The sequence below is a fragment of the Hibiscus syriacus genome, unplaced genomic scaffold, assembly GCF_006381635.1.
Source record: "Hibiscus syriacus cultivar Baekdansim isolate YM2019G1 unplaced genomic scaffold, ASM638163v2 tig00110383_pilon, whole genome shotgun sequence".
NCBI classification, from domain to species: Eukaryota; Viridiplantae; Streptophyta; class Magnoliopsida; order Malvales; family Malvaceae; genus Hibiscus; species Hibiscus syriacus.
In genome coordinates, this window is record NW_024062714.1 from 857,263 (window position 1) to 929,351 (window position 72,089).

A 72,089-nucleotide genomic window follows, 5' to 3' on the forward strand; every position below is an offset into this window, starting at 1 on the left:
GTTCATCGTTCTTCTTGTATTTTCCATAATAGTTTGCAGCAATATGACAGACACAATATCGATTTTGAACATGTGGAGGTTTCCACATTGGACCCAAAGAGTTCATTGTTGCTTTTATCCCGGCTCCTCGGTCTGAAATAATGCATACTCGTTCCTTTGTGACAACATGTAAACCTAAATTTTTAAGGAAAAATCCCAAGACTCAGTGTCTTCTCCTTGAACTAGAAAAAACGCAACAAGAAGAATATTGCGGTTACCATCTTGGACCACAGCCAATAATAAAACTTGCTTGTATTTCCCATACAAGAAAGTACCATCAATTTGGACAACTGGTTTACAGTACTTCATTGCATTAATACACTAAGGGTAAGTCCAAAAGACACGGTATAATTGGCAGTGATCACGAAACACTCGATCATTCACGTAATGATGTTGAGTTTCGAACTCAACAATTATCCCGGGATTAAGTCTCTGCATAACATGAAACCAACTGGGCAGCTCATTGTAAGAGGAATTCCATTCGCCATGAAGTTTGACAATGGCATTCTGTTTTGCCAACCAAGCTTTTTTGTAAGACACGGTGTATCCATATTGTGACTGTATAGCAGAAATCAACACTGCAACAGCTATATGAGAGCTTTGCTTCACAATGGGCATGATTGCTTGGCAAATAATGTTAGAGTCTAAGTTGGGATGATCCTGGTTTATACCTCTTGCACAACACGTATGAGGACCGTTGTATCTGGTTAGTTCCTATAAGTTGTTCTTCCTTTTCCTTTTTGATACACGGATCATCCATTTACATTCGTTGTCACGTTAGACGCAGTAGCAGATATATTTCTCCGTGGTAGATCGATCAACTCGGGACTGAACTGAGTTACGAATATTATAACTCTTTATTGCCATCATTGTTTCCTCTTTCAATGTGAACTTCATTCCGATATGTAAATTACAATCAATGACTGATGACTGAACTCCATAGTTGCCAATATTAGGGAGATCCGAAAATTCAAGCTCGTACATTCCATCATAATCAACCCCATACATATGTGCAGGAAGTTCGACTGGTGTTGTATTTATGGGAACGTCATCCTCATTATCATCAGAGTGTACGTTAAACTGTGGTGAGTCAGGTTCAACGAATAATCTCATTTTAGCACCATCTGCACCTGGCTCCCGAAGAAGTTCTTCTGGTGGACATGAGGGCTCCTCAGAAAATCCAATGCTGAGGTCAAAGAAGTTGCCACTTGCGTGTCCTCCTCTTGAATTTGAGGCCATTGTATCATGTGGGATGTGAACAGACTGCCGTCTCGATGGCATTTCCATGTATAAGTCAAAAACAGTGGCAGATGAATGTCTGTCCCTTTAAGTAGAAAAGATGTTTCCATATGGATTATTGGTGAAGCCATGTGGGTTGAGATCATAAGCAGTTGCTGATGAATACCTTCCTATTGAACTTGATGGTATGACATTTGGCGTTGGATTTGTCATTAATGATATGAAATCATTACAGATCAGTTGCATCGGGCTATCAACTTAATCAGCTTGATATGCAATGCCAAAGTGAGAGGAATATGAGAGACCACGAGAATCACGAACCTCAATAAAAGTGACATACATTTCAATAAGAGATTGTGAACTTCCCATATGATCATCAACCATCATAGAAACATCATCATCGTTGGAAAGCTGAAATGATGTATATGTGAGTGGAAAAAGTTCAATAGAAAATCTATACTGAAGTGAAGATAGTCTTCTCCGGCCTGCTACACGAATCTTTAACGAAATTTTTTTGATTAACTCCTCAAGAGTGATGTTTCTCTTCAAGGTTAAGGGGATATAATGATCTGATTCAAAAACAACCCCCTCTTCAGCTTCCTTAATTTCTCCATCATATAAAACAACAGCAGAAAGATGACTCATTTTCAGAGAATAGAGGATTGAGATTTTTGAGAAATTTATAGTTTCAGAATTTGAAAGCTTGGGAGCTGAAGTTTGTTTTGAAAGTTTATAATATGTTGCATAGTAGTGTCTATAACAGGGGTACTATTCACGTGAAAGCATGTTCTCGGGGCCACGCATTCCATTATTTTGTCAGAGAATATGTTATCATTGCCCTATTATGTCACTCATATCCCCCAGGGAACTATTTATGTTAGTACCTATTATGTTTGAAGGGACTTGGCAAAGTGGTGAATGCGTGTTCCCGGGGGCGCGCTTTCCATTATTTTGTCAAAGAATATGTTATCATTGCCCTATTATGTCACTCATGTCCCCCTGGGAACTATTTATGTCAGTACCTATTATATTTGAGGGGACTTGGCAAAGAGGCGAAAGCGTGTTTCCGGGGGCACGCCTTTGATTGTTATGTCAAAGAATATGTTATCATTGTCCTATTATATCACTCATATCCCCCGGGGAACTATTCATGTCAGTACCTATTATTTTTTAGGGGACTTGGCAAAGTGGTAAAAGCGCGTTTCCGGGGGGCGCCTTCAATTGTTATGTCAAAGAATATGTTATCATTGCCCTATTATGTCACTCATGTCCCCCGGGTAACTATTCATGTCAGTACCTATTATTTTTTAGGGGACTTGGGAAACTGGTGAAAGCGCATTCCCGGGGGCGCGCCTTCGATTGTTATGTTAGAGAATATGTTATCATTGCCCTATTATGTCGCTCATATCCCCCGGAGACGTAGAGCTGGATGGTGAAATCGGGTAAATTATAACAAAAATTTAAGTTCTTTTTTGATGTTCAGCACGTTAAGGATAAAATCATACAAGTGGATAAATTTAAGTTCATAACTTAAATTAAAACGTTATGTAAAGTTTGAATAAAATGGATAAAATGTTATGGATAAATTGAATAAATGCGAAGTGATAAGTTGATTGTGACATTGAAATTGTATGGAATGAGCATCGAAATGTTTTTACGAATTATTTTCCATTGTGAGCCTTTGTTAATGGGATTATAACACGTGGGTTTTGATGTATATGTTTTAATGTATATGTTAAGGATAAAATCATATGTATGGATAAATTTAATTTCAATTTAAGTACTGTGAACTATAATTAGAATATAACTTTTAATTTCGAATACAATTTTAAATTTCAATTGGAATATTAAGTTGAATTTAATGTTAAATTTCGAATACTATAATTTGTATTTTAATTTTAAATTTTGAATACTATAATTTGTATTTTAAAAACATTTAACAAACATTTAATGTTAAATTTGAATAAAAAATAACTTTAAAAATATTATTGTAACAACCATTAAACATTTAAATAACATAACAAAATTACATAAATTTCTAAAATATAACTATTTAAATAACATTAAAATACAAATGGATCATCGATGTCGTCTTCTCGAATAAGTTCCACATTGGGGTGGTTGTCTATTTCGCTGAGGATTTCTTCGTGGAACTTGTTCTTCAGTCTCCTCATCTTCACTATCATCATCATCATCGACATTTTCTTCATTTGGCATAGATGACGCTGAAGGGCCTGTATAAAATAACGACCTTGGAAGAGTGTTACTAATAATCCCACCGCTCATAGAGAATTGAGAAAATTGTGAAAACATTGGCATCGATGTCTGTGATCCAAATGGAGATTGAGGTGTCTGTGAAGAAGCACCACCAGCCAAATAAGATGCATATGAACTATATGTTGGATCATTAAACATAGCCGTATATACACCTCCATATGGTGTCATAAAACCTTGCGGGCTAGGCATGTAACCTGGCGGGCTAGGAATGTAACCCTGTGGGCTAGGAATGTAACCCTGTGGAGATGGCATATGAACTGGTGGGCTTGGCATATACCCCTGAGGAGATGGCATCTGAACTGGAGGGCTGGGCATGTACCCCTATGGCATCATCATCGGTGGATAGGGATGTTGTGGTGGGACTGATGTAGAATCGATAACGCCTTCTCTCCGTCCACGAGTCGGGGGACGATTATATTGAGATGGTGGACGTCTCTCTCGGCGCCTAGGAATACTAACCCCTCGTGCTTCCGCCGAAAGTAGAAATGACTTTCCATTTTCATTAAACCAGTCCATATAGTTATCTATAACCATATGACTAGTAGGTATATCTCTATGGTTCTTTTTTTTCATCGACTACCTATGAAATATAATATAAACTAAATATCACCCTATTTAATTAAAAATATTTAAATCAAAATTTAGTTCGAAAATTACCTCAATAATAAGGGGAATACGTATGGTTCATTAACGATCGGGCATAAGAAAGACATGTGAAACCACGCCCATGATTATAAAAGTAGGAGAAATCCACCGATAGCAGTTTTTTATAATTCGTTGCACGACACATTTCTCTAAAGAGAAATGCCAAAACTGCAGCTCCCCAACTATATCTTCCAACTTCATTAAAATCAATCCGATGACGCAACCACATACAATGCACCTGGTTGCGAGATTTGTCGGGCATCAATATTCCTCCAATGATTTGTATAATATAAGCACGAGCACATGCCTTTGCTTCATCCTCTGAAACATTTTTTATTCAAAACTTCAAAATTAGCTTTCAACCATGATAAAACTATTCTACCTCCATTAAACTCTGGCGGAGCAGCTCCAAGATACTCCATGCACATTGACTGCCAATCACTATCCGCCATACCACACATAATATTTCCGTCGACGGGAAGCCCCAGATGCATAGAGACATCCTCCAATGTAATTGTAGCCTCTCCCCATGGAAGATGAAATGTGTGTGTCTCGGGCCTCCACCTCTCAATCAATGCAGAAATTAGGACAGGTTCGAGTTTGCAACCGCCAATAATTGTTGCAATATACCTGAACCCGTCAGAAGACAAATATGGCAAAATACATGTTGGTGTCGATATACGTGGGTTTTTAATAAATGTCTCTAAAATACGATCATTTTCCTATGTAATATGCATTACAAAAATTTATAATTAATATAAATTCATGATAAATTTAAATTAAAAATAATAATAAATATTAACATAAATTTAAAAAAATATTATCATATCATTAAAATGTCTGGAGATATGGTTTGCATCTAATCGCAGAAGCATTTCACTTTCCATTATAACTGTTGACAAAAAAAATATAATTAGCACAAATAATAATTAAGTAATAAATTTAAATAAATAATAATTATAAAAATATTTTTTTTAAAATAATATTTATATAATTATATTAATATAAAATATAACAACTATTTAAAAAATACTAACTTAAAAATAAATTTATTACCACTAGTAAGAAATTTAAAACTCAAATATTTGAAGAATTTGAGTTATATAAGAGAGGAGAATATGATTTTGGTGTGAAGAATGAGGGGGTTTAAGGGGTTTATATAGGGGAGGAGGAGGAGGTAGTTGAGGAAAAAACGGATAGGATTTATGGCATTTAATGGAAGGCGCGTCCCCGGGGATGTGCCTTACCCTCGTGTCATCCGACTCAGCAAAACCCCGTGAAAGCGCGTCCCCGAGGATGTGCCTTACCCACGTGACATCCGACTCAGCAAAAACTCAGGTAAAGCGCGTCTCCACGTATGCACTTTTGTGCCACCTCAGTCGAAAGAATGTTACTTCGAGAAATATTGGTCAAGCGGTGTTAGAAAAGAAAAATTAGAGTAAAAGGGTGCCAGTTATGTCAAATCACCCTTAACTTGGAAATATGTATTATTTTTATAAATATTTTTTAATACGATTTTACTAATAATTTAAAAACTGATATTGTTTTTATAAAACTACGGTAAAAGGAGTGGTTTACTTTATTTTGTAAGTAACAATGGAAACTAGAAGTTAAGGTCAAAACTCAACTCAACAAGGATCACTAACGTCTTCAACCCTCAAAGTCGATGCTAATGGATCTTCTCCGGTTAACATTGATTTCTTTTTAAATAAATTGTTAAACTAAGCCATGTATAAAATATTAATTAGCCCCTCCTAAAACACCAAGTAAATTAAAAGATGAAAACCTCTCCTAAACATTAAAATAAACCAAGAATCCACCAATTAGCGACAAGAACTCCAGACTAGCAATTGCCTGTCGTCAGGAGACAGCCTCCACTCTGAAGATCAAATCATTGAAAAAGAGCAAACCCTAAGACTATTTGAGAAATAAACTATTTTTAATGATGTTTATCAAAAGAAAGGTATTTGTAATGAAATTTAAAAACATTTTTTATTAAATTTAAAGAGTGATAAAAAGAAAAAAATCAACTAAATATACTGTATTTTCTTACATATACAAAAACAAAAAATATATATTATACAAACTTTATTATTTAAATATTCCAATACAATGGACCGAATATTTTACTACTTAAAGTACACCTTCCTAGCATCCAATTATTTATACCATATGCTCAAGTCTATCCAACGTGGCAACTTTTATCTCGAAGATTAGAAACTTCGTTTCCCTTTCCGTACAATTTATCTTCTTTTAATATATATTCAAGTTTTTGAAGAAACGCAAGGCCTACTACCTCCAATGGCGAACATATATATCATATACACAAAAGAAAGCAAATTTATTGAATTTTCAACTTATTACAAAAGAATTTTTATTCTGTCTGTGTAATATGTTACAACATGTTCTGCACTTATTGTGATCAATGTGGGGGATCTAAAGAAAATAAAAAAGAGAATAATTTTACAAAAGCTTACAACTTATTTTTGGAGATCTCCCTGCCAGTGTTTAGGAAGTAAATTTCTGGTTTCAATTCTTCCAATATATACCAAAAAAATGATTGAATTGATGAATATACTTAAAGAAGACGAAAAAAGTTGGGGTTAAAGGCAAAAACTTATAATGCCTTAATGAATAAAGAATGTTCGTTTTCATTCACGACGACGCTGCACAATATATGTACTTTTCTTGATTGAATTTTCAGCTTCCAACTCCGCCAAATTCTCAATGACAGCATCGGTTGCAGTATTCAAGAAATGCGACCAGTCCCTACATACCCAAAAATGGAAAAAATAAGAAAGAAAACAAAATTAGAATCTATACTTGATCATTATATCAATTATAGCAAAAAAGAAAAAGAAATAGTACTTCATACCCTGTTAAAGTGTCAAATGTGAGTCCAACAGTGTACTTTGCCTCCTCAAGAGCGCAGCTAAACCTTTGCAGCTGCTCGACTGAACTCGTACCGTAATCCATAACCCGAAGCTGCGATGGTTTCACATCGCAAAATATGGGTATAACCCTCTTCTTACTCTCCATGAGAAGAGCAAGCTCATGGAGGCAAAAGTATGAATCGCAATAATTGGGCGAAAAGACTGCGAAACCGATTTTACAATTGCGAATGGCGGGATTGATCTTGTCGAATAGTCTGTCACCGGGCTTCATGTTTCGGCTATCCAGGAAGGGCCTTAACCCCATCCTGAAGAAATGATCATGGAGCAGCCCGGCAATGTTTTCCTTCGTATCAATTCCTCGGTGGTTTATAAAGATATCGCATGGGGTTTTGGGTCGAAGGATTTTACGGTACAAATTCCTGGCAGATGAAGCGCCACGTAGCTGCATGGCTCCTTGGAGACGCTAAAATGAAAAGACCAAAGAGAGGAGTAAAAAAATATCTATTCCAAGCTGCACAAATTGGCTCCAAGTGAATACAATTGTTTGTTTTTTTGGTTTTTTATTGTACTTCGTTTGGAATTTGTGTGGGAGATAGCTTGAGCGGGACAAAGACGCTGAGAGGTCATGTATTTATAGGGTAATTAAAAAGTTGCGATGGATTTGTTTAATGCCTGAAATTTGATTTTCAAGCCAAGAATTTTAGAATTCTTCGGTTTATGTTTGACAGCATCCAACAAGAGGGAAAACTAAAGCCTTGATCGCTTGACCCCTCAACGCTTTTCTTCTTCTTTGCTTAACCCTTCAACCACGTTTATATAATAATATTCAACTCTTGTTTAGTTTTTCCCCCCTCTTCGTGTGATTTCTTTAACTATAAATCTCAAAGATTTTAAGATTTAATCTTATTATTAACATAAGATATAATGAAACATAGTTATAAAATATACCTTATGTATTATATAATTAGGCCGAAAATATTAAGAGTGTCCTTTTTTCCCCATCAGGATGTGGTCCATGGAATAAAATTAGACATATACAAAATATGCTTAACAATGCATCCCGCTACATATCACGCGAAAATGTTATCTCAAACTTTTAAATATCCCATGAAATAGAAATTTGGAATAATCAAGCATAGCACACAAACATATTCATTAGTTGTACAAGATTGACATGTAAGCTCTCGAACGTTGTCTAGCAGATTATGCAATGAAGGGATCCAGAAATCGAGAAAATTAAGAGATTATACACTGAAATCAGCTCAACAAAATCAAAGGGCGGTGTGTGAAAACAACAACACATTCATAAGTTCTATATTCTTGAATTTGCATATATTAAAGCAATTTATTGGGATTTCTGAGTATTTTCACATTTTTTATTAAAAAAAATAAAAATGGTGGCGGTGTTTAAGTTTCTAGTGAATTTATTTAAACCAGCCGGCAGCCACCAGTGCCATTTTGCAAAGATATTATTAACCTCTAAGTTTAAAATAAGAATGATTTTCATAATCCATTGATAATGTAAAATAGTTGTTTCTAAAGAAAATAATTGTTTATATAAGTGCACTATGAATTCTTGACGCCATTCGCCAATCGAAATACGCTGATCTAATTAACTATGACTGGCTGGCAACAGGATAGGGACTAGGGACTAGGGACAGGACAGTTTGTCTTCTCTTCGAAGCTCCAAAAATGTATGCTACTTTAGGATATGCATTTAATGTAGAATAATATCCTATTTGGTACATGTAACTTAATTAAAAAAATCTAATATTATATTTATATATTTAAAATATTTAACAGAAGATTTGTCTTTTAAGAAAAAAAATTAACATAATATATATATATATATATATATATATATTATTTTTTTAAATATATGAAATGATTATAAGGTATTATTTATTCATAATCTTTCTTAACAATTGATAACTCATTTATGCATACACACCCTGTAGACGCAACTACTCAAACCTATGATCTCAAAGGAGAATAATTTTTCTTTTAATTACCGAGGTCACTCTATTGATTACACAATACATGCATTTTAATAAAAAAACTTATAATTTGTTAAAATATACAATATGATACCTAAACTATTATATATATATATGTTTTTATGTTACTTGAGTTAACATCGACAATTAGTATCATACTTAAATTATTATTTTTTATGTATTATTAAGATATTTGAGTTAATATTATTAATGTAATCCCCTAGACCCGACCTATGCGTTACAATCAGACCTAGCGAATTACAGTAAAATTTTCTAAAAATTTCTTCGATAATTTAAATCCATAATATAAATAACACCTTTAAAAACATAGTTAATAATGATAAAATCCAACTGAGTTAATATAAAATCATAAGTGACTAAATAAAATAAAATATGTCATAATCAGTATCACAATAAATCTAACATCAATAGCAAAAGCAGTATATGTCGTAGATCAAGTATTTCAAAATAGAGGCACGTGTCACCGAAAATGAAGGCAGTTTGGAAGATAAAAACATTACAACAAAATGTATTGTACGAAATGTGTCGATCCTCCAAGTGTCAGGTCTGGGTGCCTATCAAAAAATATCTGAAATGGTAAAAGTTTGGAAAAGTGAACTAGGGAGTTCAGTGTATCCCAATAGTGTAGAAATAAAACATACAATTAAGTTTCCAAAATCAGTTCATTTTGTAAAAAAGAAAATGATTGTAAAGTGTCAACACACCTTTTCGTACTACTAGGATTCAAACTCCTAAAAATAGGATATAATTTTGCTAGGATTCAAACTCCTAAAAATATGATAGAGTTCTACTATTATTTAAACTCCTAAAGATAAGATCCACAAGCACTATAAATAGCCATTGTAACTCACTATTGTACACACGATTTACAGACAAATACAGAGGAAAACACGGAAATACAAAGGCAAAGCTATTGTAAACGATTCGAAGTAATAAAGGTGAAAGCTTTTTTTATCTTTCGTTTGTTTCTCTTTACTCTTCACTTGCATGCGTTGTTAATCGTGTTTTCTTTGGAGAACCTCAAAGACAAATGTTTTAGCCGATGACACAGAGGGGGTTTTTTCGAAACTTTGATTTCATATCTACGCTCCCTAGAGGTTATTTCGCAAAAAAATTACATTTTTTGAATGAAAGTACGAAAATCTCAAAAAATGAAAACTTTTTTATTTTTGCCAGTTTTAATCTTCAATGTTCTTTGACATTTACCCACTTAATTTGCATTCCTTTCATTTTAATCCCTTAATTAGTTTTTTATATATATATACATACTTGCTAATTATTTTAATTTATCACTTTTTATTTTTCTCTATTTATATACGTTATTATATATATATATATTTATTTTCTTTGCATTTTTATATTACTATTATATTTTCTTTTATTCTACTTATTTATTATATGTATTTTTATATTTTTATTATATTTTACTTTCTTATTATTATTCTTTTTTTTATCTTATATGCGTATGTTCTTTTTAATATTTTAGTTTTATACTATTATAAATATATTTTTGGTTTTTTTATTTTAAGTGTCTATTTTATATTATACATATATTTTTCTATAATTTCTATATTTTTTATCTATATATTATATTTATTCTTTTTTATTGATATTTTTGTTATATACATTTACTATTATTATATATATATATATATTCTACAAGTTATATATCTACCTACTTTGTCCACACCCTCATCATTTTTCTTCTTGTCAATTATACTTCACCAAACCTTACTTTCTCTTCCATTTTCCGTGTGATTCTCTTTTTAACTACTTATTATCATTATTAGTATTGTTACTATATATATATATTTAATTATCTTTATTTGGGTTTTTTACCATTATGTGTATATGTTCTTTTCGTCATTTAATTTATTATTTATATTTTACTTTTTTATTTATTTTATAATATTATATTCGTACTTTGTTATTATTATTTTGTTTATTTTTATTTATTTTCTTTTTCTTTTTTATAATATTATTATTTTTTTTTTTTACTTACTATTTATCTTTGCTTTCTTCATTTTATCATTTACTTAATTTGTTTTCTTTTCATTTTAATTAATTAATTAATTTCTTACCATTTTATCTAACATGGCTTTTTATTTCTTAAGGGTACATTTTCAATCAATCAATGTAAGTTTTGGATCGTTTTTTACCTTTCAATTTAAACTTTCACTTTCTTAATTAAGACAACTGAAATAATAGTACCGAAGGGCGATTTAAGGGTGCTAATCCTTCTTTGACCATAACCGACTCCCATATCCGACATATCGCTGGTAGACGCATATCAGGTAAGAAATAAGGTATCCGATCAACCCACTTTTCGTAAAGTAAATGATCAGTGGCAACTCCCAATCCATTTTTCACGTCGAAGCCTAATTTCGGGGCACAACCGAAAGACAGTTGCGACAGCTTGGCGACTCTGTTGGGGACACAGGTAAGTGAGTCAGGCTAAGGTAATTTCCAGTTGTCTTTTTAATGAAAAGGGTAAGTTTAAATTTTAAGGTAACATTTCGATCCTTATTACTTACTTTTTATTTTTATAGTTGTACTGTACCATTTTTTAATGATTTCAGCCCTTAAAGATTTTCATCCAAGGCTCTATACCCGAGCTCCGAACCCCTTTTAAGTGGGGGTGAAAGTGACGCCTTCGTGTGAATTTATTCATCGTATGGCCTAGCAAGTAACCTTCGGATTCATATACCTTTGCCTTCGTGTGAATTTATTCTCCGTATGGGCATAAGGGAATGTTTCCCTCTCAAGTTTAACTTAGTCCACACAAGCCTGTGATGGGTTTAGGACTAAGGGTCTGGTAAGCCTAAGGGGGCACCGACAAGGAGAACTCGAGTACCTTTTTTTAGAACCTAAACCCGGAGACTACAAGGAGTTAGGGCCCACCCCAAAACCTCGTTTTAAACCCTAGGATGCCGAAATTATTTCATGCTTTACTTTCTGTTCAAAACATGTGAACTATAAATTTATGCGGTTAGGACTTGTTCAAAATCAACTTGCGGGATAGAGATCATGTCCGGGTATAAATAATAAGCATGTGGGGTAGATATCATGTGGGGTAGGACTTTTATTTTCATGATTGCTTTGATTATTATCTTTACCTTACTAACTCTTTTCATTTTTTTCTTCTCTTTTATTTTATTTACATCGTCTGCATCATTCAAAAGAAGTGTTGATCCACCAAAAAATGTGTTCGTTAACCATAAATAATCTGTATTAATGGACAAAGGTGTTGTAATACATGAGATTAAAAACCCCGAGGTACAACTATGGTCCGAGAAGACTCAGAAAGAAAAGGGAGACAGTCTTCAGGGAAATTATGTGTCAAAGCTTGTTAGTTACGCATATGTCAGCCTGAAACAAAATGACGTCCAAGAACTGCGAAATATTTGGGACAGTTGGGGGAATGACAGAAAGCAGAAGTTCAGCCAACGATATGGTGATATTGCCCTCTTACTCCATGTCAAGACTGATGAGCCCCTGCTCCGAGCATTAATTCAATTCTGAAACCCAGGATATAGTTGTTTCACCTTTAACCGGGAGGATATGGTGCCCACAATTGAAGAGTATACTACCCTACTGCACTGCGAAAACATCAGACTAGAGAGGGCATATATCAAACACATCAAGAGTCAGCCTTTCAAGAACGGACTAGCTAAGATTGCAGGGGTTGATGAAAAATGGGTGACTGATCGACTTCGACACAAAGGTAACGGGAAAGGAATCAAGTGGATCCATATAAAGTAACTGATGAAGAACCACCCTGATGAATGGAAGACTATAGATCTTTTTGCACTAGGTCTGTACGGTTTGATTATCTTTCCGAAGACCTTGGGGTGCATCGACGCAGCCATAGTAAAACTATTTGAACAACTTCCAATGAGAGTCAACCCAGTGCCGACCATCTTAGCTGAGACCTTTCGGTCTCTTAATCATTGCAGAAGAACTGGTGGAGGAAGATTCATTGAATGTGTTCACCTCCTTCAAGTCTGGATTCACAACCACTTCTGGAAGACTAATTGGGTTGCCTACTGCCGTTTTAGCACTACGTATTCACCTTTGAGAGAGTTCATCACCATGAAATGGCATGAATGAACTTCAAAAGAGAAGTGGATGAAAGTCTTCACTCATATATCAAGACCGAGATATTACTTGGAGAGCCCCCTGGTTGTTCCTCAGTGACGTTCTTTTCCAATGTGGGGACTCTGACACTATGACCTTACCTGAACTTTGGGATGTAGTTGGGTATGCTCCATTGTTAGCACTTAGACATTATGGGGCACGTCAGTTTGTCCTAGCAACATGCGGACTAGCTAAATCAGAGTTTGAGTATCACGGTGACAACTATAAGAAGATGATCAAGGAAGCAGTTGATTCATGGAAGAAAGTATTCCGGATGGATGTGGTAACTACCAGAAACATGCTTCCTCCGAACTATGTGGAGTGGCGAAGATTGAGGAAAAATGACAATATTCTGGTGCCAGACTGTGAGGACACACGGACCATGGAGGAACATCTCAGGCCCGTCCCTTCTGGACTTGAGATAGCCAAAACAGAGTTTGAAGCTGTGAACAATGAGCTGGGGAAGAGGATAAATGAACTTGAGGCTGAGCGCTATCAGTGGAATCTAGATGCCGACTCTCAGAAAGATCGAGCAGACAAACTAGAAAGAGAACAAAAAAGAGTCCGTTTAGAGCTCGAAGACTTGAGAAAGGGGTATCAAGATAAAGTCAAGAATAACTCAAAGTTGAAAGTGGCTTCTAAATACTGGAATGAGAGAGCTTGGAAGGAACAGATGAAGACTGCCCAAAGGCACTTAGCAGGCAGTCAGCATCAAAACCAATGCTTGAGAATTTGGATGGTTGATATGGAGAAACAACATGAGAGAGATGGAAAAACAATAGCTGAGTTAGAAGCTATTGTAGATGGGTTCAAGAAGTAAGCAAGCAAGCTTCAGATAGTGCCCTTCGACGTGGTTTACAGTGGCGTTTCTGTTGGGAGCAAGCACAACAAAGGGTGAAGGCCAGAGATGCAGCCATCCGAGACTTCCTGGATCAAGTACAAAAGGCAGCTCGCCATCTACACGGCCTGGCAAGGGAAGCTGGAGTGGTTCGACAAGGCATACAACCAGTGACAAATGAAAACAGAAGACTTGTTAACCTGCTGGAAGTTGTTCGGGGTCTAGAGGATTTAGTCCGAATGTACCTTTGATTGTTTTTATGTCTCTTACAAGATAAAACATTTTTGTCAAAATAAGGATTATTTATAATAATGTACATTTTTCTGGATCAATGCCTTGAACATTTCATGCATTTTTTTTTATTTTGCGTTGTGCATCTACATTTTATTTTATTTTCATAAACATGAAATTTCTTCATGGAGGATTCAATGAAGTGGTTTTAACCACATGACACCACATGAAAGCAAGATTGTAACATCAAAAGAAAAAATTGAAAACAATACAGTGGGAGCCTGATCAGCTGATTGTATGACAAAGCCTGCCAGGATGATCTAAGAAAAGAATCCCCATATCCTAAGAGCTACGATGTTGAAGTTGTTAGCTGTTACCATATAAGAAGCCCCAAACATTCCTCTGAAAATTGTAAGGCGCTTGCCGAAGAAGGGGGCATGGCATATATCATTTGCACTTAGAGGATTGTTTTATTTGAACACGTCTTTGATCTTTCATGTTTGCTTAATCTTTTAAATGATTGAATTTATGCTGCTTTCTAAGGTGGAGCAATTGAACAAATTTTAATCTTTAGTTCTTCGAATATTAAATGAATTAATAATTCTTTTAATTCTTCAAGAATTATAGATTTTTGACATATGGAAAGATTAGACCTTTCTTACCATGTCTCAAACCCCATAATAAAATACCTTTCTTACCATTAAAACCCAAGGCATTGAGTTATTCATTTTAACATGAGCATTCTTCTAAAGAACCAACTTGGGGCATCTCGCGGTGAGCCTGAACATTGAGACATCTGGGAAAAAAGAAGAAGAATTCATTCGAAATAATTCTATCATACATTAATTACATTGTTTTCATGTGAATAGAATTAATCTTGAATATCTATCCCCTTGGGGATACCTCTTCTGTGAAGATTTACATGTATGAAATGATGAACGGCTTTCTTTCTTTATCCCTTCACAACAGAAGAAAAAAATATATCCCTTGTGTCCCCTTTTGAGCATGTAGTTTTTTTCTTCTGATTCAACCCTAACCAAGGATCACCCTCCACACTAGAGGGCAAAGTGGAAGAAATATGCTCACATGAGCGAAGACATTGATTCAGATGAGATACCAAAAGGTGAACCAAATGTCAAGTGCGAAGATTCAATCAGAACAAAAAGGGCAAAAACAACAAAGAAAAGAAGCAAAAAAGAACAAAAATAAGAAAGAACAAAAATCAAAAAGAAAAATGGACAAAAAAGCACATGCAAAGTTTCCCTAAAGACAAATGGTACATCAAGCTTCAAACTATGAGATTGATCAAGCACAATCATTCCCGAATCACTGAATCACTTCACTCGAAGATCATAGAGCATCAAGAGAGAGAAACATTTTGAGTAAGATTGACGGTATCAGAATGAATTGATCCTTGGTTCAACACCCTGAAACACTTGTTTGGGCCTATTTATCCTTTTCTTTCATAACCATGAACCATGGCCTACATTACGTGCCTTAAAAGTCCCTTCTAATCATACATGGATTTCTAAACAAAATAGAATATCTTCAGATTTCATCCCGCCCATCAGGATTAATCTTTGTTTGCAAAAAACAATGTAATTAATGAATGGTAGAGAAAAATAACAAAGGGGGGTTCAAGACGTAAATCCTGAATAATGTCTTGAAACCAAAGGAGGATTCGAGTTGAAAACCTGAAAAGGCGGCTCGAATATAAAAATTGTGCAACTGAGGCGATCACACAAATTCCTTGGTAAGGCATCGCACAATCCAAATATGATTATGAAAGCTGGGAGTCAGAGAACACTTCCAGTAGAGGAGCATGCAAGCTACCCCATCAAACCTTTGAGCATCAAATGCCAAACCTTTGAGCATCAAATGTAAAACCTTTGACCAAACATAATAACCTGAGACCTTTTTATCCTTTCCTTACTTAACCATTTCCCAAAGATAGCTTTGATCTTGGCACGTGTCAAATAGTTATAATTTATTGAATGATTAACATTGTAATTAAACATTTGATATCCAATGAACTCTAGTTTTATGATTCGTCTCAATTGTAAAACCGTGAAAGAGACAATATTTTTAAAACTTTTGATCAAACATTTTTCAAAACTCTTTTAATGATATTTTCATAACTTTGAAAATAAAAGAGAGAAAAACATTTTTTCAAACAAGACAGTCTCTCTAGAGTGGATCTTGGTAAATGACATGTGACTTTTAGGCACAAAACTCATGCTCAGAATCAATGCTGAAGCAAGAAATGAGGAACATTTGGGGCATCTTTGAAGATTCAACATCAAATATTGGGGTATTTTTTTATATTTGGGCATCATTTGGGGATTTAACATCCTAATGCAAATTATCAGACCTTTTTCAGGAGATAAAATATAACCAATTCATGTTACATGCATCTTATGCATACATTTTAGAGTATTATATTTATCATTTTCCACATACATAATTTTTTGCAGCTTTTAGAGTCAAGTTTCGACTTCAAGACGAAGGATACTCGATTCAAAAGCACCTTTAAAGATTCATGTTGGTTGCTTAACTCAGCAGCAAGAAGCTACACTTTCACCAACTCGACAGATTGAAAGTTTCTCTAGAACTCACAATTTGCTCGAGAGTAGATTAAAACTTCACAATGAAGGATATCTAGCTCGAAGCCAAACATCCACGATTTCAAATCCACGACGGAGGATATCTTGCCACTCAAGACAACACAAGTTCAACTTCACAACGAAGGGACGGCTGGTTGTCAACAATAATTTTCCAATTTCAGAGCCAATTTTAACTTCACAGCGTAGGATATTGGACTCAAGACAACACAAGTTCAACTTCACGACGAAGGGACCACTGGTTGTCAATAAACAATTTCCCAATTTCAGAGCCAATTTCAACTTCACAGCGTAGGATATTGGACTCAAGACAACGCAAGTTCAACTTCACGACGAAGGGACCGCTGGTTGTCAATAAACAACTTCCCAATTTCAGAGCCAATTTCAACTTCACAACGAAGGATATTGGACTCCAGAAAACGCAAGTTCAACTTCACGACGAAGGGACCACTGGTTGTCAACAAACAACTTCTCAATTTCAGAGCCAATTTCAACTTCACAACGAAGGTTATTGGACTCCAGACAACGCAAGTTCAACTTCACGACGAAGGGACCGCTGGTTGTCAATCCCAATTTCAGAGCCAATTTCAACTTCACAGCGTAGGATATTGGACTCAAGACAATGCAAGTTCAACTTCACGACGAAGGGACCGCTGGTTGTCAATAAACAACTTCCTAATTTCAGAGCCAATTTCAACTTCTCAACGAAGGATCTTGGACTCCAGACAACGCAAGTTCAACTTTACGACGAAGGGACCGCTGGTTGTCAACAAACAACTTCTCAATTTTAGAGCCAATTTCAACTTCACAACGAAGGATATTGGACTCCAGACAACGCAAGTTCAACTTCACGACGAAGGGACCGCTGGTTGTCAATAAATAATTTCTCAATTTCAGAGCCAATTTCAACTTCACAGCGTAGGATATTGGACTCAAGACAACGCAAGTTCAACTTCACGACGAAGGGACCGCTGGTTGTCAATAAACAACTTCCTAATTTCAGAGCCAATTTCAACTTCTCAACGAAGGATCTTGACCCAAGACAACACAAGCAACTCAACTTCACGACGAAGGGGTGGCTGATTGTCACACAAATTTCATTCAGAGTCAATTTCAACTTCACAGCGAAGGATATTGGACTCGGGACAACACAAGTTCAACTTCACAACGAAGGGACGGCTGGTTGTCAACAAATAATTTCCCGGTTCCAGAGCCAATTTCATCTGCACGACGGAGGATATTGGACTCGGAACAATGCTACTTACTTAGATTTCAACTTCACGACGAAGGATAACCAATTTCAGGCTCAACTTCACGACGAAGGGGCCACCCGCGGTTTCAACTTCACGACGAAGGGAATCGAGCACACAAGCATCATCCATCTTTAGATTAGATTTCAACTTCACGACGAAGGATATCCAACTCAAAGAAGGAGTATCTGTCAACAAAGACCTTCGAGTTCGACTATGCTCAGCTCCAAGGCACATCATTTACAGCATAACTCAAGGCAAGAAGGGTTATCTGCCATCAAAATTATCGAGTTCGATTCCATTCAGCTCGATAACACATCAATCGCACTACTTTCCGGTTGCAGTCGAGGTTTTCAAGTCGAGAAGAGGACTTGGGTTAACCGTGCTTTAGTGACAAGAAACCATTTTCAAGCAAAAGCTATCTGTCAATGAAGATTTCTGAGTTCGATTCCGATCTAAGGTCTTTAAACCGAGAAGAAGACCGAAGGGCAACGAGAAGCCACGTGCTGATTCAAATTCCGAACTACGGCTTCAATTTCATATCATTCAAGATGAACTCGGCTCACGACGGAGGAGTCATCCGTAACTCAATTCGACATGGAGTTATTGAAACATCAGAGTCAATTTTCAACTCCACCGAACGAAAAGTGTGTCTTTTAATCTTTGCCCTATCCCCGTTACACGACTATGGGCAAAGAGGGGCAGCTGTCAACACACATTTTCGTCCTACTAGGATTCAAACTCCTAAAAATAGGATATAATTTTGCTAAGATTCAAACTCCTAAAAATAGGATAGAGTTCTACTATTATTTAAACTCCTAAAGATAGGATCCACAAGCACTATAAATAGCCATTGAACTCACTATTGTAACACACGATTTACGACAAATACAGAGGAAAACACGGAAAAATACAAAGGCAAAGCTATTGTAAACGATTCGAAGTAATAAAGGTGAAAGCTTTTTTTTATATTTCGTTTGTTTCTCTTTACTCTTCACTTGCATGCGTTGTTAATCATGTCTTTGGAGAACCCCAAAGACAAATTTTAGCCGATGACCCAGAGGGGTTTTTTTCGAAACTTTGATTTCAGATCTACGCTCCCTAGAGGCTATTTCGCAAAAACAAATTACATTTTTGGAATGAAAGTACGAAATCTATCAAAAAATGAAAACTTTTTATTTTTGCCGGTTTTAATCTTCAATGTTCTTTGACATTTACCCACTTAATTTACATTCCTTTCATTTTAATCCCTTAATTATTTATATATATATATATATATATATATATATATATATATATATATATATACATACTTGCTAATTTATTTTTAATTTATCACTTTTTTAATTTTTCTCTATTTATATACGTTATTACCCATATATATTATTTTCTTTGCATTTTTATTATTACCATTATATTTCCTTTTACTTATTTATATTATTATATTTTTATATTTTATTATTATATTTTTACTTTCCCTTTCTTTTTATTATTCTTGTATTATTATTTATATTTTTATATTATTTATTTGTTATATATATATATGCGTATGTTCTTTTTAATATTTTTGTTTTTATACCTATTATTAATATATATTTGGTTTTTTTATTTTAAGTGCTATATTATAATATTATACATATATTTTCTATTAATTTCTATATTTTTATTATTATATTATATTATTTCTTTTTTATTGATATATTTTGTTATATACATTTTATATATATATATATATATTCTACAAGTTAATTATATCTACCTACTTTGTCCACACCCTCATCATTTTTTTCTTCCTGTCAATTATACTTCACCAAACCTTACTTTCTTTTCTTCCATTTTCCGTGTGATTGTCTTTTTTTAACTTATTATTAGTATTTTTACTATATATATATGTAATTATCTTTATTTGGGTTTTGTTTACCATTATATGTGTATATGTTCTTTTCGTCATTTAATTTATTAATTTATATATATTTACTTTTTTATTTATTTTATATATATATATTATTCGTACTTTGTTATTATTATTTTGTTTATTTTGTTTATTTATTTTCTTTTTCTTTTTCTTTTTTATATATATTTTATTATTTGTTTTTTTTTACTTACTATTTTATCTTTGCTTTCTTCATTTTGTCATTTTACTTAATTTGTTTTCTTTTCATTTTAATTTAATTAATTAATTTCTTACCATTTTATCTAACATGGCTTTTTTACTTTCTTAAGGGTACATTTTCAATCAATCAAATGTAAGGTTTTTATCGTTATTTTACCTTTCAATTTAAACTTTCAACTTTCTTAATTAAAGACAACTGGAAATTACATAGTACCGAAAGGGCGATTCAAGGGTGCTAATCCTTCCTTGACCGTAACCGACTTCCGGATCCAACATATCATTGGTAAGACGCAGATCATGTAAGAAATAAGGTATCCGATCAACCCACTTTTCGTAAAGTAAATGATCGGTGGCGACTCCCAATCCATTTTTCACATCGAAGCCCAATTTCGGGGCACAACCGAAAGACGGTTGCGACATAAAGCTTTTAGTTTAAAACATGGAATTACCCTCCAACCGAACACTATATGCAGTTCCTTAGAATTGCATTCATAAGGACTTAACCTAGGCCCAAAGGGGGTAGGAACCAACCTAAGGGAGCACATTGGGTCTGTAAGGTCTTACCCTAGCCGAAATGTAGGAGCCCACCTGAGGGGAGTGCCCTCAGGCCCATAAGGATTTACCCAATGTACAAAGCAAAGAATCCACCCTAAAGGAGTGCCTTAGGGTCCATAAGGTCTTACCACTAGGCCCATTGGGCTCAGGAGCCCACCCAAGTGTCGTTTTAGGTCCATAAGGAATTACCAGATTGATTGGAGTTGAACCTGTATAAGGAATTACCAGCTTGATCGGAGCTGAGCCTGTAGTGACTTCATACCATATCTCAGAGTACCCCGAAGAAAGTAATTTTCAAACAGTAAACAGTCGTAGCAGAAAATCAGAATTAAGAAATATATTTATTTATTAGTAAAAACAGTAACCAGAGAACATGTGTTAAGCAATCATGATTTAAAATACAATAAATCAAGATTCATGCTTCAAATCAGATAAATCATATTATAGTCAAATCATATCAAAATTGCAGTTCAAATAAGATAAAACAATCATGTGCACATGGCATTTCAAGCATATATTTAAAAACAAGCATATGACACACAAGGAACACACATCGCAAAAAGAATTAGTCTAGGAGATCTATCGAGCAACAACTTCACTACGCTCTTTAGTTTTATAGGAACCTAAGTCATTACATAACAGAATTACTACCAAAGCAAAATTCTAAACGGTGTCTTAAACAGGTTTACAGAACCATACGAGTAATCACGGGCTCTCATAAACAAGCAAATCAGAAGGAATCAAGTCGAGCAGACGAACGATAAGGAGAATCACGGGTACCTTAATTAAACAATATCACAATTCAGTTATCGACCTTAAATTAATTGCAATTAATTAAATCTCTTAAGTAAATATGCATGTCCGGGTTTTACGGGTCAATTTGGAGGCTTTCGGGTCAAAGTCAATGGGTCATATCGATTGGGGTGGACTCGGGTTGGTTCAGGTTGACCCGGGCTGGTTCGAGTTGACTTGGTTCGGTCCAAGTTATCTTTGACCGGATCGAGTTAACTCAAACAGTTCTAGGAGGTTCCATGATCAGGGGAATCCCCACGCGCACACGGCGGTGCTTGGCGGCGGCGACGAGGTTGGAGGTGGCAATCGATTACTCCGGGAGCATCCAAACACCGTGATAAAGCCATATCAACGCACAAATCAAGCTAAAATCATCAGAATCGAAAACAAAAGGCCGAAACACTAACCCCAATGGCGGACGGACGAAACTCACGGCTACAAAGAACGACCATGGGAGTTTTAATCGGACGAGGATGATTGATGTGAGCGGTGTCACCCACTGGTTAACGGTGGCGAAGATTGTGAACGAATAGACTCAAACTGTTTCCTTGCGATTCAGGCATAACGACGATCGATTTTTGGTGGTTTGACAGTCGAGGTAGGGTTGTAGGTCGACGTTGGTCTTGATGATGGCGTGGTGACCGCTATAAATGATCATAGCACAGTGGTCAAACGAAGATGATGAAGACGAGGGATTTGTTTTTGGAGAAAATGGGGTTTTTTTTAATTATTGGGGAGATGGTTGGGTATTTACAATATGACCAAAATATTATTAAAATTATTTTAATTATTTAAAACCTAAAAAGGAGCCTGGCCTATATGGTTAAAACCTCAAACCAGCTTAGCCACTATTTTTCCCCTTTTTTTTAATTTTATCTACTGACCAAGAACGGGGAAATTCAGAGGTGAGTTCCTAAACTTCCTAGATATTTGAAACTAACCCAGAAGTTTAAGAAAATTGCAATTTAATCAATAAAATCAATTAATTAAATTTAATAAGTTTTAAATTGAAATTGGAGGTGTGACAATTAATAAATGTTAAATCAATTAATGAAAATTCAACTGTATTATATCGTGACATGTATCCACTATATATTTATCAAAGTATATGTGTAACAATATATTGTGACATATGGTAGAAGTTGTTTTAACAAACTGATTAAGTTCAATAGTTATCGTTAATAAAAAATGACAATGAATCTATTTTTGAATTTTAAGGGCTTAATTAGATGAAAAAATCTCAAAGAATGAATCATTCTTTTAAAAGTTTAAATTCTTTAATAATCATTGGTCTAGTGGGATAAAACACTATATCCTTTAAGTAAGATTAGATATTTGAATATTGATATTTACGAATGGAGAAAATTGGATTGAGAAAGTGGTCATCGCCTTTGTAGTACCCGACCAGATTAGTCGATCAATAGATCGGATACATTATACCCAAAAAATCATTAAGTCAAAAAAACAAATAGATAATTAAAAATACCAAAATACATAAAATTGATAATTTTCATTTATCAATTCCGAACATGCTATACAACTCAATATCCTAAATTTCTTCATTGCTTAGAAAATTATATCTCCTTTTTTAAACATATATATATACAAGTTTTTCAGCCGGCAAGAGTTGGTCGTACGTAGGGAAAACCCGATCCGACCCGAAAATTTTGCATCCTTCACCCGATCCGACTCAAAAATATATATCCTCCACCCAATCCGAACCCGACCCAATTTTTTGAGATAAAATCCGAATCGATTCGACCCGAAATAATAAAAATAATATTATTTTTATTCAATAAAAATAATGATTTAATTGAAAAAAAAATATATAGAGGGATATTATTGTAACTATTCCTACATATATATAAGGTAAAATTATTTTTTTCGGGTCGACTATTTTTCACTCTAAACACGAATCTGACCTGAACATCACATTTAAAAAATCCGACCCGATCGGATGGGTTCGGGTTCCATGCACATCCCTAGTTGTACGTATGTCTAAGTTCGTAATCAGGTCCAAAGTGTTGAACTGAAAGTATTTATGACCAGTTTTCTTATTCAAATTACACGATAATTTTATTCAAAATAATAATAATAACAATACGATAAGTAAAACCTTCCATCACAACGGTGAAACAGCGACGCGATCAAAGTGTATTGCCCTTAATTTGGGATGGGTCTCCAAATGGGGATAATTCAAAAGTTTGTGTTGAACAAATCAATCATGAATGTTCAATTTAGAGACTTGAAATTCAGTTACGGAAAGCGTAGATTTTTCTTCTTTTTTTTCTTTTAGTACTTATAATTATAATATTGTATTTACGGGTACGTGCGAGTCACCAATAATTAAAAAAATTATAAATCAATATTACCTTATAATTATATTAGACTATTAATAAAAACACCGATAAATTTTAAATTGAAATAATATTGGGTTTGATTCAGTCGTCCTTACTGCCAAACTTTTGTGGTCATATGTGTGAACCCCAAAATGTGGAATCGAAATTAAACTTGTTTTGGTTGCACATAACCTTTTTTCTGAATTCTTTGTTGACTTGTCCCCCACTGCCAGTTCATAAGATTAGTCTTTAAGGAAAGGCCGTGGAATTTTAGTTTGTGATTTTAAAAGAATAAAAATTTTAATTGAGGAGATCATGATAGCTTATATTTTCCGTTATAATTTTATTTTTAACAAAGATGAGAAAATCAATCAAATTTAACCTTTTTAAAATCAATCAAATCAGAAAGGACGCTTCTGTTTATTCATCTTAAACAATGACAATGTTGTTGACTTGCTAAGCTTTAATCATTCCATGTTGGTTTGTCAGCTGAAGGAAGAAGGGAAATAAATATAAATGTAAGAAATTTCTCATCTCGCGTGCCTGAGTTTGACATCTTTAGTTCACAAATGTAAAACATGAACTTTCCTCCATCACAACTTCAAAGACCACATTGTTGATGCTTAATATCCCCATTTGTTATGCTTCGTGAATTTTTATTTCGAGAAAAAGGAAATTCATGCGAATGAAAGAATTTTTAATTTTTATTCATTGACAAAATAGGTTCTGTTAAATAATAATTTAACAAAACATTATTTTAAACTAATTATTCAATCAAAATTTATTTGACTGAAATTTCAAAATTAATGGAGTAGTTTTTAATAAGGCTGTCAAGGGAGCAACGCTCGTTCTAGGCGCTTAAACCTTCTTAAAACATGACAGGCCACAATGCATGATTTTCTAAGAATCAATTTTCTTTTCTTTTTTCTTGAACAAGTACGTTTGTAAATGTATATACGTTGTCATAAATTTTTTTAAAAAAAATTAAACATGTTTTATATAATAATCATCTAAACTATTAAGATAAATATTATAAAGTTTAACTCGAAAAATATTTAAAGATTGAAAAGAGAAAAGTACTTTTTAAAATCGAATTTTCTAGCTTTTGATTATTTTTAAAATCACTTTTAAAAAATTGCTCATTTATCTTTATTTGTATCACTATTTTTTTATAATTTTCAAATTAAAATATATAATGTATTTATTTAAAATTACTTTTGACAGCAATCTTAAATATTTAAAGTTTAAACTAGACAATTCAAAAACACTTTCTAAAATTATTTTTCAAAAATGTTTTTCCACTATAACTTTCAAAAACAATATCAAATCGGCTTTTGTATTGCTTCTACTTATTTAAGTTCGTTTATAGATATAAATTTTTAATTTAAGTTTATTTTGATTCATATATTTTAAATTTAAGACTTAAGAATTATATATATTATTAATTTTTTTAATCTTTATATATGGATAACTTAATACATTTTTAATATTATTTTAAATTAAATTTTTATGTTATATATATTATATAATATATAAAAATAAAATAATATCATAAATAAGAAAATTAGAAAATAAGCCAGGCTTGAGCCTTGAAGGTTATGACTCATATTTTAAATGCTTAATATAAAAGTAAGCTCTCAAATTATACTCTGTTTCCATTTTACTTGTTAAATATGTTTTTAATATAGATGTTTAACGTTTTTTGAGATTATTATTTTAAGTGTTCGATTTGTAACGATTGTTAAAATAATCGTTATCTATTAAAAATGTGATACATCTCACATTTATATTTTTTAAAATTTTTTATTTAAAAAAAGTTTAAAATATTATTCTTCAAATAAAAAATAAACTTCAAAATATTTCTAAAATCTAAAAAATGAAACACACAAATTTCTAATTCCAAACCCCTCATTAACGTCGTCATCCATCTCCATCAACTGTCACCAAACAATCACCCAACATAATAATAATTTTAATTTTTTTAATATATATGTATATATATTAAAGTTTATAAACCCACTACATGCCACTTTTTAATTGATTGACGAATTTTGTTAACGGTGATGACAGACTAGATAATTAAAATAGTAATCTCTAAAACGTTAAATGTAATACCCAAAAATTCATATAGTGGCCAAAATGTAACTTTTGAAAGTTTGATGGTCAAAGTATAAAAAAATGGCAGAAATTTTAGGGAATTAAGTGATAAAGTTCCTAAAAATAATTTTATTCCATTAATAGATAGTTTACTCTTGAGAGTGGGGCTTTATAGAATCATATTTTTTTGGATTTGGAATTATAGTAAAGAAAAATTAGAAAGGGTTAAAGCCGATAAGGAATCGGTAATTCGGATCGAATTGGAATTTTACAAAATTTCAAGGATGTTATAAAATGGTTGGAAATATTATTTTAATATTTTATATCAGATAAATCTGGTTTGGAAATGTGCAATTTTTCAGATTTAACCGAAACAGTGGAATTTAGTGACTAAAACGCAATTTTTGAAAATTCAAGGGGAATTTCGCAATTGAAAGTCAAATTAATTCATATTTGACTTTGTAATATGATAAGGATTAGATGGCTTGGTTTTATGGTAAATAGGAAGGTTCATTAACGGTGATTTAGTCTTATCTCAAGTGAATTAATATTTTATTCATTTAAAGTTAGATTAAATGTAAATTAAGATGAAATGTACCTAACATTTCATTTCACATGCTCATCTTCTTCTCCAACCAGACGTGAGCTTCTTCAAAGGTAAGAGAAAGCTTCAATTTCATTTTTAAGCAAATTCATTTGGATTTTGAGTATGCTGAAAATAGAAAATTGTTATATGCGAAAAACGCTATCATTTGGTACCAATATTGCATGATAATATTGTTAGTGTTCAAGTTCATCTTGAGTTGATGAAGGGGATGTTAATTTCTTGTGTTTTATGGGTTTTGAAGAGTTAAGTGATTTTAAAGAATTGATGAAGAACCTAAAGATGAGGTTAAAGAAAATAGTTTAGTTTTTGAATTTAGCAGTGGGTTCGAAAATTCACCAAAAATTATATAAAAATAATTTGGAGGTTATTTTTATATATTTGTGTTCAAATATCGATCTAGTTTTGTTTAAAACAAACGGGTATCAATTTCAACGTGTATACAAGAAGATATGAATTTTTAACCAATGAAAAGTCAGAAAAATTGGACAACAGATTCTGCAAACCAGATTCTGTTGGTCAACTTTGAAAATTCACCATAAATTGTACATAATTAATTAGAAAGAGTTATTTATATGGATAGATTTTTATTCGAGTCTAGTTTTCAAAGGAATAAACTGAATTAAATTCCAGTGTGTATATCAATACAGAATATTGATTCTTTAAAGGTAGTACGAGTTGTCTAGATATGGAAAATTGATGGGTTGTTGTGTAAGTGTTGTATAATTGATATGCTATGCTGGAAAATGTTGTTTTGGAATTGAAATGAGTGTTAGATGTGAAAAATGACTATTTTGGAAGTTTGAAAAGTTTTGTGATTTAAGTACAACATTTGTATAGTTGGGTACTTAAATGTAATTATGCTTTTGTAAAAGCATTTGAATGGAAATAATTTCAATGTTGGAATTATTGGTATTAAGAATTTAATTGGTAAAATGGTGAAGGACCATTTTGAGTAAATTGGAAAAGTTGGTTCCAATGTTAAAATGAATTATTAAGTATTGAGTATTTTGATAGAAAATGATTTTCAAGCATGATTATAGAATTTATTTTGGAAATGTATTTATGTTAGTACAATACTAACATATATATGGATATGAATCTATATTTTGTACAGATCGTGATTTACTTGGTGTTCAAAATGATTCGAGTATAAAAGAAAAGAGTTATTGTGGACAATAGTGAGGCTCATATTTTGGAAAAATTATAAAGTGTTAAGGTGAGTGCAATACATGCATGACATTATACATGGATGTTTTATACATCATCAGGAAGACTTGTGATAAGTCGACCTTGTTTATATCAGCATGATATTATGCCATATTTTTTATAAATTGACATTACATTGATATGTCACATTATGAATTTATAATGCATTGATTATAGAAAATGTGATAATTTACCATGAATGTTATTTCGGGTATGAATTGCCCAATGTTAAATATTGATGATATACTTTTCCATGGATGGATCGAATAAAATAGACTATATGCCCAAGTAAGTCATTGAGGGACAGAGTATAGTTGGCATGCCATAGAGTATAGCAGCTGCAGGTTTATATTAGCACTATAGTGTGTAAGGACACTAAGTGCTGGTGTATGTCCAGATTAGCACTATAGCGTAAGCTTAGTGTAGGTGGTGGGCACGACCTTATGTGTATTATCCGGATTAGCACTATGATGTAAGCTTAGTGCAGGTTTAGCACTACGGTGCAGGTTTAGCACTACGGTGCAGGTATTTTACTCGAATACCCAGGGTCCTCAGGGTTGTATATTGGGCTATTGTCTATTGTATATGGTATATTGCTTAATAAATGGTAAGCATGCAAATAAGCTTACGAGCTTATGGAATAAATGGCAAGTGTATTGGTAAAATAAGCTTACGAGCTTATGGAATAAATGGTAAGTATATTGGTAAAATAAGCTTACGAGCTTATGGAATAAATGGTAAGTATATTTGTAAAATAAGCTTACGAGCTTATGAAATAAATGGTAAGTATATTTGTAAAATAAGCTTACGAGCTTATGAAATAAATGGTAAGTGTATTGGTAAAATATTGGACATGCATTTAATGATTTTATGGCATTTTCACGCGTAAGTAAAAAACCAATAGTAGAATAAAGAGTTCGGAATGACATCGAGCATCGAGGAGTATATTTCAATCTCAGTAAGACATCCTATGGTGTAATGTTGATTTTATTATTGGCATGTATTTATTAATGTTCAATTTGTTTTGTTGAATAAATTTGGAAACAAAATGGTAAATTTATAGTGATAAAAGGTTAATTTTTTATAAATTTATATGTATTTTTGGAAATTATTGTAGCAGTATTGTAGCAATGAACAATACTCACGTTTTAAGAAAATTTCCAGATTGCTTAAGGGGTACCGATTCCCCTGCTACAGGAACTGATTCCCTCAATGTTCATAAAAAAAATCTTTTGAATTAAATTTGTTATAACGAAACATGATTTTTATGATATGATATTTTTATAAAATCAATTACTATTTTAAGGGAATAAATTTTAAATCGATTTTGGATTGAAAATGGGTTTAGAAATTCGGATAACATCTATAATCTGTATAGATATAATTATACGGGTTATGAGTGTTACATTAAACTCCAATTTTAAACGAAAAATATTTTAAATACCTAAAAAAAAAGTAATTTACGCATTCATTTTTTTAATAAAATAATTAATCTTTGAATATGTCTCTAAAAATCAAGAAGTAGGTATAGGCCTGGCCAGCATTCATTTTCAGGGTGGAACAACACATTTTGAACAAACTTAGATGGTGAAATTGTAAGGAATATTGTGTTGAAGAATCTCATTGAAGTTTGCAAGATGCCAAGGGGAAATTAAATAAGGTTTGATTGGTGAGGCATAAGAGAATGACAGAGGGAGTGGGTCATAAATCTTAATTGATATGAAAATGTTACATGTTCCAGCTATGATTTGATATGGTGCTGTCTCCAAATTCTACCTACTCATGGTAGATCTAAGATGGAAATTTCTTTTTTTTTTCCCCGTTGGATTTCAGATAAAATTTGTACTCATTTACAGTCAAAGTGTTTTAATGTCGTAAAACAATTTTATAAATGAAACTTTATTTAAAAAATGTTACAAATAAAATTAATATATTTTTCAAAATATAAGACTTTTAGATTTTAAGATTCAGATTATCACATGTCACATCTATCGATAATAAAACTATTTAAGAATAAATTAAAACGCAAGTCGGCGCTAATTTTGTCACTAACCCAACGTGAGGATAAGGATGGGAAACAACCTATGAATTAATCCACCTATTTTTTACCAAGAAAATTTGTTTAAAATTTCAACCCACTTTCTTCTACGTCTCTTTTCAACGCCCTTCACGTGCGGTCATTAATTAAAGCAGAATTAAATACAATTAATAAAGTTTTGTTCACCTTCATTTATGAAAATATAAGAAAATCATAAAAACAAAAATATAATGTAATTATCAAACTTCAACATCATTGATTTTCTGGTATCATCAACAGTATTATAGTAACAGTTGATAGGTGTGATAGTTTAAATGACGTGTTAATTTGTTCAGAGTTATGATAGCAGTTGATAGGGAAAACTGGAGTAAGAAGACGATAAGAGGTTGAAGGTGTGAATAAAAATGAGTTTTACTTTCATAAATCAGAATCAGTTTTCTTTGGTTAAAGGCCATATCAACATTCCTTAAGAAATTTAATAGTTGAATAATTAAAATATATATAAAAAATTGATTATCAAAATGAAAGTCTTTAGTGACCAACTAGGTAATTTATGGCTATCATCGTTAAGATTTTAATGTTCGAACGATTAAATTGAGAGAATTTTTATTTTGGTAAAAATCTTAGAAAATGAGTGACCAGTTAGAAAATTTACCCAAAGTTTTAAAATCATCTTCATGTAATTGAAACAATGTTTGGTTGCAGATATTTAGGTTATCTGACATTATTGATTGTATTAAGATAAAACTAAAAAAATGTTGGTAGTAATTTTTAGGATTAGAAGAAAAAATTGATGAGTTATTAGTGGGCCTTTCACGTTCCAATCAATATTTGCATGTGCCAAGCTTCATCATTTTCGGTTGGCTTTCGATCCACCTATCTCTCTTAGCTTTCTCTTTCCTTCACGTTCATTTACAGTTGTTCATCATCTTTTTCAAACAAAATCTACATCTTCGAGATTGTGACCAGCACTTCCATTTACTCTTCACTTTAAGCTTTGCGCTTTGCAACACTTTCTCAATAAACACCAAAACCAAACCCAAAGCTTGGACTTTACTTCAAGAATATCATTACTATGCTTTTTGTTTGAGTTCTCTATCAATGGACTCAACTACTATCCTTGATCGTGCTTTATTTCAACTCACTCCAACTAGAACTAGGTAAGCTACGATTTGATATTTGCACTTTCTCATAACGAAATAACTGAACTAAGCTGTGTGTTTTTTTTTTTTTGGGGTTGAAGATTTGATCTGGTTCTCTTCTACAAAGGGAAAAATGAGAAACTGGCTTCTGGGCTTTTTGAACCCTTCATTTGTCATCTCAAATTTGCAAGAGATCAGATTTCAAAAGGTGGGTATTCGATTACTTTGCAGCCACCTGCTCCTGGCACACCCTGGTTCACCAAAGCTACTTTTGAGAGGTAATTTGCTACTGATTCTTGATTCATTCGAGTTGAAATTTAGTTTGAACTGAGTTGCATAGTTTATTAATCTGATTTTTCTGTATGTCCCGTAATTCTTATCTGTGCATCTATTCTTGGATCTCTTTCTATGAACAAAATCAATTTTGATGCTAATTTATCTACGAAACTCGAGTGTTGGGTAATCATCTGGGAAGTCAAGCATTTAGTCCTTGCATTTCTTGAATTCTGATAATTCTTCCCAGCAGAGCAATCTGATGGTGGATTCTAATATGTTAGTTCGTTAGGGGGTGCATGCTTGAAAAGCGACAGTCTGAAAAGCACTATTACTATTTTTTTTTATTTTGCAGATTTGTGCGCTTTGTTAGCACACCAGCAGTTCTTGAAAGGTTTGTCACCATAGAAACAGAAATCTTGCAAATTGAGAGATCAATTCAAGCTAACGAATTAGCTAATGCCAATGGAAGGCAGGAGGAAGGTATGCTCAATGACTTCAATTTTTGCTACCAAAAGTTTCCATTTTGCTCAAATCTCTTTGTTGGTTCAAAATAAAAACTGCATAACAGTTCAGTTTCAAATATCTGCAAATCTCCGAATTGATTTTTTTCTCTCATGTGGCTCAGACGCAAATGGTCATACAAAGAAGCCAACTGATTTGACAAAGGTATTCCCTTTTACCTTTTTTTTTTTGAATAATTCATAGTCTAAATGCGATCTTTTTTGCCCCAGAAATTCACATCTGTTTTTTCAAGTGTTTTATTGTGTTCTTTTATGTTCATTTGCCACCAGGTGAAGGGTGAACTCAAGATAAAAGATGAGATTAAACAGGAAGAGAACTCCAAGTAACTTATTTTATCCTTAAATGGCCTAACTTTGGTGATAGTAATACATACTCCTAGTGCATTGGATGCCCTTGATTTGATTTATTCAGTCATTTTCATGAGCAGGGTTCAACTTCAACGGCTACTGGAAACTCGAAAAGCCTTGTTATGGAAAGAACAAGCAATGACTTATGCTCGTGGGCTGGTTGCTGGGTTTGCAATGGAAAATATGGAACATCTCATCTCCTTTGCAGATGCATTTGGGGCATCCAGGTTAAGGTATGAAACATTATTTTTTTTGTCCAAAAAGATAAAGAACCGAAACATTAACTACAAGTATTATGGGATAGTTTTTATTTTGGAAGCATAAACAAAATAAAAAGATGGGTAAACGAGAAAGTGTTTGAAATTCATTAAATCAAATGACAGTATTTGAATAGGACCCTACTTTCATAGTTCACTTCATATTCCTCTTTTCGTTTCTTCTACTTTTACCACACACTAGGAATTAAAGTTGCATCTTTATCTGTTCATGAACTTTTTTTCTGTAAAAGAAAGTGTCTTTGAAGTAGCTACAGATGCACTAAATTTGTTTTAGCTATCACAAATTAGTTCCACATAAGCCCATAATTTTGTCCCCTTTACCTGATATTCAGCCTACTTAGGGTCTTATAATTAAGCATTGATTATTTTTAGGGAAGCAAGCATTAATTTCAAGGAATTATGCAAGAAAAAGCATGCGGATCATCTTTGGATGGAAGAATTAGCTGCAGTTGAGGCATGCTCACCATCAGAACTGCCACTGTTGGGAACATCTGGCATTGTGCTTGCAAATGGAATTAGCATCTCTAATGATCACACTTCAAATGAATCTTCAGCAGGATCAACATCAGACACATGTGCTGGAGCTGTGGATTCCAAGAAAGGTATCTCAGAGGCTTATAGCTTTTCCTTGCCTTTTCATTACAGCTTCTCAACAACCATACTTGAAGAATACATTTCCTTATCATTATCATTGTCGTTCCTGTTGAATCACCTGCTCTTGTCTGTGTAAATGCAAAGCATTTACTTTATTCCCACTTTGGATATAGTCTTACTTCTTGCTTGACATATTGGATAGGCATCCATAAGACCTCTCTAACTTCACTGAATGTAAAATATACTTTTGGATTAGAATCCATGCTTCTTAGAACATGCTAGGATAGCAACCGTATCATCTCTTATTTACACTAAATATGAAATTTGCTTATATTCCAATAGATAATATTTGGTTTCTCTGATGTACGTGCAGATGATAATTTGCCTGCATCAGTTCAGACACCATCATCAACTACTTCAAAAAGTCAAGTTCCAATGCAATGGCTAAATCAGATGCCTCAGCATATGTATAATTTTCAAGGCCACCTACCTCAATATCAAGGATATCCCTTCCATCCTATGCAGCCTGTACCACTTCCATATCCAATGAATATGCAGTGGCCTCCTAATTTTAATCAGAAATCAACTTCCAAGCTAAAGAAGAAATTTTCGAATGGGAAAAAACTTGATTATTCAGGAGAAGAAAGGGAAACAGAGTTCAGTGGTTCCGACTCTGGAAGTGAGTCAGGTTCAGATGTGCAACAGGAAGATAGAAGACATTCATCGCCAGATCCTCCATTTAGGAAGAAAAACCGTAAGAAGTCGTCTGGAACAGTTGTCATTCGTAATATTAACTACATCACTCCAAACAGGAGGAGTGGAGAGAAAGATCAAGCTTCGGATGGATCTTATTCTTCTGAGGATGATCTAATTGATGCAGATTTCTTAAAACAGAAAGTGGATGATGCAGTCAAGTCACTGAAGGAATCAGGCAAGTCAAATTCAAGTAACAGAAAAAGAAGAGGTGCGGACAAGAGCCACCACATTGTGGAAAAATCATCCGATGCTTCTTGTGAGAGAGATTCTGATGACCTCGACGTAAACACATCAGAAGGAGGAAAAAGAAATGGAAACTGGGATGCTCTCCAAAACCTTCTAATGAGGGGTGAAGAAAATCCAAGTATGAATGAAGTAGAATGGAAGCAAGCTGAGGATGTTCAGGAACATTTCATGGCTAGAAACTTTGATGGTGAGCTTTCTGCAACTACTCCTTTGAACTTAGAATCACAGAAAGCTCCAATTAAGCGGGCAGGTTTGGTTGATTCTTTTGTCGTGACGGAGAGGGTTGAGACTAATGAAACTAGGGTGAAGTTGGATGATTTTGTTAATGGAGAGAACTATCGTCCTGTCATGAAGAAAGGGGACAGTGTAGAAGTGGATTTGTTACCTCCAGAGAGATCGGTTGAATCTGGTAAGAAGCTTGGTGATCCCGTATCTGCCTCTGCAAATGAGTCAACAATAATCAGGTATGGAAAGGAAGAAGATTGGTTTGCTGGAAATGACCCCATAAAGTCCGAAAACCAGCATTCATCCAATAATCAGATGCTTTTTAATGGTGATTGCGTTTTATCAGTTGAGAGTGATCCTCTATATTCTCAGAAGAGTAGGAAAGATGTTCTTATTGATGATTCTTTCATGGTAGCAGCTTGGCCTGCAGGTGTTGATCAGGTTGACTCCCAATTGAAAACGGATATAAGTATGGTTGCAGATCTAACTTCACCTAGCAAACCAGATGGCACAAAAGATGTTTCACAAGATGAGCATAAGAGACTTGATGCCGAGCCAATTGATCTTTGCATGGTGCTTGAACGAAACCCTGGATACGAATCCTCCAGAGACTCCTGGACAATGGATTATCAAATTGATTTGTCATTTACTGAAACAAATAGAAGTGCAGCTAGAAAATGTGATGATGAGAAAGTTTCTTCTGATCATGAGATCACCATTTCCAAGCATGATGAAGTCCAAGGAATGAAAAAGCCAGCCAAGGAAGCCAGGTCTAGAGTTTTAAATGGACCTGCAGGGAGAAGCAAAACTGAAATTGTGTCCAAGAGTAAGAAACCATCTCTTGTTAGTAGGTCCATTACTCAAAAGAGCAAGTTGGAGAAGGTAATGATTAATGTCTTCCAAGTAGCAACCAATATGCTTTAATATAAACCGTTTCCCTTTATTTCTTTATAGCTTCTAATGCTAATATGCTTATCACCAGGAAGAAGAGATGCGGAAGAAGATGGAAGAACTACGGATTGAAAGGCAGAAAAGAATTGCGGAGAGAACTGCCGCTGCTGATTATGCTTCATCTGTATCCACGAAATCACCATTAGAAAGTAAGGGAACAAAAGGTTCCATAAAGAGTGATAAGAACAAAAATGTATCTACTGCTCAAGCAACCAGCAGGGTGAATCCTGTCAAACTCAGAGCAACTTAGAAAGAAGCCTCAAAAGATCTTATGAATGGTTGGGATATGATATCCGAACCTTATTCTGGAGACCTTTTGAGGAGGATCGGATTCAAGCCTGGAATCTCTCGAGCCAAGGAAAGTCCTACCTGTTGAATTTGCTTGGAACATGCACTGCAGATCATATAATAGAAAAGTTGGATCCTCATGCACGTTACTGTATACATTGTCAATATTTGTAAGTTACAATTGCAATTCGTTCCACCATTGTTTGTTTTAATAAGTTATAAAATACTAAATAAATTCAGTGAACATGTATTTCTTTGTATTCCCATTTGCTTTTCTATTGTGATTGTCGGTCACTTTTTGTCTTGAAAAACAAAGTTCCTTTCGTTTGTAATTTGTATATTTTAAGAGTTATATTGTGCTACATGGCTTCATCATAATAATATTTATATTTAAATCACTAAAAATATATTACCTCCATTTTTCTTAATTACCTTTCAAAATCATTCAAGTGAACTTTGGTAAAATATATTATATATTATATGATATATAGATTTTGTTTTTATATAAATGTATACATTAAATTTTGATTTGGTTATTTTTTATAAATGACATGTACTATTATTGACTTACATCATTTAGGTTTGTTTGATTGAGTAGAAAGAATGGAAGGAGTGAAGAGTTAAAACAAAATAATTTTTGAGTGTATTTGGTGTGGAAAAAATAATAAAAGATATGATATTTTTCATTATCATGTGTATACAAATAAAGCATTTTAATTTGAAATGACAAGAGAGGAGAAATGTACGAGAGCTTAACTATTGAGTGATTACAGTGATAAAAATGCATTTTGTTTTTTAAAAAAGATTTGAGTTCCAATAATTATGTCTACAAAGTATTTTACTATTGTTATCAATAATCTAAAAAAAATCAGAAATTACACCAACTATAAAAAATGAAATGTATAAGAGAGCTGTAGTCTGCCGTTAATGCAGAGGGGTAAACACTGGTCTTGACCTCCAAAAGTGGTTTAATTGTTTTTTCATCCCTTCAAAAACAATAAAATTTTAAATTAATATAATGATAAAAATGCATTTTGTCTCTTAAAACTTTGTAGCTTAATTTCGGTCTTCCTTTGTAGATTTGATTACAGATATAAATAGTTCAAAATTATATATTTTAAAAAAATATTTTTCAACTACTCAACAATAAATGGAAAGAAAAAATAAAATTTTTAATTATTTTATTTTCCTTACCAAGCATATACCAATGAAACAAAAGTTTAAATTTTCATCTTCTTGTTTTTGTATCTCTAATTTTCAATTTTTTTATTTTTTGATTTTATCAAGTAAAATCTTAATATTTACATATTAATTATATAAATAATTATATTTATTTTATATAAAAAATATTTTATTTATTCCTGAAAATGTATATAATTAAAATAAATTAATTTTTGGGTACATTTATCATCAAAATTATATATAGGGTAAACTGCAAGTTTAGTATCTAAACTATTACTTTTGTTCCGTTTGGGTACTCAAACTTGATTTTTTTAAAAATCACATTTAATGTTTAGTTTAGGTTTAATTTTGGTATCCTGCCATTAAAAATTTAACGATATTGACGTGTCATCATAAGGTAATGTCAAATTGAAACCTAATCTAGACGTTATGTATGATTTTGAAAAATAAAATAAAATTTGGATATCAAAATGGAATAATAATAATAACAATAGTTTAGGTACTAAACATATAATTTACCCTTATATAAATTAATAATCATTCCATTCAATTAATCTAACTTGAAATATTTGAAACCTCCGGATGCAAGCTGTTGATAAACGAAAAGGTTCACTTTGGTTGCTCAAATTTTAAATTTTAATTTTTTTTAATATATAAAGTTATTGCTTTAAAATTCAAAGTCGATTTATATTTAAAATGTTATATTTTAAATTCGATCGGAATCTATTGGACGAAGAAAAAAGTGGTTTGAAATTATTTCCACGCAATAGAAAGCTTAGAGCGATGATTCTTGTATTTAAATTAATTGATTTTTTTAAATATTAATAATATGTTCCTTAAAATATAGGAAAAGAGAGAATCTAGGTGCCTTTGCTTAATGCTATTGCTACCTCAACCCCTCCAGATAAAAAGCGTCCTCTAAATTACTTATTCATTATACACTTGCTTCTCTCTTTACGCTTTTGATTACTCTGTCTTTTGTTATCGTCCTTTTGCTTCCCTGTCTCGCCATTTTTGTTTTTCCTTTCTAGGTTTTACTTGTTTGTTTGAACTATGGCTTCAATGCTGTTACTGGCTCTGGTTTTTGTGATTGATCTGGTTGCTTTCGCACTCGCTGTTGCTGCTGAGCAAAGGAGAAGCACTGTCAGTTCTTCTTACTCTTCCCTTTATATTTACTGAATTGCCTTTTGTAGTAACTCATTGCTGTTTCAGTTTGTTTTCCTTCTCCTAGGATATTCCTGTTTTAAACCGGCTAATTTCCAGAAATTTGGCTAGTTTATTTTGTTTAAGATTTGCGAATTCGGGATTCTGATTTCATATAAAAAAGAAAGGTTAGGCCTTTTTTTTCTTATTGTATGCAAAAAGTTCCATCTCTTTGGTTCCTTGAATTTTAAAAGACGCATAATTGTAATAATTATGCCTTAGATCTAGAATGAAACTGCTTAAACCTGTTTTTCAGATAGGCAAGAGTCATGGTTTTGTATTGAAGTTCCATTTCTCATCAAGTGCGCATTAAAAGAAACATGAAACCTAGAAATAGTTTTGGCTGCAAAGTGGAATCGATTTTATTAAAACAATGGGCTAACAGATTCAAATGCAAGTTTAAGGAGGCCTATAGCTAAAGTACTAAAGAGGGAACTTTGTTTTGCTGCAGTTGTTATATGAACAGGCTTGTTGGATTAGTGGTAAAGGAATCTCCTATAAATACCAAGGAAAAGACTAGAGGAAACAATGTTGAGAATTTATTCAGTCTTTAATAATAATATCACTTTAGATTTTTAGATGCTACGTTACTGCTGCAATGGATTAATTACAAGTTCAATCTAATGACAGCAAGGACTCGTGTCCATGCTGAATCCAAATTTAGTACTTGAGTATGCTTGCGCTCTGTTATTGTAATGGAAATTGATGATTGCATCGACGAATTGTCATCGATGCTTATCTTTATGGATGAGTTTGAGGCAGGGTAGTGGTTGGTTTTATGATCATAGCCTATATGCTTCTTTCAAGAGTAACTTAGAAAAATATTATTGTGTACATATTGTATTATTGTTTTTATCTGGATAAGGTAGTGCCTCTTTTATTGGGTGATCTTTGACGGTTAAATTTGCACACACTGATTCACTATGTTGGTTTCATAGTGTTAAGCGAAATATGAGTTTGTACAGGTAGAAGGTATTAATCTTACAAAGTTTTTGGTTTCAAGGAATAGATTCTGGAAGCCGTTTGACATTTTTATCTCCATGAATTTCCCAATATCGGATGACAAACTAGTTTATAATACTGGGCATTCCACCATTTTCTTTTTGCAGGCCACTGTTGATAATGATGCAAAAGAAAGTTATTGTGTTTATGATGAGGACATTGCAACTGGTTTGGGTGTGGGTTCATTCCTATTCCTTCTTCTTAGTCAGCTACTAATAATGGTGGCTAGCCGATGCTTATGCTGTGGGAAGGCCATGAGACCAAGTGGATCTAGGGCATGGGCAGTTGTCCTATTTATCACTTGTTGGTATGTTTTTAGCTTAAACAATCTTGTCCTCGTGGTCAAGAAGTCTTTGAGCAACATTGTCAATGGCTGCATTTCAATGCTTTCTGCCAGTTTCCTATCGTCTAAATGACCTTTTGCATCGGTATTTCAGGGTGTTCTTTTTCATTGCGGAGGCATGCTTGCTGGCAGGGTCAGTGCGGAATGCACATCACACCAAGTACAAGAACTTCTTAAATCATCCCCCATCATGCGCTACATTGAGAAAGGGTGTGTTTGGCGCTGGGGCTGCATTTGTTTTCTTAACAGCCATAGTCTCTGAACTTTACTATGTGAGTTATTCGAAGGCTGATGAGGCAACAGTTAACTATGGCAAAGACACCGGAGTGAGGATGGGAAACCTATAAATGGATATGCACGGAGAATGTCACAAGAATTCTAAATTTTTTATTCATTTTCGGTTGACCTTAATGTTTTTGTTGTAGACAACATGTTTGATTATCTATATGTATCATAACCATTGACATGGACTTGTGTTTTTCCCACTTTACATTACAGGTTTCTTTTTCAGCATTTTGCTGGTTTGTTTAGGCTTTCGTGGTTCTTTTTCTTTTCTCATAACATGTTATCATTAGAATGACATTTGACGGTGTATTTTTAAGTAATATACAGTACTCTCGATGGAAACTATAGAAAAAGAAAGAGAAGAGAGCCAGTGGAAACTATACAAAAATGACTTATTTTCAGAATTTAAATGCATGACGCCAAGACTTGCTTAAATGACCAACCATGAAATTGACATGAAACCAACGCTATGGAATTTTCAAGGTTAATAATCTAGTAAATGATTGTTATCTCATAGGTAAAATTTTCTTGCTTTCGTCATTCCTTTTCATATCCAAATTATAGAATGTTACATTACAAGGATTGAAAAATAGACGGGCAGCTGCGGATATCCTTTCTCCGTCTCCTTTCCCATCTAATATTTTCATATCTACCATCTACCTACTACCCATGTCAGATAAAACTTTTAAATTCATACCCTCTCACGCGAATACATTCTTCAATCCACCCTACACCCAATACTCAACTAGATACCCACCATTCATCTCTGCCTGGCAACGACCTGACAAATTACATAAGTTGAGTAATTAATGGGTAGGCAGATACGGAACGGATAAGATTTTAAACCCATCACTTACTCACTACTCACGACAAATATGACTTTTTACATCCATGTTCGTCTATTACCCACTAAACTTATACATATCTCCACACTAATTTAAAGTGAATGTATAAGTGCTAAATCGGCAGCTGCTTTTATATGTCGCCACAATCAATGAGACATCCGTATAAGAGGTAGAAGAGGACCATTATTTTTCCCGCGCGTTTTTAGGAGCAAGAGGTGTTTTGAGTTTCCTAGCGATGTTTTAAGTTGGATAATCATCCTCGTTTGGGTTTCATCTCATTTTTAAGCATTAAACTTTTATAAGTTATATTTCAATCACTTCAACTATTAATTTATTATAATTTTTCAATGAATCTTAGTTCACGTTATGTTGATGACATGACATATTAACAAAGAAATTAATTTTTAATTTGACGTATTAATTTTAAATAAATATTATTATTCTAGTATTTTTTACTATACAATTTAAATATAATTTAATTCTTTCTATTTCTAACAAGCCTTCTCTGTCCCGCGGTTCCTTCTCTGTCGCCAACTACAATAGAGGACGGAGGGTAGGATTCCGTTAGCGAACAAAAAAAAATAACTACAATTAAAATTTCATATAAATTCTAATTTAATATTTTATTTATATTTATTGATTAAATTAAAAATTAAAATTTTATTAACGTGTTATTTCATCAATATAACAAGATTTAACAATTCAATAATCAAATTATAATAAATTCATAATATATATGATCATAAAAAGTAGATGATCAAAATAAATAAAAAGAAATTAATCAAAGGTGTCCACCTTGTAGGTTACCAAGTTTTAGAGGGAAAATCAGTCTATTCTGTTGGGTAACATCATCAGTCACTTCTAGTGGTGTAAATGAGACGAGACAGATCGCGAGTTATTCGAGATCGATTCGATCAAAGCTCGATAAATACTCGGATCGAATGGACTCGACTCGAGTTCTTAATAAGCTTAAACAAGCTACTCGATATTCGACTCGAAAAACTCGTGAGCAGCTCGAAAATATAATATATTAAGATTTTATTTAAAAAATAAATTAATAATAATATTAATATTTATGTTTATGTTTGATTTTTTTTTTAAATACAATAAAATTTCATATATTTAAGATTCATGTTCGAGTTTGAGTTTGAGGCTTCAATCGAGTTAAGTTTAAGAATTTTTTTTTCATTTCGAGCCTTTTCGAGCTGCTCACGAGCTTCAGTTCAGGATTTCGAGTTTGAGTCGAGCTTGAAAATTTTAAGCTCGCGAGTTTTCGAGTTGAGTCGAACTCCATTTCAGAGTTTTCGAGTCGAGTCGAGCTTAACAATACTCGAACTCGACTCGGCTCGTTTACACCCCTAGTCACTTCATTTTGAGCACTTCAATGAAGGTTTCATATTATAATCAAACATCCGTATGATTAGTTATTTGATGCAATTTTCTGCTCTATGAAGTTATACAGTACGGTATTTTAATATAAGGTTAAAATAAGATGTTACTAGTTTTATTGGTTTAAATAATAAAATTGGTAAAACATTACCGGTAATATTATTATTTTTACCTAAATATCATTTTTTGAATATTTTCGGTTATTTTTTAGCACCTAATAATATTTTCGGTCATTTTTTAGCGCCTAATAATGTTTCCAGTCATTTTTTTTTTAAAAAAATCCAGTTAAAACACCCAATAATAACAAAATCGGTCATTTTTTAGCGCCTAATAATATTTTCGATCATTTTTTACCGATTTTATTATTTAAACAATAACAAAATTAATAACAATTTTTTTAACAATATATTAAAACTGTCGCACGTTAACATTTCCCTCCGAAAATAGCCTGGCAATTGTTCAAGCATTCTCATCATGAATATCTGTGCCCAAATAACCCAAATCTCTATATCCATAGTCACTAAACCTTTACGATACTCTCATTTTAACCAATAAAGTTTTAAAACTTACATTACAATTACTTGCATTACAATTACTAAACTTTTAATTTGTTTTTATTAGTATCACTTTGTTAGCTTTCGTTAGAAAGTAATGATGTGGAATCTTCTTCTAAAAATCTTGATTTTTTAAATTAACAATCACGATATAATTTGAGTTTCTTATTAACAAAAGGATTATCGGACAATCCAACAGTGTGAAAGCTTCATTTAACCAAAATATTAACATAATTTAATTTTAAGCTAATTTGATGGTTAACAATGACAGATCAATTTTCAAAGATCTGCTACACTACACATTACCTATTGGAGCTTCATCGGATTTAGTCAAGGGAGTTTCTACATAGGAGATTAAAGCAGCAATTTTTAATCAGGGTAGTGATAAGGCTCCTGGACCAGATGGTTACACCCCTTACTTTTTCAAAAAATGCTGGAATGTGGTTGGAGACGATGTAGTGAATGCGATTCGTTACTTCTTTCAAGAAACTTTGTTGATGCCAGCATTCAATGCTACTACAATTGCATTGGTACCCAAAGTACCAAATCCAAGTAAGATCCAAGACTTCCGACCAATTTCATGCTGCTCTGTTGTCTACAAGACAATTACCAAGATTTTAGTCAACATGTTGACCAATCTGCTCCCAGAAATGATAACTTTGAATCAGTCTGCTTTCGTAAAAGGTCGAAGCATTGTTGACAACACTCTCCTTGCTCAAGAAATAGTTAAAGGCTACGGAAGGAAATCTATCTCCCCAAGATGTTGTATGAAGATTGATCTACGAAAGGCTTTCGACTCTCTCCATTGGGGCCTCATCTCTGCAATCCTAAAGGCTCTGGAACTTCCAAGGACTTTCATCTCTTGGATTGAGGCTTGTTACACGCAAGCAAGATACTCCATTTCTTTCAATGGCAGTCTGATCGGCTACTTCAAGGGCGCTAGGGGTATAAGGCAGGGTGACCCCCTTTCTCCATTCTTATTTACCCTCTCAATGAATGTACTCTCCAGAATTCTTAATTTAGCTGCGGCACGAGGTATGTTTGGCTACCATCCTAAATGCAAAACTGCTGGTCTCACTCACTTAATGTTTGCGGATGATCTCCTTATCTTTTGTAAAGGAAATGTGGAATCTGTTATAGGAGTCATCAGTGTCCTCGATAAATTCTATGAAATGTCTGGACTACAGCTCAATGCGGCTAAATGTGAATTTTATGCTGCTGGTATCCTTATCAATAACATAGAGACCATACACAGAATCATGGGCTTCACACATGGATGCTTGCCTGTAAGATACTTAGGGGTCCCTCTAGTTACGAGAAAACTCTCTGAAAAAGACTGTGTAGTTCTCATTGAAAAAATCAAATCCAAGCTCTATCACTGGACTGGAAGACACTTGTCTTATGCAGGTAGACTTGAACTTATCAGAGCTGTCATATTTAGTGTTGCTAACTACTGGTGCAGGCAGTTACTTTTACCACAGTCTATTATAAACAGAATTCAGCAACTTTGCTCTCGCTTTCTCTGGAAAGGTTCTGACACGGCTGCTACTGGAGCTAGAGTAAGCTGGAAATTGATATGCCATCCGAAATCTGAATGAGGACTTGGCTTAAAGGACCTAAAAGCATGGAACAAAGCATGCATGATCCAGCTAATCAGAAACATCCTAGCAGGAGAGGGATCACTGTGGGTAGCTTGGGTGAAATCCTATGTGTTAAAAAATAAAGACTTCTGGCATTCAGAAGGTGGTACTAATGCTAGTTGGAGCTTCAGAAAACTTCTAAACCTTAAAAGAGAAGCACAAACTGTTTTTTCTACAAGAGCTACGACGACTCGTGCCATCTGGGACGAGATTAGAGTTAAAGGAGACAAAGTCAACTGGCATAACATAATCTGGTTTCCTCTACACATTCCAAAACACAACATGATTGCTTGGATGGCTATCTTGGACAGACTTCCCACTCGGAATAGGCTTCAACAAATGGGCATTATAACCGATGGCTTATGTGTTCTGTGTAATGAAGATCGGGAGACAAGAGACCACCTGTTCCTTCAATGTTCAATGGCGAACTCCCTCTGGAAGGCCATTCTGCACCTCTCCGGATTAAGGTCAACAACACTGTCCTGGAACAACTTTTTAGCATCGGCTTCCCTTACTTGGAAAGGTAAATCCCTTCTTATCACTATATTGAAACTTGCATGGTGTGCATTCCTCTATTCTCTATGGGAGGAACGAAACAGAAGATTATTCAAAGGAAACTCTAGAACTGTAGTTGAAATTCTTAAAGCTATCAAGGAGATGGTCGGCATTCAACTAAGAGGTCGGAACATTAATAGACTAGATAGTATTAATATCACTCTTTGTAAGAATTGGAGTCTTGAATAACCTATAATTTGTTTTGTAATAGGTTATTCATGATTTTGTTGACTTTCCTTTGATGATTGTTTTGTAGCATAATTCTGCTCATTTGGGTAATAAAAATTTTAATTATCCAAAAAAAAATGACAGATCAAAAAGTTTTATCTTTTAATCTCTATTAGGCTCCCTTCTCCTTTCGTCATGGTTTATGTAACCATTTAGTGATTTCTTCCACAAAACTACTCATCTTTTTTTTTTCTTTTGATTCAAACTCGTCAAAAAATCATTAAATCTCCTCAAATCCCAGGTAAATCCTAATTGAAACTAAAAGTTTAAACTTTTTTATATTTCCATATCAATTGTGAGATTAACTTGAAATCAAACTATATTAATCTTCTATTCAAACGAATCCTTCTCAACGTTGAGATTGATCAACAACCGCTCTATTTATATAAAAATAATTAACCTTGATTACGGCTGTAAATTTGGAACCTTAATTTTTTTGTGGGAAAAAGACTTTAACACGCCACATCAATATTTCCTAATAATAATGACTATATTGAAAGTGAATTAACAATTTAGTGATTGTAATATATATTTTAAAAATTCGATAATCGAAAGCTCCTTAAAAATTTAGTGACCACCTACGTAGTTTACCCTAAAAAATATGACTAAACTGTTTACTTTTTACTAAGACCGTGGATTGAATACAATAAAAGCAGATTAGGAAGAAAAATAATAATAATTTTAGGATTCTATTCAAATAACTCACAACTTTATTTACTCGAGTTAAAAACAGTGTGAATATTTACATTTCAGGATCGACTCCAACAGACAACGGACCATGTTGCCTCTCTAAGACCGTAACACTGTGGATCTAAGTGGATGAGGAAGCCAGATCATAATGGAACAAAGATTTTGGTGTCTAATAAAATATTAATAAACATCAATAAAATCTATAAGCACATGGTTTATAATACATGAAACAACTTTACAACCAGAATGGTGTCAGGACAAAGAAAAAAGAATGATTCAGAACAAGTGTTCATAAATTATGAAGAAATGAATCCATGTAAATATTAGTTGTATTCAGATATCCAGAAATATGCATATCCAACAGAATCTTCAATCACATCCAGTTTGCCAACCATAGCTGGAAGAGACCCCATCACAGCTTCCTCTTATTCCAATCATAACATAATCAATAACCCCAAATACACATTCATAGATATATATTCTCGCATTATATTATAAGAGGTAGAGTACAAAATGTACACCATCACCCAGAAGCTGAATTTGAGGAAAAAAATGGCAGCTTCGTCATTTTTATCAGTTACAAGTTGAAAGGGGAGATTATACATGGTAATGATCAATTTACGAAAGGGAAAATAAACACCCAAAGAAAAAAAAAAGAACGCCCTTCATCAAATTAGAAAACCCAAATCAAGAAAAAAATACTATAAGAGAATGGATATATGGTTAAAACATCTTCATGGTTTGATCTCGGAATCATCCCATGGTATGTTGAGATCAGTAGAGACAAGTGCATCAATATCGTCCCAATTCCAATAATTTGCTATGTCCATGTCACTGCTCGTGATAGGTACTTGCCATGTGTGTGAAATAGTGGCACTTGGGGTTGGCATGATGATGCTGGTGATGGTTGGATCATCCATTGTTTCACCAGTGTAGTTATAGATACATGAAGATTGAAATGTTGTTGACATCGTTTCAAAAGAAGTTGAGTTTGAACTTGAAAATGGGAATTGTAAGGCTTGAGTTTGAGGCAACGACGGGGCTGTTGAAGTCGAACCCAGAATCACACCATTGCTTGTACTGAAACTTTTGCTGTCCAAGTTGCTGCAATTGAGAGGATTCTGCAGAAACGATGAAGATGATGGAACTGGACGACCCATCACCGGAAATTGCATACTCGATATGTTCTTTTGGTCAGCAAGTGGAAGCTGAAGATCCCGCCTTTGTTTCTGTGACGGATGAATTGCCATGAAGTTATTGTTAACAGCAGAAGCAGTTGAGGTTTTGAAGGCAATACTTGTTTTGGTAGTTGTGGCAGCGGAAGCTGTGTTGGTATTGGACGTGGTCTTAAAGCGCTTGTTTTTGCGGCCACCACCAAGAGGAACATTGCGGAGAGTGCCACCTTTAGTCCAGTGTCTTTTACAAGACTTGCAGAAATGCCTAGGCTGAGACTTGTTATAGTTGTTGTAATAACAGAACTTGGTGTTGCTAGAATCACATCTGGGACACTTGAGCTGCTCAGATTGCTGCTGCCTCTTCATTGCTTTGGGCAACTCCAGAGTTTGAGCCTGCAACAAGGATTGGCTCCACCTACTGGAAACCTCTTTGGAACTCAGCCCCATATTGATCTGCAATCGGAGGTGAAAAGGCAATGAAATCCTAGCCTTTGGATCGAAGAGGGGTGAGGATGATGAAATTGTTCCTTGTAAGCCAAACAGGGTGATGTTGTGAAGATTTTGGATATGGAAGGGTGTTATTTTGAAGCTCAAGGAAGTTCCCCGGAAGGTGATGAGAAGTGAGCATGCTTTGAGCCTCTCTCTTTAATCTAACCTACCTCTTCAATATATGCCACCCTCCACTATCTAATCTAAACCCCAAATAATTATTAAATATTAGAATAAGATCCAAAACCTAAATTTTAGTTGGGAATTTTGGTTTGGTTGATGAAATATGGGGGCGGGGTGGGGTTTCTTCTAATTCATAAATGTAGAACCGTTCATCCTTCTTGGCCTCTCCAAATAATTTTTATACTGCAAAATGAGAATTCCTTAGTCCTGAAGGTGAAGGTGGGTTGATGACACGTGGGATTGTCTGGACCATTGATAGTGAAGTCATTGTATCTATGGGCTGTACAGAGAAGATAGATAGAATAGAGCCTCATGCTTGTACGTATAAAGAAACAGTGAACTATATAAGCTATGAAAAAGAAAGGTTGCATGCACCATATGAATTTAAAAGAATATAATTAATGAGTATTTGATGCATAATACTATGTAATTGTATATATCATGCGAATCACATGATAGGATTGAATTTTTAAATTTTAAAAAATACAAAAATTAAAATTAATCAAATTAAACTATATAGATTAAATTCATAATTCATCTATAGAACAAATACTAATTAAAAAATTTAATCTTTATTTAACGATTATATAAAAAAAGGAAAAGACAAAATAACCATTATAGTAATATCTCTATTAATATTTTCATTATCATTTTTCAATTTTTATAATTAAATTTGTACTCAATTAACTGATAACATCAATTAAATTGATCTCCTAAATAGTAATATAAATAAAATAAAATTTCATGCTATAACATAATACACTCAAGTCATGTTCGATATTTATATACGTGAAATGTTAAAATATTAAAATATTGATGGTAAAAATATGAAAATTTATTTTAATTCTACATTAATATAAATAATTTTCTTTCCAATATAAATATATAAACATTCAATCCAGAATATACGTAATTAATAATAATAGAGCGGTCATGCTGCAATAGCATGTTCTTCAAAGAATATATAAATATTACAATAGGTCATGCTTCACATCCTATGTAAATTCAATTATCTTCTTTATCGATGACATAAAATCCTTCAATGATAATTATTAAATTAAGGTTTTATAAAATAATTTTTTTCTGATATTTTAATTTTATCTATGTTTTGAAGATTGGCGACATGATTTAAACTCAAATATTAATATATAAAAATTCAATCAAGCATTTAATTGTATATATTTGTAAGAAAAAAATTGAAGAGAGGTCAATGGACCTATAAGTTTGAAGTTAAAAGGACTTGGCAGCACGTGATGCGGGGTAGGTGATGATGATCCCTTCCATGTGATTTTGCACTTGTGGGATCAACCCCCCATATGTGTGAATCATCAGCTCCAAGTTGTGTCTACAAATTCCCTAAATTAGGGCTATCTACACTCAACTATCAAGTATGATTAAATTTTAAAACTACAATTGATTTAATATGATAAAATATTAAATATTTTCAATAATATTATAATTTGAATTATAGTGTTATAAATAAAATTAAAAAACTTGTCATATAATGAATTCTACATATATAAAATTATATTAATTAAATAAGAAATCATATATCAATAATTATAAAAAATATCATTTATGATTATAATTTAATAAACACTTTATAAAACACTAAATAATAAACAAATATTCCAATTATTAATATATTTTTAAAATTATAATTATAATTAAATATAATTGATTGAATAATAGTTTGATTTGTATTATCGTTGTTGTAACCTACAATAATATTGTGTTTAAGTACATTTAATCTTAATAGTCTTTAATTTAAGAAATAAAAATTTTGAATAATCTAAATATTATAATTTATATGATAAAAATAATATTAATACATAAATTATAAAATCTGCACATTATTAATCACATATGAATCCTTCTTGGCATCTTGCTCCTATAACCTCCTTGATTCATATGCATTTTCTAATTATAAAACAAGATGATGATGATGAAAAACTTTATTTTTTATATTATTTTTAAGATAAATATATGATTTAGTACTTGAATTCAATTTATAAAGAAATTATATATTTCATACAAATTTTATTTAAAAATTAATCATTATGTAACATCCTAAATACCGGGTTAGTGACCAAATTGTAAACTTTTAGAATTTAGTGACTAAATTAGATAAATTGAAAAGTTTAAGGACTTAAATGATATTTTATATAAGACTGTATAGCAAAGAAGGATGAATGAAAGGGAAAAATAGTCACTTGACAAGGAAAATAATTAAAAATTTGGTTATGATTATTTTATAATTACGTGGAGTTTGAGGAGGAAAAATCAAGATTTCCATAGCTTTCTTCCTCCTTCAGCCGTGAACCCCAAATTATCAAGGTGAGCTTCTTGTTAGCTTATTATTTATTGAACTTAAGCTTGGTTTATGTTCTTTAGATGATACTTAAGCTTAAGAAAAACTTAAGTTGTCTTAAAACCAAAAGATGAAGGAGTTAGGAAGGATTAAAGATAAGAGGTTTCCAAGTGAAATCTTGGAAAATAGCTAGTAAGTAAAGTTTAAGATTAAATTTGATTTGTCATTAGTTAAATTAAGAAGTATGAAGTGTTAGAAATGAAATTAGAACATGTTGGTAATTTAGTAAGATTCTTGGTTTCAAGAATTTGGATGAGATATTGAATATAATGATGTTTTATATGGTTATAAAATGATTTGAGTAAGTGTAGATAAGTGTAGTAGTAAGAAAGGAGTTATAAATAGAAGGTTTAAGTAGAGGTGGGTATATGGGCTAAGGCCAGCGGGCTACCCGCATAACCCGCGGCCCGTGCGGGCTTCGGGCCTAAAAAAATAAATCTCGTTTAAATTGTGGGCTTATTAGCCCAATTTATTTATTTTCAATTTATTTTATGTTTTATGGAAGACAATTCACGTTTAGCCCAATTCACGTTTTATGTGCATTTTATGTCCATTAGATCAATGTTGCTCATGTCACCAGCAATGCTTTGTCTTTGGTTAACCAGTTTGCATACAAGCAGTAAAGTTGGAAAATAGAAAAATTTGGTTAACTACACAATATTTACACAACAAAAAAATATATCACTATCTAGGAGTTTAGACAAAATAACATTTACATCGAATACTCCAAAAGTGACTTGCAATACCTTAAATACAATTTCGACTAATCTACGAGTATTAAAAACTTGTAAATACGTTAAACTAGAAAAGTAAACTTATATAGCTTAATGAGAGATTTATAAAAAATATATATAATATTAACACATGTCATGCATAAACTTGATATTTTCAGTGACAAATACTTATCAACATTTATAGCTTAATTGAAGGTAAATATTACAATTCTTAATGTTTAGTAAAATTATTTCTTTATAAATTTACTTTTGATTTCAAAATTTAAACTATCTAATATATTATGATTTTTTTTATATTGTAGATGAAGTGGACAAGTCTCCGGTGATAATATATTAGGATTAAAAAACATTGAATATTATTGATGTTGATTTTATTTAGACTTATTGAGACTTATTAGTGTTATGGTGTTATTTATTTTAGACTTATTGAGACTTAATGGTGTTATGGTGTTATTTATTTTAGACTTATTGAGACTTAATGATGTTATGGTGTTATTTATTTTAGACTTATTTAGACTTAATGGTGTTATGGTGTTATTTATTTACTTGTTTATCTTGAGACTTATTGAAACTTTTGCTGATATCTTCCTTTTCAAGTTGTTGGATCATTTTTAAAGGTGTAGCAAGTTAGAACATTATTTTTTATTGCATTTAAAGCATTTAAAATTGTTGTTATTTAATGGGTTGCGGGTAATGTAACATCCTCAATATCGGGTTAGTGATTTAAGTGTAAGATTTTTAAATTCAATGACCAAATTAAATAAATTGAAAAGTGAATGAATTAATTGAAAGATGTTGGTGTAGGATTAATTAACAAATGAAGGAAGAGTAAAAGGGTAAAAAGGACATTGAACAAGGGGATGAATAAAATATTAAATGGGGTTATATTATAAACCTACGTGTGGCTTATGTAGGAAACAAATATTTCCAGATTTCTCTCATTTGTTCTTCCTTCTTTCTTCATCTTCTTCTCTCAAACGTGAAGCACCCAAGCTCAAGGTAAGAATTTGAATCTTGGTTGTTTCTTTGATTTTTGGTTTGGTAATGGAAGTTTGGATGTTATATAAGCTAAAGGAAAGCTTATATGGCATTAAAACAACAAGATAAGTGTTTTAGAGATGAATTTGAAAAATGAGTTTTTAGATGAAATTTTAATATAGATGAGTTTTTGAAGTTTGAATAAGATTTTTGACTTGTCAAGAGGTTAATTAAGGAATATGAAGTGTTAGAATTGGATTTAAAACATGTTGAAAAATTTGGGATGATTCTTAGCTTTAAGAATTGGAATGAAGTATTAGAGATAATAAGGTGTGTGAATGATAGAAGTTAGTTAAAATGGTTGTAGTTGAATTTAGTGATATGAAAGGAGTTTTGTATGAAGAAATTCAGTGATGAGTTGATGAATTTTGGGTGAAAATTTACAGAACGTAATAGGGGAACCGATACCCTCACAGTAGGGAACCGATTCCCCCTAAAGAAAAAATGAAATATTAATTCCTTAAATTTGTTTAAGCTATTAGAGGTTAATTGCAAGGTTTAGGTTTTTGATAATAGTTTCGAAAATTATGTTTATGTAGATATCGAGCCTAAACGAGTTCCGGAACAATCGAAGGATTAGAATCGAGGCAAAGTAAGCAAGGCTAAGGTGAGTGCATATACTAGATAGAATTGTATGGAGGTAAGACTTGCGATAAGTCTATCTCTGGTAGTTGAATTCATGATTTCATATTCATGTACATGCATCCATATATATATATATGATACAATGATTTCATGCATAATTCATTTATGCTTAAATATTATATTATATGAAATAATACAATTGTTAGAGAATCAATCCAGGTATGTAAAATAATGAAATTGATTATAAATGTGCATGTGAAGTGAATTATGTGTTTATATGAAAAGTGATGAAAGATATATGAAAATGAGAAATGTATTCATATTTAAGCCCATGTTATTGAATATGAGAGTTGTAGGTATAATTGGCATGCCAAGAGTAGAGGGATATACAGTAGTCCTTCGGGACATAGTGGTCCTTCGGGACATAGTGGTCTTTTAGGACAAATATTCAGTGCCCCTAGTGGGAATTTATTCGAGTTGTGGTGACAGCATTCGTGCACAACCTCAGTGTACTATTTTATCTCTTGTTCTCAATAATGTACATGGGCAATACAAAGATAAAGTGAAGTAAAACTTGCGTAAGACGATAAATTTCATATATGCATGACATGATAATATATGTTGTAGTGTAATGGATACATGCAGGTTATAATGTTATGATTGAACGGTAAGAGTGTTGTTTCATGAATTCATCGTTATATATTTAATTATGCTAAGTCGATGACTTAGCGTGTAAGTGATTTACATGTAGGTACCAAGAATCAAGAATAGCAGAAATAGGAGTGTCAAGAACAACAACACTGCTAGAAGATCAGATCAGAAGTAATTGATAAAGTATGTATTTTGATTGTATATAGTATGTTGTCATGTAAGAAATGTTTTAGTACGAACGCTCTGATCAACTTTTCTAATGTTTTGAACGTAGTTATGTAAATGTAAACGTATAGTAATGAACGGTTAAATTTTTACGAGTTTTATGCATGTTTTACGAAAGTTATTGTAGCAGTACTGTTGCAGTGCATCGATACACAATTTTGCTTCGATATTTTTGTGCATCGATACACTGTAGTAATGCATCGATGCACTGTAGCACTGTTCACGGTACAGTTCATACCGTATTTTACTATTTATAAATACGTTTTTGCCTCTAAATTTTATAACAAACATTATTTAATATATATTATCGTATTTTCTTAAAATAAGTTCAAATATTTTGTTATTTGATAATAATATTATTTTAAAAAAGGCAATGTGACATCTCGGACTCGTATTCGGATCAGGTACGGGTTGGGGGTGTTATATTTAATGATATCAGAGCTAAGGTTTAGTCGATTCTTGGCATAAACCGGAGTCTAGAGTGTCGTATAATGTATACATGCCAACAAAATAATGAAAACTTCTGGTATGATAGAATAGTAAGTATGTTGTGTTGCTAATAGAATGATATGGTTGTGTTTTTATAGATGTTCGGACAAGATAGCTCTAGAAGTGAAGCGGGAGATGATAGGCCCGCTGAAAGCAGTAATTCACTTGCCCTGGCCAGGCAGAGTGAAGAACAGGCACCCTCGAGAGTGCCTGTAGCTAATCAAGATGTGTTCTTTAGGACATTGGATGCGGTATTGGCGCGTTTCCAACTTTCTACTACTTCAACTCCAAAAATGAATGTTACAAAGGAGTTGAAGGGCTTAGGAGCACCAGAATTTAAAGGTGGAGCCGAAGAGAGTCCTGTTGCTGTGGACCTTTGGCTTAATGACGTGAAAATCATGCTTGAGGGACTTCATTGTTCCGATACTGACAAGATGCGTCCACAGCATGATTTTCAATATGGCTCCATAAAGATACACTGAAGCTCCAGTGTTGTTCGTCAAAAAGAATGATGGATCAATGCGTCTTTGCATTGATTATAGGCAACTCAATAAAGTGACCATCAAGAACAAGTATCCCCTCCCTAGAATTGATGATTTATTTGATCAGTTAAAGGGAGCTTAGTGTTCTCAAATATTGATCTACGTTCAGGTTATCATCAATTGAAGATTCAAGAGAAAGACATTTGAAAGACGGTATTTAGAACGAGATACGGTCACTATGAGTTTATCGTGATGCCATTTGGAGTTACGAATGCACCGGCTACTTTCATGGATCTAATGAACAGAATATTCCAATCCTATTTGGATCAGTTTGTGGTGGTGTTTATAGTTGATATTTTAGTGTATTCAAAGTCAGAAGAAGAGCATAGTTCGCACTTGAAAATCCTTTTACAGATTTTACGAGATAAGAAGTTGTATGCTAAATTATAAAAATGTGAATTCTGGTTGAAAGAAATAACATTCCTTGGACATGTAATTTCGGCAGAAGGAGTACGAGTGGATCCTCAAAAGATCAAATCCATTTTGGAATGGGAAATTCCAAAGAATGTGTCAGAAGTTAGAAGTTTTATGGGTTTAGCTGGTTATTATCGAAGTTTTGTTAAAAAAATTTCGATAATAACATTACCCCTAACTAAGTTATTGAGAAAAGAGGTAAAATTTGCTTGGAATCCAAAATGCTAGGAAAGTTTTGAAATGTTAAAGAAGGTTTTGACAGAAGCTCTAGTGTTAGTTCAACCTGAGTTTGGCAAGAATTTCGTGGTTTATAGTGATACGTCTCATAATGGCTTGGGATGTGTGCTAATGCAAGATGGTAAAGTGATAGCGTATCCATCGAGGCAATTAAAACCACATGAAAAGAATTATCCAACACACGATCTGGAGATGGCTGCAGTAGTGTTCGCTCTTAAGATTTGGCGTCACTATTTGTATGGTGAAAGATGTTATTTATATACAGATCACAAAAGTTTAAAGTACTTGATGACTCAGAAAGATTTGAATTTAAGACAGAGAAGATGGGTGGAATTTCTCAAGAACTATGATATTGTGATTGATTTCCATCTGGGAAAAACAAATGTGGTAGCGGATGCTTTAAGCCAAAAGACGTTTACAGCCTTACGAGCTATGGATGCTAGACTATCATTAAGTGAAGATGGTGTTATCTGTGTTGAATTGACTCTCAAGCATCATGGCTAGATCGAATTAAAGAATTGCAAGCTGGTGACGAAAAGTGTTCAAAGAAGCTACATCAAATAAGAAAAGGAGAGTGTACAGATTATGAGATGAAAGTTGATATATTATCAAGGGATGCGAGTTGATTTCTCTATGGAAAAGTATGCCGAGTTGTATATAAGAGAGATTATACGGTTTCATGGTGTACCTGTTTCTATAGTTTCTGATCGAGATCCTTGATTTACTTCTAGTTTTTGGAAGTCATTACATGGAACATTTGGAACTCGATTGAATTTTAGCACATCATTTTATCCGCAGACTCATGGAAAATCTGAGCGAACGATCCAAATCCTAGAAGATATGTTGAGAGCTTGTGTAATTGAATTAAAGGGATCGTTGGAAAGATATTTTCTACTTGCCGAATTTGCCTACAACAATAGCTATCATTCGAGTATCAAAAGCTCTTTACGGGAGGAAGTGTCGTACGCCTTTGAATTGGTTCGAGCTTAAAGATAGAGAAATCATTGGTCCTGAGTTAATTCAGGAAGTGGAAAAAAAGGTTCAAGTAATTCAAAATAACCTCAAAGTAGCAGCTGGTAGACAGAAATCATATGCAGATTTAAAAAAGAATGTGATAGAATATCAAGTTGGAGATAAAGTGTTTTTAATAGTGTCTCAATGGAAGAAAATTTTGAGGTTTGGCCAAAAAGGAAAGTTGAGTCCTCGGTTCATTGGACCCTATGAGATCGTAAAAAGAGTGGGAACAGTGGCATATCAACTAGCCTTGCCACCTGAAATGGAAAATATTCATGATGTTTTCCACGTTTCAATGCTTTAGAAATATAGATCAGACCCCTCTCATATCGTGTCACCAGAAGAGATAGAGGTTCAACTGGAGTTGGCATATGAGGAAGAACATGTTCAAATACTAGCTCACGAAGTGAAACAACTAAGGAATAAAACTATTCCTTTGGTCAAAGTGAAATATTAATTCCTTAAATTTGTTTAAGCTATTAGAGGTTAATTGCAAGGTTTAGGTTTTTGATAATTGTCTCAGAAATTATGTTTATGTAGATATCGAGCCTAAACGAGTTCTGGAACAATTGAAAGATTAGAATCGAGTCAAAGTAAGCAAGGCTAAGGTGAGTGCACATACTAGATAGAATTGTATGGATGTAAGACTTACGATAAGTCTATCTCTAGTAGTTGAATTCATGATTTCATATTCATGTACATGCATCCATATATATATATATATATGATACAATGATTTCATGCATAATTCATTTATGCTTAAATATGATATTATATGAAATAATGCAATTGTTAGAGAATCAATCCAGGTATGTAAAATAATGAAAGTGATTATAAATGTGCATGTGAAGTGAATTATGTGTTTATATGAAAAGTGATGAAAGATATATGAAAATGAGAAATGTATTCATATTTAAGCCCATGTTATTGAATATGAGAGTTGTAGGTATAATTGGCATGCCAAGAGTCGAGGGATATACAGTGGTCCTTCGGGACATAGTGGTCATTCGGGACATATATAGTGGTCTTTCGGGATAAATATTCAGTGCCCCTAGTGGGAATTTATTCGAGCTGTGGTGACATCATTCGTGCACAATCTCAGTGTACTCATTTACCTCTTGTTCTCAATAATGTACATAGGCAATACAAAGATAAAATGAAGTGAAACTTGCATAAGACGATAAATTTCATATATGCATGACATGATCATATATGTTGTAGTGTAAATGTTATGATTGAACGGTAAGAGTGTTGTTTCATGAATTCATCGTTATATATTTAATTATGCCTCACTAAGTCGATGACTTAGCGTGTAAGTGATTTACACGTAGGTACCAAGAACCAAGAATAGCAGAAATAGGAGTGGCAAGAACAACCACACTGCTAGAAGATCAGATCAGAAGTAACTGATAAAGTATGTATTTTGATTGTATATAGTATGTTGGCATGTAAGAAATATTTTAGTATGAACGCTTTGATCGACTTTTCTAATGTTTTGAACGTAGTTATGTAAATGTAAACGTATAGTAATGAACGGTTAAATTTTTACGAGTTTTATGTACGTTTTACGAAAGTACTATAGCAGTGCATCGATACACAATTTTGCTTCGATATTTTTGTGCATCGATACACTGTAGCAATGCATCGATGCACTGTAGCACTGTTCACGACACTGTTCATTACTGTAGCACTGTTCACGGTAATGTTCTTTATTGTAGTACTGTTCACGGTACTGTTTATAGCGTATTTTACTGTTTATAAATATGTTTTTGCCTCAAAATTTTATAACAAACATTATTTAATAGTATATTATCATATTTTCTTAAAATAAGTTCAAATAGTTTGTTATTTGATAAGAATATTGTTTTAAAAAGGCAATATGACATGTCGGACTCGTATTCGGGTCGGGTACGGGTTGGGGGTGTTACAGGTAAGCCCGTTTAGTTAAGCCCGCACTGTCAAAACCAGCGGGCTAAACGGGAGGTTAACCCGTATACCCAACTCTAGGTTTAAGTGAGGATTGGTAAATTTTCGGGTTTAAGGAGTGACTTCTGGGCGAGAAGTATCGGTACTAATTCATCCAGTACGGATACTTCAAAGGTAAACGAGTGATATTTGGAGTATGGGTATTGATACTGGTTTAATAGTATCAATACCATAAGCCAAAATTGGACAAGTTATGCAAAGGGTATCGATACCTAAAAGATAGTATCGATACCAAGGGTATCGATACCATAAGGCACGTATCGATACCATTTTGAAATAAGGATTCCAGAATAAGGAAAGGGTATCGATACCAATGCTCGGTATCGATACCACAGTTAGGGAAGTATCAATACCATACCTTGTGTATCGATACTACTCAAAGTGGAAATATGAAATTGGTACTTCTTGTAGTTCAGATTATTTATGATTGATTCATAAGGTTTAGAATTCTATTATCCATATCAAATGTACATTGGTGTAAATATCGAACATAATCAAGTTCTGGAACAGTTAAAGAGTTAAGATCGATCGATCGAGGGATAACGATTTATAGAAGTTCATTTGGACTAAGTGAGGCTAAGGTGAGTGCATACTATAGTATCAATGTTGTTTTATGGAAAAAAAGACTTAGGACAAGTCTATTTCATATGTTTAAATTTCATGGTTCAATAGTTATGAACATGCCTATATTATGATCATTATGAGTACATGCATAAGTGTTATATGTTTATATGTTTTGATATATGTTATATGATCCATGTGAACATAATCAAATAACATAAGCTATATCATATGAGATCGATGATTATATTCACATATGATATATGTTATGAGATAGAACATATATGATTACATAAGAAATTATATGAGTTATATGAGTACATGTATCAGTGATGGATTAGTTGACTATATGAATATATCAAACATATAAATGTTTAAGCTCATGTTATGTGATATGAGAGTTGTGGGTATAATTGGCTTGCCAAGAGTCGATGGTTCTACGAGTTCCTTCGAGATATATACGAGGTCCTTCGAGACATATACGAGGTCCTTCAGGACAATTTTATATGCCACTCAGTGAAAAATTTATATGAGCTTTGGTAACAACATATGTGCACAACCTCAGTGTACTCGCATACCTTAAGTTCTCAATAATGTACATGGGCACATAAAAGATATAAAAAGAATTTACTTTCTTATAAGATGTCAAGTTATTATTTGTTAATGATTGGTCATATATGATATGGTTGAATAGTGATATGATGGTTGTGATTGTATATGAAATAATTGGGTTGCATGTTCATGATTTAGGAAATGCATTATCGTATTATATGTCTCACTAAGTCTGTGACTTAGCGTGTAAGTGTTTCACACGTAGGTACCAAGAAGCATGAAGATCAGAAATAGGATTTGCAGAGACAACATACCTCTACCAGAAGATCAGATCAGAAGTAATTTACACAATATGTATTTTGTTGTAATAAGTATGTTGACATATAGACAAAGTTGTGAATTACATATGCTCTGATCGATTTTGTAATATTTTGGTTATACATTTGTAAATTAGTTAACTTTATCTTAATTAAAGTTTTAAATTTTTCATGATTTGTGTAAGAGTAAAAGCTTTGAAAAGTCAATGTGACACCTCATATTCATATCCGGATCGGGTATAGGTTGGAGGTGTTACACATCAAATATTTTTTACTATTATAATTATATCAAAATTTAAATTAATATATAATATTATTAAATAGGTATATAGGGTCCATCATGTGTCATATTAGCAGTTTCCGACCATGAAATATTGGGTGGTGTTGGTTTCTTGAAAATTATGGCATATATATCTAAAATCAATCACTCATTCCATTTATGTTCCTCATATACTGAACACACCTACAGCTAAATATATACGACCAGAGAAAATCAAACAACTTTATTATATGCAGGGATTAATTAATTTTCATGTTCTCAAGTGCTGAATATTAGGAATACCCAAACTATGACTTTAGCCAGTAAATATAAATATATAAGATTTGAATCTAGCCTCCATCAAAGACTCCTGAGAATATGAAACTATTATTATTCCTGCAAGTTGGCCGTCGCATAATTTTGGACCATGAAAAGCCACGTGCAAATAGTTAAGCCACGAGTGAAGCATAAGTTGTTTTTAAAAAATAAATTTAGTATCTATGTTAAACTTCAAGTGAGAATGTGAATGGGAAATGGAACCTTTGGTCGGTTAGGTTAGGTAAAGTTGATCTGTATGCACATTTTCAACACTTTTCCAAAACGACAAAACACGGAATGTCTCGGGCTTAGCTTCATGATTAAGCTTTAAAATTATTAATTAGTATAAATCACACGGAGTCTAAGCTGTACACCTACGACGTTAATAGTTCATATTAAAAATAGTTTCAAACTATAAAGATCATTAATGTGGGATATGAGGGGGTGGGCAAAAACCGTTGAGATTAAGCAAAACCTAATCCAGTTTTCATTTGAGAAACGAAGCCGAAAGTGACAAATTTGCAGAGATGGAACGTTTCAGCCTGAGATTAAAAGGTGAGCAGTTTGACATCATAATTAATAAACGATTTGATTTCTTAATTGATGGGATCCAAAAGACCAATTTTTTTTCTAGCTTTGGACGGCAGAAAGGGCCAAAATCAAAACCCAGGCTGTCTATTTAGTGACAACATAATAACTCAATAATTTAGCATATATAACAGAATTAATTTGCCACTCAAAACCCAACAGTTTCAGACTTGAAAGATAAGACTTCGAGTAAGATGACTTAATTTAAATTTTTTTCTTTCTAAATTAATCAGGTTCTAACCGTAATAGTTGTTAAAAAATTCTATTAAGTGACACATGTCATGTTTTGAAAATTTTGAGAATTTATGTAAAAAACTCAAAAACTTTAAAAATTCTAATTCTAATCCTATACCCACGTCGTTACTGTCGACTGAACTTACCCTCGATCGTGTCTTAAGCCAACGACCAACCACATGATGACCAACCACTGAAGAATCTCAATCACATTTTAATTTCACGAACGTGATAGAAAAAATCAAGACAATTCGCAACCCACGAGACCCAATAGTGTGAGAGACTGTATCAGTGTCGACGGTCGAAAATGGTTCATGTCTAGAAAGGGAGATAGTAAGGTTGGGTTAGGGTTTTTAAGGTTGATTTTAGGGATTTGAGATTTTTTTTGAATTTTAGAAAATTTTGGGTTTTCTTAATATAATAATATTTTTAAGTTTTTTTAAATAAATTTTTTAAAATTACCAGAACTTAACATAAGTCACTTAACGGAATTTTTTAATGATTGTTACGACCGGGATACCTAAAGTGATAACGTTTATAATGTTAGACACATGAATTGTCCGGAAAAAAGTTTAGACACTACTTTGAGAAAAATTGTATAATTTGAACAATTTTTTTTATATTAAACTTAAGGATAAGTCATAAATCTTAAGAGAGAGAGAAAATATAAAAAAAAAGTTGAAAAAAAATGTCTTTCATATTTTTTAATAATGAAAATTTTGGAGAGACAACGGCCCTATAGCATAACTCTGCCCTTGTTCTTGAAAATCAGACATTTGAGATGTCCTCGGAGGCCCATTGTTGCAGGGTTGCTTGTACGAATTAAAGGTTTGATTTTTGGACTCCATAGGACCATAACAAGTACGACAGAGTTTATCTTGATTAAACCCCTTGGCTTTTTCTCATGAATAAATATAAAATGGAAAATCAGACAGCTGATGAAAGCAAAAGTAGAGCTTTGAGTCAACAATCGAGTTTCATGTAAGAAAGAAAAACGAGCAGCCAGTCATTGTTTTGTATATGAGAGTGAGGGAGCGGTGGTTGGTCAATGAAGAATCTATGGTAGGCGTTGTGTAAAATAGTTTGCCTACTTGGATTCGGTCATGTCAACAGAGAAATAGAGGCTTGGTAGGATTGGACATAAAGCATCCGCTATCACCCATTATTTTAGCTATTAGGGCCACTTGGCACTGATCGGCCCCGTCCATTGCAATTTCTCTAAATAATAATATAGTTTCCATTTGAACGATAAAGACTTATTTTATGATCTGAACTTTCAATATTATTACGTACTCTCAAAATATTGGGTTGGTATTGTTGTAATCATGCATTTGAAGATTTGTTTTGATGGTTTTTTTTTGGGGGGGGGGGGTTTAGGTAAGTTATTGCCCTATCTTGTAGGCATGAGCATATGCAAGACTAGGGAGGTCAAGTGATGGTTGAGGATGAGAGCAAAAAGAAGAAAAAACCAAACTATAAACAAAATTCACACGTGTTATCAATTGCAAAATTAGACTAGTGCTATTAACATTGGAAGAAAACAAAAATGTGTAGACTTGAAATTGAAATGAAGTTATGCAAATAAAATACCATCCATTTCTCTCCCTTTTTTTCCTAACGGGTTTCAAATCTTTTATATATCTTATGTATACGAACACTTTATTACTCTTTTGTTTCATTTTGGTCAACTTAAAAATCATATTAAAAGATCATATCAGGGAACAATTGTAAGCAACTTCTCTATATTAAAAGACCAGATTGAAAGGAATTCAATGAAGCCGCAGCCGGATGTTATTATTAATCTTTACTTTTTAATTGGTATTATTAAATATTATAAATTGAATGAAATTAAAAATATTCCTATTAATTAAATGAAATTAAAATATCCGTACGAATTATCTGGTCCATAGAATAGTTAACGCAGCAGCAGGATATGTTTGAGTAGAGCCTGTGGATGAAATTTGGTAAGCAATTAACGTTGGTTCCAAGAGGTAAGCTTGTCGGTCTGGCGTGTTTCGCTTACATTCCATTTCTCGAGTTTATTACCATTAAAATATCCCCTTCCCTCAATCACGTTCCTTGATGGCGAAGGCCGGGCCTCCACTTCACCAAATTCACACCACAATCATTTTTAAAACGCTGCATATTCCTACTTATCCAAATAATAATAATAAGGCTAAAATACACGAATAGTTTCCGAACTTTTAAGACGTTTGCATTTTGGTCATTCAACTTTTAGAACTTGTAATACAATCATTGAACTTTTAGTTCGTTTTCAGTAAGTTTTTTTACGTTCCCTCCCGTTATTTTATCTGACATGTCACATTAACTTCGTTAACTAATCAGATTTACTAGTCTCCTCCAGGGGTGGGTTTGATTTCTTTTCTTCTTTGGGTGTTTCTTCCCTTGGAACTAGCCTTTCATCTATGAAGCCCCACACTTTCTCATTTGTTTCTATAACTAAGGATCTCTAAATGGTTAATCTTATCTCTTGAGTTCTTTCTAAACCCAAGGTAACCCAATATTTCTTTTTAGTTTTTTTTTTCCTTCAGGTTAAATGGGTTTGTTTGATTTATGAGTTTTGTTTATTGTTTGATGAATTAGCATAAATATTTTGTGATTTTTTTATGATTTTATGAAATGGGTTTGTTGTAAAATGAAAAGTCTTGTTCTTCAGGTTAAATAGGTTTGTTTGATTTATGAGTTTTGTTTATTTTTTGATGAATTAGTAGAGAAGTTCTATGATTTTTTTGATGATTTTATGAAATGGGTTTGTTGTAAAATGAAAAGTCTTGTTCATTATATCCACGTAATTGAAGAAGAAAAAGAAGAGTTAACTTATCACGTCAAATAAAATTAACGGGAGGTAACATCAGAAATCTTACTGAAAACGAACTAAAATTTTAGTGATTGTATTGCAAGTTATAAAAGTTGGGTGATCAAAATGCAAGCATCCTAAAAGTTTGGGGACTATACATATATTTTACCCTAATAATAAAGCATTCGTATATTCCCACTGTATCTTTGTTACCATTTAAATTTTTTTTTCCATATTCATATCGTGTCGAATGATGGTTCCATACTTGAAAACTTTCATTCTATACTAGAAGTGAAAAAAAGTGGGAACCTTGTCATTCATAGGCTTTAGACTCGTGTATATCAAAAAAACAAACCTACTATTGACTTCGTTCGTTCATTCATGTATGCGGGGGTTAGTACGAGGTACATTTAATGGGGAAATGGATTTAGTTGGTAGTAGTACATCTTCTACTACAAAAGAGAAGGAACTATGATTCTTCAGATGATAATGAAATGGAACTCTGGAAGCCGTCAGATAGCATTGGAATTGCCAAGCCATCAGCATTCCCAGAATTTTAAGACGCCAAGCTCCTCCCAACACAGGCAACAAAAATCTTGGCCTCCTCAGAATTTGAAGTCCTTTTTCTTCGATTTCCCCTCTTTCTCCTGCATCTTTCTTTTCCTTTTCTTCTCATTCTACAGCAAAAATACATCCCATTATTACAACCGTTAACAAAACCTATGGAATCCTCAAATCAATTATGGTGCCTAAAATAGTATATACCCTTATGGCCTTATCCCATTACAAATACACACACACACACACAAAAACCTTCCGCTGCAGATTTGTAGAAAGGACTGTTGAAAATATTTGGCTAATTTTAAAAACAAGAAATCACAATCCCATACTCGAGCAAATGAGTAAATGTTTACAAGACCTAACTATCCAACAGGGGAGTCGAACAGAAAAAAGACATATCAAGCAATGAAAATATCAAGAGAAAGTTGCAACCTCGCAAATAGTTTTGTGCATCTAACATTGGTTTGATGGTTCATAAGAAAAATAAAATAAAAGGATCTAATTTACCTTCTTTCCTATCAGCAGTAACATTGACAAGTGACAATAGACTTCTATTGGTTTTTAACAATGTTATATTTCACGCAGCTCTTTCCCATTTCCCCTTTTTTCTTTTGTATTTTAGCTGTTAACAATGAACTCCCCTGTCGTGAAAACCCCCATCATATATTTTGAGTAAAAAAGAATCATTAAGGCCTACCTCAGCTATCATATCACTAAAATCCTCACGCTGACTTCGTAGCTTCTCCTCCTCCCTAGCTTCTTCATACCTGCGAAATCAACCAAATTGAGTGAAGTAAATTTAACTTTGGGGACTGCATTAAATTTAGATAGTGGAAAATGTTACAAGAGTCGAACTTAATTTGCAGGCAACACATTGTCCATGACTTCCAACTCCTCTGGCTGTAGACTGACCTCGACCCTGTCAGATTTTTTACCCTTAAGAATATCAACCTGTAAAAGAAAAATTTTATACTCACATGTCAAATTACTGACACAAGAAGAAAAGGACCCAATTTACTTATAATGATTTCAACAACTCTAGGCTAAATATAATAGCTGATCATGCAGTTTACTAACAGCATGCCATTGACCCCACTCTTGGGAGTTGAAAACTACTTTATCAAGGCCAGTTTATCTAAGAAGTTCCTGTGCTCAAACTCGAGCATAAAAGCGTGGAAAATAAACAAAAATGTTTGTAAATGGCCCAAAAGGCTTTTCAAACAAGATAAAATGCCTAAAGCAACAAACTCCAGATAACTTCTAAATTTAGCATGCTTATAACCAGGTAGAAAATAATCTGCCTTACCCTTTTGGCTGTTGACTTGTCTTGTGTGCCAGTGTTAACCACATAGCCGTATGTTAAAAGCAAGTTTCATAACATCACATGAAGATTTCAAGCTATAGGAACCAAAATAAAAGCAACCAATCAGATTCTTACGTGTGTTGTGCCAAGTAAGGTACCAGGAGCAATCCTCTCTTCTTTTTCTTCAAGTACCTTCAAAGAAACAAGCTAAGTGAGAAGCAATTTGAAGAAAATGTCATGAATATACAGGAGAAATGAATAAAAAAACTACCTAAGTTTCACATATTTTACTCACCTGGTAGAGAGGCCTTTCAGGATCCTTTCTCTGCTGTTTACGGAGGTCAATGACATCAGGTGTCTCAACACCAGTTGGAGTACTGAAGACGAAAGGGGAAGAAAACATTATCATCAAAAAGATTTTACTACATACACAACATAGAACAATCACGTCAATCAAGTACAAGCAAACTGGTGCGAACGTGGCCTGACAGTTTTTGGCAGTACAATGGATTACAACCATTTTTTGATAAAAATATGGAAAGCCTCGTTAAAACCCCCTACATACCCTTCAAACTACATCTGTAGCTTGACGGACATTGGAAAGAGAAAAAGAGTGCCTCAAATTTATTAATGGAATACTTATAACAATACCAGTACAGTACAACCAATATCCACAACAATACATAACCCAACCAAAACAAAAAACACCCAATACAACCACCACCATAAAAACAAAGACTAAACAAAAATATCCCCCTACGGGACAATATCAACCAATTTCAGCCTTAGCCAGCCCATCTGCCTCCCAATTGGCGGATCTCAAAAATATGCCTAACTACAACACCCTGTTCAACCACTACAGAAGCAGTTTCTTTCATCAATGACTCGAACAACGGAGAGCAGCGACCCGGATTCTTAATCCACTCCAAAGCAGTAGAACAGTCCGACTCTAAAATAAGCCTCCCCCTTGAAACACAACCAGACTCCACAAATAAAAGCAGCCCCTTTTAATTGCCAATAATTCAGCTAGGATAGGAGGCCCAGAACCAACGCTTACTGAGAATGAACCAATCATCACACCATCACTGTCCCCAAGCAAGCCACCAATACCTCCTCTTGACCACCCTTTTACCATAGCACCGTCCACATTTAGTTTGAAGAAGTCCAAAGGAGGAGGAACCCAACGCTCCAAAGAGGACAAGTCCTTCTTATTACTCACTGCGAAATCAACTACTTTTGGATCGCTCACAAGAGAATCGAAAGGAATAGCCATATCCGGAAATCTTGCTAAATATCAGGCTGCAATCCTATACCTTACCAGAAAAAACAACGTCGTAAAGTCCAACTTACCTTTTTCAAAAATCATCTCATTCCTACACTTCCAAACCGACCACATCACCGCCCCAGGAATGAAAGACCAAATAGTGGATCGCAGAACTAAATCTGCCCGACCAGAGATCAGAATAGCCGGACTCTCCGGAATAACAAAGGAAACATCCCAAAGATGAAGGAATCTCGACCATAAGTCCCAAACCACCTCACAATGAACAAATAAGTGAGGAACAGTCTCCAAGAACTTGCCACACAACAGACACAATGTATCCTCAATCCCTGCAACTCCACGCTTAACCAACTCTTCTTTCACCGCCACCCTTTGATGAACGACCTGCCAGATGAAAGTTTCAACACGATGTGGGGCTATCCCTAGCCACACAAATCTGTCCCAATTAACACTATTACCTCTCTTCTCAAAAAAATTTATAATACACGACATTGCTGAAAAACATCCCTCCCCATTCCCTGTCCACACCCAGCATTCTTCCGACGAAGCCGAGAAAAAAAAGTTATTTAACATGGAATTAAGCAGAAGCCATTGATCTAGCTCCCAATCAGCAAGATTCCTTCTCATTTGTAAATCCCACCCATCCTGTCGGTGTATTAACCCTGTATTCAGCTACTTTGCCCTGTCAAATGCCCCAGCTTGTAGAGTCCAGAGGACCAAATTTTTAAAATATATAAAATATTATCATTTAATATTTAAATAAATTCTAGAATTAAAATAGAAAAAAAAATTATGAATGAATTTTAAAAAATGGGAGGGCAAGGCCGTAAGGGTGTAAAAACCATGTACGGGCCACATTTCTTGGCTGGGTGAGTAGCCCATCCCAAGACCAAGTCTAGCTATGACAGAAACAAAGTACGTTAAGGAATAATATTTTAACCTTGAAAGGCTATCGACAGATTGAATTCCATCCTCCAACTCATCTTCTTCAATTTGCTCTTCCTCCTTCTCCTCCTCCTCCTCCTCTTCTTCTTCTTCTACTTCCTCTTCCTCCAAATCACCCCAACACTTTGACTTATCAACAGGCTCCTCCTGGATTTTATCAATTGAATTAAAACAGTAACATGTTGAAATTAAATTATAGATCCAAGAACTTCAATCCAAAAATTTCAGATGTTAAAACTAATCATCAATTTGATGTCAAATGGCACCTGCAATCAAGTACACCATACACATAAATGAAATTTAATCCAAAAAGATTGAACTGTTGATACTTTATTCTAATCTTCATTTTAAAACGAAGTGCAACTATGTTTAAGTACATCATCCACACCAAAACCAGTTTTGGATGAATATTCCCAATAGAATATTATCCAGTAAAATATAATTATTCCAAAAAAAATTGACAAATTTTCACGCTGCCATAGAGAATAAAACAACATAATCTAAATTAAGATGTTATACTCCTAGAGAGAGAAAACAAAGGTGGGGCTACTTGTGTGGGTCCTTTAATGTTAAGACACTACTTCGCCCTTATTAACTCCTTTTTGTTTTAGTTAATTTTTATCATATGAAGGTCAATAGCAATAGAAGGAACAAAACCCAAGCTAATATATCTGGAGTAAACAATTAGTCAAGAGCACTACTATATGAAACTTCTAAAAATCTTGGAAGTACCTTATAGTTAGGTTCGTCCTGTTGATGAACTCCAAAACAATCTCCATACAAAGTTCGTACATACTATTTGACAATAAGTGGGAAAAGGATCATTAGACAAAGAGATAAAGGTTACCTCATCTACACTAAAGATATTTTCAAGCTTACTAGAAGACAGAAAACGGTAAACTTTAAGCGGCTTACCTCATCAATAGGAGGTTTGCCCCAGCCTCCAGGGTGATAACCAAAGCTTGCTCCAGGAGGGATGGGTGCATTTAGCCCTGGTATTTTCAAATGTGGGTATGATGGTGAAGGACCATACCTCTGAAAGGAAAATTGCAGATTAAAATCACACTAACAATGCTGAGTCCTTGGATAGGAAAATAAACTTGGGTTATACACCAGGCTAACCTGCATATTGATAAGCCATGGGGGTGGAGCACCCTCTGGCATACCAAGAGCTTCTTTTAATTCATGTGATAAAGAACCCGGCTTCATCTCCCTCAGCTTCACCTGTACTCCAAATGGACAATATTAGTATACGACAATGGAAAAGTTGTACATCATTAGATTTCAGGCTTCCAATTTTTTAATTCAACACTACTACGAAAGTGTCAATAGCATTTCATTCAGTACATCACAACAGCCAGTTGGAGCACATAATAAATCTCAAGGTTGAATGTTTCAGCCAAACAAGTAATTCACACAAGACTTAAGTAGCAATCAGCAACTACATATAAATATAAAAACTGAGCCCTCATGCAGTTAATATACAGAAATCTCAAGCCATGATAAGTTTGCAGTGAAGTCCAGTTTACATAACCCAACAAAAGACACAAGGTTTTATGAAACAAAATTCCTCCCTTCACAGGTTTGAACTAAGCTTAGACTATATCAACTGCTTGAATTTTGCCGTAATGAAAAAACCATCCTGTCCTTAGTAGGGTGCATATGACCTATCATCTACAATAACTAAAATCTTAAGTTATATAATTGCATGACAATTTAAAATTGACATGTGTATTGAAGTATAAGAGGCAGCCTATTATCCATGCAGAACAGCAGAATAGTACCTCAATTTTTTTCCCTTCATGATAAAGGTCCCCGTGAGTAGTCAGCTTTGGCTTGGTCTGATATTAAAGAATGCATCATGGAGAACCTAAAAACGGAAGACAGAACATTAGCAAATTCCATTTCAGCTAAAAACGAATTGAAACAAAATTTAAATATCAAAAGAAAAATCCATGAAGCAAAAAAGAAACCTGATAGTCGATATCCATTTTCCCCATCTTTGGCTGCATACGCTCACGTTGCTTTTGTTTCAACTTCTTACTGTCCTCTTTTTCAATGTAAGCCTAAATGAAAAGGAAAAAGTGAACTATTGAATTGAAATAAAGAATGTTATTATCCATTCAAACCCTACAAAATTAATAAGGAAATATACAGTTTTCAGAACCATCATATTCAATCATGGTTTTCATGCCATAAATCAGACACAATTGAATATTAAAATTAATTAATTTACCTGTCTAATTTTATGAATTCCTGTTGAGGCAATGAAATCAGGAAGCTGAAATGGTTGCTTCTCAATACCACACTTTCCCTGTAGAAAAGAAAAGATTAAAAAGCCGATGAGATACCATAAGTTAACAAAGACAATAATGATAATAACATAAGTAGGAAGCTTCTGCATCCAACCCCAGTCACTTAAAATAAATAAATCTTAGATGGTTCTACCCAAGCATGTAGCACAATGGAAAGGCATCTGAAAATCCAAAAATAGATTAATTAGCACCTTCCGTCCTTAACAATGGGCAAAAAAAACCCTTAATGTTTACATGCAAAGTTATGCCATGTTACATGAAAATCTCATAAATATCTATATCCCATCCCAAGAAGCAGTCATATTAAAATAGAAATCAATCAAGTCCAAGCTCCAAGGTTGCCACAGTCGTTCCTGCAAGAAGCACATATATACAAATAAGTGAAACCTTATCGACTTGATCTTCCATCACCCTTCCCCTAAATCACTCATCAAGATTATGCCTACCAACCATGGACACAAATATAACCCCAGTTACTCATAAGGGTAGCAACAATTATTGACCTGCAAATATTTTCTTTTCCGACACCAATGCCTTGGCACACGAACAGTATTGCAATATGCCTTCAAAAACACCAGTAATAGGATCTGCAGCAGTTGCATCCCAGACCTGAAAAAAAAACATACCAATAATGGACTATTCAATTATGAACATAGGAAAAACAAAAGCTGTTCTTTAAATGAGTTGTGGTACTCTAACAGCATTACATGACAAAATACACAACAAGATAAGATAAAAGAAGAGAACTCACTAGCTTACTAGCTGTGACAAGTGAATGTGGGCAAAAAAGTTTTCTTCATTCCGGAAGGAAAAAATCATAGCCTTGAAGGAAATTTAGAAGCAACTTTGTTCTTATTCACTATCGGGCTATAAATTTTTTAAGCACAGTTTAAAAAAATATACAGGTTCTCAATTGGCCATAAAGAAACCCAAATATAAAGACTACAAGGGCAGCAAGGTAAAGATAATTAAAATAAATATTAACAGCCAAACATACCTCTACAACATCAGGTCTTGAGCAAACCTGTTTCAGTTCAGCAATTTTCATCCGTCTTTGTACCTGTCAACAACAACAATATAAGTGTCTCAACTTTATATTTTCATCAAAACCAGTAGAAATAAAAACAAAAATGTTAAAAAATTGAGAAAAACAAAAACCTTTTTCTTCTTATTTGATATGCCACCTTTCTCTTTCTGTTGATTATCATGTTCTTCCTTTTCTGAATCAGAATCAGCCTTCTTCTTCTAGTCTGCATCTTGGGCAGACTCATCCTTCTTATCTGTATCCTGTATATGTGTAATATAAGTTGTTCAGAGAATTAACAAGGAAAGGAAATATGTATTCATAATATCCAACCAACTATTGTTTTACCTCAGAAGCTGAATTTTTCAAAAACCTTCCTAAATTCCTCATCAATAATATCATCTAAATCAGCTTTTTCTGGGATATATTCAACCACAACTTGATCCTTAACCTACAATTTCAAACAAAAAGTAAATTACTAAGTCATTATTGAAACAAAGTGCAAGTTAATTAAAAGTGTAATAGTCAAAAATAAAAATAAAAATAAATAAATGAACTGAACTCAAAATAATTATAACAAAGAACATCAAACTAAACTCTAGAATTACACCAAAAATTAGAAATGAAGAAAATACTAACTCTATTTAAGCTGTAAATATTTGAAGTTCTTTAAACCATTTCTAAAACTATATTATATATGATGACACGCATAGAACAAATCGATGTTCACTAAAACCCTAGAAATATTAAGAGAGAAAATGATTAGATACCTGCTGGTGATCGGAACTTTCCTTTGTTTCATCTCCACCAGCGTTGCTGTCGTCGGCTTCGGAAATTTTACCGTTTGCGACGTCATTTTCCTGCTTGGAGATCTTCTTCTTCTTCTTCTGCTTGCGCCTTCGACGACGGCGGTCGCCCTCGCGGTACTTCTTGGAAGCAGCGGACGGATTAGGGTTAGGGTTATAGTTATTGAGATCTCCGTTGGAAGCAACTGCACCGTTCGGGTGCGAAAGAACCTCGGCGGCCATAGCTATTTGATTAATCGGACGGTGGAGAGTTTTTGAAAGAGTGGGAAAATGGAGGCAAAACCTGTGGCGGGGTGATTCTATTTGGAGAGGGATTCGTACAAGTAAAGACGATTATACGTGAGAAAAAGCTAGGCGATTGGTTCGTTAAAATCCCTTAATTAGAGAGAATTAGAATTTAATTAAACAACTTTCTCATATTTGGTTCAAATTTTTAAAGGAGAATTAGAATCCAATTTCATCAAGGGAGAGAAAATAAATTTCATCTATAACATGATATAATTGAAATCTTTTGGAAGAGGGAAGGTCAAATTTGACCATACTACCCTCATTAATCTTTTGGTATTCGGGTCGAATTTTTTTAAAAAAAAATTCGG

The 72,089-nt window shown here is 33.4% G+C and overlaps 4 protein-coding genes and 1 pseudogene across 5 annotated transcripts; 2 read left to right on the top strand and 3 right to left on the bottom strand.

Moving 5' to 3' along the window:
* Nucleotides 1-6,805: 6,805 nt before the first annotated feature.
* LOC120121906 (TIR-only protein-like) lies at nucleotides 6,806-7,542 on the bottom strand. Its single transcript, XM_039141186.1, has 2 exons — nucleotides 7,076-7,542; nucleotides 6,806-6,969 (listed from the first exon to the last, which is right to left on the bottom strand). The coding sequence occupies exons 1-2, from the start codon at nucleotides 7,540-7,542 to the stop codon at nucleotides 6,852-6,854; spliced, it is 585 nt and encodes a 194-aa protein (XP_038997117.1). The 3' UTR covers nucleotides 6,806-6,851.
* A 23,323-nt stretch (nucleotides 7,543-30,865) lies between these two features.
* On the top strand, nucleotides 30,866-35,821 carry LOC120121788 (COP1-interacting protein 7-like). Of its 2 annotated transcripts, none has more exons than XM_039141072.1 (9): nucleotides 30,866-31,096; nucleotides 31,180-31,356; nucleotides 31,707-31,834; nucleotides 31,980-32,020; nucleotides 32,143-32,198; nucleotides 32,304-32,456; nucleotides 32,874-33,103; nucleotides 33,469-35,204; nucleotides 35,305-35,821. In XM_039141072.1, the coding sequence occupies exons 1-9, from the start codon at nucleotides 31,038-31,040 to the stop codon at nucleotides 35,521-35,523; spliced, it is 2,799 nt and encodes a 932-aa protein (XP_038997003.1). In that variant the 5' UTR covers nucleotides 30,866-31,037; the 3' UTR covers nucleotides 35,524-35,821. The 2 variants fall into 2 exon arrangements, with proteins under 2 accessions (XP_038997003.1, XP_038997004.1); XM_039141073.1 differs by having other exon boundaries at nucleotides 32,146-32,198.
* A 1,868-nt stretch (nucleotides 35,822-37,689) lies between these two features.
* Nucleotides 37,690-39,752, top strand: LOC120121857. The gene is made up of 3 exons (XM_039141151.1): nucleotides 37,690-37,886; nucleotides 39,056-39,255; nucleotides 39,386-39,752. The coding sequence occupies exons 1-3, from the start codon at nucleotides 37,797-37,799 to the stop codon at nucleotides 39,636-39,638; spliced, it is 543 nt and encodes a 180-aa protein (XP_038997082.1). The 5' UTR covers nucleotides 37,690-37,796; the 3' UTR covers nucleotides 39,639-39,752.
* Nucleotides 39,753-45,933: 6,181 nt separating this feature from the next.
* Nucleotides 45,934-47,456, bottom strand: LOC120121846 (dof zinc finger protein DOF1.4-like). Its single transcript, XM_039141144.1, has one exon. The coding sequence runs from the start codon at nucleotides 47,097-47,099 to the stop codon at nucleotides 46,212-46,214; it is 888 nt and encodes a 295-aa protein (XP_038997075.1). The 5' UTR covers nucleotides 47,100-47,456; the 3' UTR covers nucleotides 45,934-46,211.
* Nucleotides 47,457-63,552: 16,096 nt separating this feature from the next.
* On the bottom strand, nucleotides 63,553-71,795 carry LOC120121847 (annotated as a pseudogene).
* Between the last annotated feature and the right edge of the window lie 294 nt (nucleotides 71,796-72,089).

Bases quoted from the DNA above. Each gene is read 5' to 3' on its own strand.
- LOC120121906 (XM_039141186.1), bottom strand. From the start codon at position 7,542: ATGCAGCTACGTGGCGCTTCATCTGCCAGGAATTTGTACCGTAAAATC. The intron at 6,970-7,075 runs GTATGAAGTACT...TTGGGTATGTAG, and splicing joins ACATTTGACACTTTAACAGG to GGACTGGTCGCATTTCTTGA.
- LOC120121788 (XM_039141072.1), top strand. From the start codon at position 31,038: ATGGACTCAACTACTATCCTTGATCGTGCTTTATTTCAACTCACTCCA. The intron at 32,021-32,142 runs GTATTCCCTTTT...TTCATTTGCCAC, and splicing joins AGCCAACTGATTTGACAAAG to CAGGTGAAGGGTGAACTCAA. The intron at 32,199-32,303 runs GTAACTTATTTT...TTTCATGAGCAG, and splicing joins AAACAGGAAGAGAACTCCAA to GGTTCAACTTCAACGGCTAC.
- LOC120121857 (XM_039141151.1), top strand. From the start codon at position 37,797: ATGGCTTCAATGCTGTTACTGGCTCTGGTTTTTGTGATTGATCTGGTT. The intron at 37,887-39,055 runs GTCAGTTCTTCT...TTCTTTTTGCAG, and splicing joins CTGAGCAAAGGAGAAGCACT to GCCACTGTTGATAATGATGC. The intron at 39,256-39,385 runs GTATGTTTTTAG...TCGGTATTTCAG, and splicing joins GTCCTATTTATCACTTGTTG to GGTGTTCTTTTTCATTGCGG.
- LOC120121846 (XM_039141144.1), bottom strand. From the start codon at position 47,099: ATGGGGCTGAGTTCCAAAGAGGTTTCCAGTAGGTGGAGCCAATCCTTG.